The following is a 72,089-nucleotide window of genomic DNA, read 5'->3' as shown; positions in this document are numbered from 1 at the left end:
AAAGACTCCATTGGAGATATTTGACCCATATGAATAAATCTAAGTAAAGGATGTTTGAACTATGTATAAGCATTTACTAAGTTAAACATCAAAGAGTCTAAATGAGATTCTTAAACCTATATTATATGTCAAAGAATTTAGCTGGATTCAGTATCTGCTGAAATTGAATGAGCTAAAGTTACATGAATAGAATTCAATTGGGAATTATTCTGCAAAAGAATTTATCATGTATGATATAATATGAGGATCGCCAAAAACGTATCGTATGACTTTAGGCATGACGAACATATACCAATCTCTATTGATCTAAGTGAATATCAACTAGATTGAGATCAAGAATACTTATGGTACTTGAAAAGGTACATAGGAATAGTTCTTGATTCAAGGAAATAAAGATATGCTAAATATTGATGCTACACGCATAAACACTGGCAAAGGATCAAGCAAGACCCTTTGGAGTTAACCATTGATAAGGACGAGCTATAGAGCATCGTGTTTTGAAATGGCAACATGGATTGGAGACCATGAGTTGTTGCGTGGGATATTAAAATATTAATTTCTATGTTCTAAGATACAGCTGGAAAGTATTCCACATATCTGTGAACTGCTTGGATAAGTAATTCCAAACAAAGAATCACTAGCAACCTATAAAGTTGAAGTAGAAGTACTTATTGCCTAAGAAGCAATAAAACTGAGTTGTTTACATTAAAAGTTCTTCACTGAACTTGGCTGGATCATATGTCTGCTGACTTGATGGTTCTTCATTGCAAAATGCGTAGAACCACCATTTAAGTAAGAAAGACTAGATCACATAATAAACAAACTCAAAAGATCTTATCATCCTATCTCGAAAAACATTCGATGAAAGGGATATTAAGATTGGCAAAGCATGATAACTAAACCTATGCAACAAGTGAGAAACAACACTCACGTTGTAGCACTGGAAATCAAGCATAGCTTTGAATTCCATAAACTGTTTTAGAAGATGGGTTTGAGGCCCATGGTTGTAAAACAATGGGGTTGGACATTTATCATATATGAAATGTATTTTCATATTCCATTTAATCTTGGTTTAGTATTAAATGATGAGTCCCTTCAATTTGACGATATATTCAAGATAGACTGTCAGGACCAGTCCTGTGACTAAGAAATGTCTATCAAGTGAACTTGAATGTCAAAGGTTGAAAATGGTCCCTAGTCGGAGTTTTCTATAAAATTGGACGCATAGAAAACGTTAGACGACTAGAATGCAAGATGACTAGTAGTTCTGTTTCTTGAACTATGTGGACATGGCAATGTCATAATCATTTGCATAGATACTTACTTTGGGAAGACTAGTATCGGACAAGACCTATGAAACTTTACTGTAAGAGATGAAAATCTGTCATAAGTAAATTTCATTAAAATTATTAGACACTAAATCCTCAATACCTGAGTGATTTGAGATTACTTGTTTGAGAACTGGTTGCTTTGACGTTGACCAACCGTCGCACCGTAAAAGGAGGCTACAAAGGCAACGCTCAGGTAATCACCTATCAAACGAAGTCTAATCTCAAGATCGCAAGATTGGGATTGTCCTCCAATAAATCGGGATGAGATGCTTAAAAGTTGTACAAGGCCACTCGGAGAGCTAGAAACTGTGAAATGCATGGCCGTGCTCGGATGGATCATAGGCTATGATTATCTGTTTATTTGATCAGTTGAACTCTGAAACCGAGAAACACCTCTGGACATAATAAGGATGACAACTCTTACCTTATGTTCAAGAGCAAGCATCGAGCGACAAAGGAATTAGGAAATGCACACTTGTCCCTAAGGACAAGTGGGAGACTGAAGGAAATAATGCCCTTGGTCCAAGTATGCATTCAATGTTAAGTCTAATAAATGCGGTTCAGTATTAATTAACAAGTTAATAATTCAGTGAGATCAAGTGAGCTGAATGCCTAGCCAGAGGCCGCTTCAGTTCAAGTGGAATTAATGATATTAATCCACAGCTTACTCTTGACTGAACCCGTAGGGTCACACAAATAGTACGTAAACGGATCAAGTATTTAATGGCATTAAATACTCCATGTATGGATATTCGGAATCGACGGATCTTGGTTTCAGTGGGAGCTGAGATCGTCACAAGCAAGAAATGAATACTCCGGAAACGATGATATTGCCGGAAACGGAAATATGGATCGTAACGGAAATATGGATATTATCCAAGTCGTAGATGTTACCGGAAACGGAAACATGGTACGTATCGGAAAATATTATCGGAAATGGAAATATTGCCAGAATCGGAAATATTGCCGGAAACGGAAATATTGTCAAAATCGGAAATATTATCGGAATCGGAAAATAACTTCCGGAAACGGAAATATTAAATATTTGTTCGAAACGGAAATTGATTCCGGAATCGAAAATATTAAATATTGTTCGTATCGGAAATGAATTCCGGAATCGGGAATTTAATCGGAAGCGTATCGTACGAATTAGCATCGGACGAGGCCCTCTAGACGAAGGCCCAGCACGAAGCCAGGCCGTCGCCCAGCGAGCCAACGCGCACCATCGCACGCCAAGCCTCAACCAGGCCCAGCGCAAGGCCAGGCCCAGCCAAGGCCTTGGGCTCGCGCACAAGAGCACAGCAGTGGGCCGAGCGCTGTGCGCCTAGCATGGGCCGCAAGGCTTGCGCGGGTGTACGGTGCTCGTGCAATGCTTGTGCGGGAATCCTGGAGCAATCGGGATTCGAAGTGTGATTAAATCCTAAAACTATTAGATAATGATTATTTAATTAGAGTCCTAGTAGGGTTATAATTAAATAAATTAGTATCCTAATAGAATTCCAAAACCCTTTCCATAACTCTATAAATAGGTGCCTAGGGTCACATATTTTCATAGATTATTCAAGTATTCAAAGTGAGTTTTTGAGAGAAAATTCAGACACATTCCTTGACTAAAAGTGCCGAAAATCTTTAGTACCTTAAGGGCGATTCTAGTTGGTCAATCTTAAGGCGGATCCGGACGTGCTGTGGACTATCTACGGAGGGACGACACTTGGAGTCCTAAAGACTTGTTCTTGTTCGGTTCGGGCGCAGCTAGGGAAGGCACGCAACAAAGAGTATGCATCTAAATTATGCTATATGATTATGTGTAAATAATATGTATTCCTGGCTAAATGGTTTTTCCGGATGATTTATGAATTGTCATATGTATCATAACCTAACATGCCCTTGGTCCAAGTATGCATTCTATGTTAAGTCTAATAAGTGCGGTTCAGTATTAATTAACAAGTTAATAATTCAGTGAGATCAAGTGAGCTGAATGCCTAGCTAGAGGCCGCTTCAGTTCAAGTGGAATTAATGATATTAATCCACAGCTTACTCTTGACTGAACCCGTAGGGTCACACAAATAGTACGTAAACGGATCAAGTATTTAATGGCATTAAATACTCCATCTATGGATATTCGGAATCGACGGATCTTGGTTTCAGTGGGAGCTGAGATCGTCACAGGCAAGAAATGAATACTCCGGAAACGATGATATTGCCGGAAACGGAAATATGGATCGTATCGGAAATATAAATATTATCCAAGTCGTAGATGTTGCCGGAAACGGAAACATGGTACGTATCGGAAAATATTATCGGAAATGAAAATATTGCCGGAATCGAAAATATTGCCGGAAACGGAAATATTGTCAGAATCGGAAATATTATCGGAATCGGAAAATAATTCCGGAAACGGAAATATTAAATATTTGTTCGAAACGGAAATTAATTCCGGAATCGAAAATATTAAATATTGTTCGTATCGGAAATAAATTCCGGAATCGGGGATTTAATCGGAAGCGTATCGTACGAATTAGCATCGGAAGAGGCCTGCCAGACGAAGGCCCAGCACGAAGCCGGGCCATCGCCAAGCAAGCCAAGCGCGCCACACGAACAGCCAAGGCCACGCCAGACCCAGCGCAAGGCCAGGCCCAGCTGGCCGTGGCAGCGCGCGCAGCTGCGAGCAGTGGGCTGCAAGCATTGCTGCAGCTCGCATGGGCTTGTAGCTCGCGTGGGCCGAGCGGCCGTGTGGGCTGTGCGCGGGCATGGCCTGCACGCTTGCGGGTCATGCTCGTGTAGAGTTTGTGTTCACATACGAAACCTAAAGAGTATAGGATTTGTTTAATGATTAAAATTCCTAATCCTAAAAGATAAAAATTCATAATCCTAAAAGATAAATTAATTAAATAAGAATTCTACTAGGATTCTAATTTAATTAATTCGTATCCTAGTGGGATTCGATTACTTATTCCATGGTCTATAAATATGAGTTAAGGGCTCATAATTTATATCGAGTATTCAAGTATTTAAAAGTGACTTTTGAGAGCAAAAATTCAGTCATAGAATTGCCTACAATAGCCGAAAATTCTAAGTACCTTAAGGGCGATTCTAGTTGGTCAAGCTTAAGGCGGATCCGGACGTGCTGTGGACTATCTACGGAGGGACGACACTTGGAGTCCAAAGACTTGTTCTTGTTCGGTTCGGGCGCAGCTAGGGAGGGCACGCTACAAAGTGTATGCATCTAAACTATGCTAAATGATTATGTGTAAATATTATGCTTTCCTGGCTTTATGGTTTTTCCGCATGATTTATGTTTTGTCATATGAATCATAACCTAACAATAGTATCACGAGCCTCTTATTATTTTCATAATCTAAATTGCATAAACATGGATAAATATTACAAATTTGCAAGAATTAAAAGGGGTGATTAATTTTCGTAATTGTTAATTAATTGCAAATTGCGTTTATTTAATTATACGTACGCAGTTTTTCGGCAGTTTCTTCGTTACTCATCCAAATCGAGTGATTTTTGTGTCAATTCCGCATGTAAAAGACATTCTAAAATTTTGACAAAAATAATAATTTTCGGCCGAACCCAGAATTCTCAAATTCGAAGCCTAACTATGACTTTTCGGAGGTTTTAGTTTTTCGAATGCAAAATTTCGTAAATTTAAGATGTTAAATTAAATATTTGCGATTCTTGTTGATAAATCTTGAATTTTTGATTGACCTACTGTATATGTTTAACAAGTTTGAATGCCTAACCTTGTTAATTATACAATCTAATTTGTAATTATGATTAATTTGTTGAAAATTGGAATAATTTAGAATTAATTTGATTTTCATAATTAGTTATAATTTAATTAGATACCTATGATTAAAAACCACCATAAAAATTGTAAATTTATGTTAAATTTTAAATTTTTATGACCTAGACTTGAATCCATGTTAATCGGAAATCAATTAAATAATAAATTTTCGATTTTTCGCCCTAAAATTATGAAATTAATATTATTTATTAATTTGTCATTAATTTTGAATATAAATTTTTAATTTTTATGCGACTCGCTCGTATAACTTGCACGCACAAAGCAATGGACGCTACGTGTTACCCTTAAGGGGTGTTGTATAGTGCGGGCATGCGACGACGAGCAAGGGAGCTCGTCGCCCATGCGGTACGAATGCAGCGAGCAAGGGCATGGTGCACGAGCACAAGGCAGCAGCCCTGCCTTGTGTCGTGGGCTGTGAGCAATGGGCGTGTGGGCAGGGGCGAGAGCAAGGCACGAGCAGTCGCGAGTGGGCAGCAAGCGTGCTGCGCCACAGCGCGCACTGCCTCGCGCAAGCATGCGGAGCCTCGCGCGCAGCGAGCGCAAGCTCGCGTGCCATGAGCGCTACGCACAGCGTCGATGGTTCGCGCACAGCGAGCGCCAGCTCGCATACTGCTGCCTCGTGCGATGAGCGCAAGCTCGCGTGCGGGAAAGGCAGGCGCGCAGCGAGCGATGGCTCGCATGGATCGAGCGCTGGCAAGCGAGCGTAGCGAGCGATGGCTCGCGTGCATCGAGCGCTGGCGCGCGCAGCGAGCACCAGCTCGCGTGTTCGATTGATGCCTTGCGACGGGGAGCAGCAGCGATGCGATGCAGCGCATAGGCTGCGCGCACATGGCCAGCGATGGCTGTGTGCGTGTGGCCCATGGGCGTGCGTTGCGTGGGGTTGTTGCGTTGCGATTAGATCGTTTTGAAATTTTAATTTGAGATTTTCAGTTTACGTAATTTTAATTAATTTTAAAATTAATAATTTAAATTATTTTCTTGGATTTTAATTTTGAATATTGTAATTATAATAAATTTTATTTATTCTAATTATTTTACTAAAATTAAAATCATGAATTAATTTTAATACGACTGAAATTAAATTAAATTTATGGATTCAATTATAAATTTATATGAGCTTTAAATTTTAATTAAATTTGTATGTTTCCGGTTAGACTAGAAATACATTTTTATGTTTAAAATTAGTAAAGCATATGAATTTATTGGTTTAAGTGGGAGCATTTTTAGTCATAAACTCTTGATTAGGTCTACAAATCCTTAAGGTTAAAACAACTTGATTAGAATTAATAAGGACTGAATAATTTGTAGATTATTGGTGCCCTTGATTAATTGCTGCAAATGTTTATGTGATGCATAATGTGTTTTACTAACCAGCTATGTGGGTCATTCATGATAATGAATGGGTGAATGGTATATATTGTATATGTACTGTTTTGCAGGTTATGAAGTGACTAGTATGGCCCAAATAGGATAGAAAATATGGTCTGCGTACCATTAATTTGAATGGAATTGGTCTAAAGTACCAAAGTTGTTTTTCAATTCAAATATGGTCTGCGTACCATCAAATAGTTGTAATTAGTTTTAATTATAGCTTATTCTATTTGAAGAAAATGGTGCCTCCCACGGAGATTTTCAAGACGGACGTTGAAGTTGAAGCTTCAAGATGAAGTCGGGCCATACTAGATCACATTTATCTTATGCATGTTTTAAGTTATTTATTGCTTTAAATATGTCTTAAAATGCATGAGATTACGGCTTGATTATGTTGCATGATTAAGGATTTTAGTTCACTTAAAATCTAACCAACATAGTAAGAGCCTTAAGTTCCAAACTTAAAAATTGAGTTAAAAGGTGCCATGCCAAAATATACACTTGCTTGGATATCCTTTACATCAATCTAGTAATAGTTTTCGCTCAGCGAGGTGTTACTTATTGGTCCTAAAGGGGCAAGGTACACAAATAATTGTGAGTACATGTTAGTTTTGGTGAAACTCAACGATATAAGTAAGGAGTCCTTTTATGTCGTGGCAAAATCGATAGGTTTACCTAATAAGTGTAGGAACATATAGATGCATAAAGCGGAATTTCAGGAAACAATTTCCTAACATCTATCACTGGATCACATGCATAACAATAATATAGATCAGATTAAGTCGAAAGAATAATCACCTTTGTAGCGTGTTCTCCCGTTCGTATGCAAGCTTCAAAGATCTTAGAGCCCCACTTGTTGCTCCTCTACTTAGTCCACAAGCACCAATTGAATCCCACGTATGCTAGTACGGAAGAGAACGATCACGATCAATCTCTTGCTTTGTTTGGGAAGAACGACGTTTCAGAGAAATAGAATTAGGGTTTTGTGTTTTTCTTTTTGTCAGATATTGAATGAACGTGATTTCTAAATCCCTGACATTATAACTATTATAATGTGAGAGTTTTAGGTTAACACAAAACCAAAGCCCAACATTCTTTCCCTTAATAGACCGGTTGCCATCGGGCCTTTTGGGCCCATTCCAATTAGTGCTTATATGTGTGACCTTATAGGATTAAATTATTTTAGTTGTAGGTCCAATCAATATTGTCCTACTAATCACATTTATTATCTAGCAAGCAAATATGATTACTAAAATAATTAACTTATTATCTTCATAATTAATTCCTATTTGTATTTAGTAATTGCCGGAAATGTCTAAGGACATAATTCCTTCAATCTCCCACTTGTCCGAAGACAAGAAAGCAATGCTAAATTCCTTAAGTCTCTTAATGCCAAAATTTGATAACACACTGTTATTCTCAAATTCTAGTTTCTTGATCGCCGAGTTCGAACTGTTCAAATAAAGATTAACATTTTAATCCCATTCCGCATGGCCATGCAATTTTTCAGTTCTCGCTCATCAAGAGGCCCAGACACCATTCCTATCAAATAGGAGGACTTATTCACTCTTGTATGACCATAACTCCCACTCAATTCTTAGCCCACCTGGTCACTGCTTTTATAACCTCCTTTTACGGCGCGGCGTTTAACAGAGTCAATGTTAAACTAATTGTCTCATGGTTATTAAGACATACTCATGTCTAAGGAATCCACTAAATATAGAATTTTGATTCTACTTTTAGAATCTAGTTAGGTCAAGTCTCAATGCATCAAGTACACATCCATATAATCAATTAGACATCCCTATGTCTCCATAGCCCATGGAACTGCACTATCAATTAATTACATGCTAGTCTTCTCATAAATCACTTATGTCCAATTTAGTGATTCAGACTAGGGACTTAATAAGTTGTGATTTCAGTTCACTTTATAGGGTTCCATTATCAAAACGTTTTCGATAATCCTATTTGAAAACACAAGTTATTTGGGCATTTTATTTAATACTAAACCAAACAATTAAATAAGAATGAACTTTTATTGATAAACATTCAAAACATAATAAATGTCTTTACAATTGTAAACATAAAGTAAACAAACTAAAGCCATTCTCCCATATGCCTAAGCCCCATAGACCTAGTATGACTCTCATGCTTAGGTTGAGCAAGCGGTTTAGTCAGAGGATCAGCCACGTTATCCTCAGTATGAACCTTGCTTACTTTCACATCCCCTCTTTCAACGATCTCTCGAATAAGATGGAATCTCCTGAGCACATGTTTGGATTTTTGGTGCGATCTGGGTTCCTTGGACTGGGAAATGGCACCATTGTTGTCACAATACAACTCAATGCCATTTTCAATGCTAGGAACTACACCAAGTTCACTAATGAACTTTTTGATCCAAACAGCTTCTTTTGCTGCATCACTTGCTGCAATATACTCAGCCTCTGTTGTAGAATCTGCGATGGTACTCTGCTTAGAACTCTTCCAGCTCACAGCCCCTCCATTGAGACAAAATATGAAACCAGATTGTGATCGAAAATCATCTTTGTCACTTTGGAAACTTGCATCGGTGTATCCAGTGGCAACCAACTCATTATCTCCACCATAGACCAAGAAATCATCCTTAGTCCTTCTTAAGTACTTAAGGATATTCTTTGCTGCCATCCAGTGCGCCTCTCCTGGGTTTGACTGGTATCTGCTGCACATACTCAAAGCATATGCAACATCCGGTCGAGTGCATACCATGGCATACATAATGGACCCTACTGCAGAGGCATAAGGAACATTACTCATGCGCTTGACCTCATCAGGTGTCGAAGGACACTGAGTCTTGCCAAGTGAAATGCCATGTTGCATGGGAATGAAACCTCTTTTGGAGTTTTCCAGCTTGAACCTTGCAAGAACCTTATCAATATAAGTCTCTTGGCTAAGTCCAATCAGCCTTTTGGATCTATCTCTATGGATCCTTATTCCCAAGATGTATTCAGCTTCTCCTAGGTCTTTCATGCAAAAACAACTTTTAAGCCATTCCTTGACTGACTCAAGCATGGTCTTGTCGTTTCCTATGAGAAGTATGTCATCCACATACAAGACTAGGAAAGCAATACTACTCCCACTCAACTTCTTGTACATACAAGATTCCTCTTCATTTCTGAGGAAGCCAAAAGATTTGACTGCCTCATCAAATCTGAGGTTCCAACTCCGGGATGCTTGCTTAAGCCCATAAATGGACTTCTTAAGCTTGCAAACTTTTCTTGGACTGTTTGGATCTTCAAAACCTTGTGGTTGTGTCATGTACACATCCTCTTTCAAGAACCCATTCAAGAAAGCGGTTTTGACGTCCATCTGCCAGATCTCATAGTCATGAAAGGCAGCAATCGCAAGAATTATCCTAATGGATTTCAGCATGGCTACTGTTGAGAAGGTTTCATCATAGTCAATACCATGAATTTGTCTAAAACCTTTTGCCACTAGTCTTGCCTTAAAGACATCAATGTTTCCATCTTTGTCCTTTTTCAGTTTGAAAATTCATTTGCAACCTATGGGTTTAACCCCATCAGGCAAAGCAACCAAGTCCCATACTTGATTTTCAAACATCGAATCCATTTCGGATCTCATGGCTTCAAGCCATTTCTCGGAGTCTTGACTCGTCAAAGAATTTGTGTAGCTAGTAGGTTCCTCATGTTTTAAAATCTCTATTTCAGAACTTTCAGTCAAAAGGAAATCAATATATCTCTTTGACGGAATGAAAGTCCTACTAGACCTACATTGGGGAACAACAGGAGAAGTTTCCACCTCATTAGGTTGAGGGACTTCGCATGGATTATCTCCAAGTGGGACGGTAGAAGGCGCATGAATGGAATGCACCGCCTCCTGAGCATTTTCATGTTGGGTCGTCTCTGACGAGGTGTGAACCTCATCCATTTGTTGCTCATCTCGAATTTCTTCGAGATATACATTACTCCCACTTGTTTTTCTGGAAATAAACTCCTTTTCCAGAAAGACACCATCGCGAGCAACAAACACTTTGTTTTCGCTTTGGTTGTAGAAGTAGTATCCCTTAGTCTGTTTTGGGTAACCCACAAAAAGACACTTATCGGACTTGGGTGAAAGCTTATCAGAAAGTAAACGTTTTACATAAACTTCACAACCCCATGTCCTTAGAAAAGACAATTTTGGAACTTTTCCAGTCCACATCTCATATGGCGTCTTTTCTACTGCTTTGGACGGAGCTCTGTTGAGTGTGAATGCCGTTGTTTCAAGCGCAAATCCCCAAAATGAGGCAGGAAGGTTAGCAAGACTCATCATGGACCGAACCATATCTAATAGAGTTCGGTTCCTTCTTTCGGAAACCCCATTCAATTGTGGTGTCCCTGGTGGAGTCAATTGCGAAAGTATTCCACAATCTTTCAAATGATCACCAAACTCTTGAGATAAATATTCACCACCACGATCGGATCGCAATGCTTTAATTTTCTTTCCAAGTTGGTTTTGTACTTCATTTTGGAATTCCTTGAACTTTTCAAAGGATTCCGACTTATGTCGCATGAGGTAAACATATCCAAATCTGCTCACATCATCAGTAAAAGTAATGAAATACCCGTACCCTCCCCTAGCCAAAGTACTCATAGGTCCGCACACATCAGTATGTATGAGGGCTAAAAGATCATTGGCCCTTTCACTTGAGCCTGTGAAAGGAGATTTTGTCATTTTCCCCATTAAGCAAAACTCACATACTTCAAATGATTCAAAATCAAATGATTTGAGAATTCCATCCTTATGAAGTTTCTCTATGCGCTTTGAGCTTATGTGGCCTAATCGACAATGCCATAGGTAAGTAGGGTTCAAATCATTTGGTTTGTGTTTCTTGTTTTCTATGTGATAGATATGGTTTTGTAAGTCTAGTACATACAAACCATTTGATAATTTAGCAGAGACATAGAACATACCATTCAAATATGCTGAACAACAATTATTCATAATTTGAAATGAAAAACCTTCCGAATCCAAAATCGGAATAGAAATTATGTTCTTGGTAATAACTGGAACGTAATAACAATTATAAAGTTCTAATATTAAACCAGAAGGCAAGCGTAAACTATAATCTCCTACAGCTAAAGCAGCAACTCTTGCACCATTGCCTACTCGGAGATCCACTTCGCCTTTGCTCAAGCTCCTACTTCTTTTTAGTCCCTGCACATTACCAATAATGTGAGATCCACAAGCGGTATCAAATACCCAAGAAGCAGTTGTAGCTAAATTAACTTCTATGACATAGATACCTGAAGTTAAAGCACCAGTCTTCTTATCCTCCAGATATTTGGGGCAGTTCCTCTTCCAATGACCAATCTTGTGGCAGTGGTAGCACTCATGTTGAGCAGCTACCTTAGCCTTGGGAGTGGCCTTTGGCTTGGTTGAAGAGTTCTCATTGGCAACTACCTTGCCCTTGTTCTTCTTCATGGGAGCCCCTTTCTTCTTGAACTGCTTACCTTTACTAACCATTAGAACATCCTTATGTTTAGGTTTACTTGGTAAGTTTCTCTCAGCCTGAATTAGTGAACCATGCAACTCTTGCAGGGTAGCCTCCCCTCCTTGCATGTAGAAGTTCAACTTAAAGTTATGAAAATCTTCAGGCAAGGATCTGATGACTATGTCAGTTGCCAGGTCCTTAGGATAAGGGAAACCCAATTTCTCCATGGTCTGAAAATGTCCAATCAAATCGAACACATGCGGACCAACGGGCTTCCCCTCTTCCAACTTGGAATCCAGAAGTTTGCAGTTTGCTTCAAATCTCTCCAATCTAGCATTTTTCTGAAACAAAGTTTTCAGTTGCTGGATTATGCTGTAGGCATCCAGACCATCAAAACGTTTTTGATACTCCGGTTCCATGCAAGCAAGCATCAAGCATGTTACTTGCAAGGAGTTATCCTCTAGAGTTTGTCTAGCTCGCTTTTGAGCTGCAGTAGCATTTACTGGCAAGGGTTCAGGGAGAGGATTGTCAAGAACACTTTCTTTTCCTTCCGCTCTGAGAACAATTCTTACAGCCATTTGCCATTGTAGGAAGTTGGTAGCATTCAGTTTGTCTTTTTCAATTAGAGGGCGCAAGTTAAAAGTAGAGTTGTTTGCACCAGACATGATAACTACAATAAAAAGTAAAGCAAGATTCAATATAATGTTTATCAAAAGTAGAAATTAAACAAATTCAATTCACTACTACCCTTTATTCAAAATTAGAAGTCCCCATTGAATAAAGAATTAACCAAGATCCCCTCCCACTACAATTCAACGGACTTTGGCCCTGCTACTTTAATTTATAGTATTCGAGGTAAGTAAACATTTTACTAATTATAACTGATTATAACTCTTGGTAGACAGGTTAACAACTCTTTGTATTTTCCTATCTCTTAGCTTCAAAACCCAAAACTTTGTCTTTTGATAGTTTTGTTGAGTTAAACCAAACATTAACATGTAAGTTTCAAAAAACCTACCCTACTATCCCCGGAATTATAAGCAACACCCTGCTTTGGCAGAACCTATTACTCATGATCTAAGGCTTTATAGGTGTTGTATGGAAAAGCACTTAAACTCAATATTATTTTGGGACCTAAGTTTACTATGTTGGTTAATTAAAAGTGAACACATTGCTTTAAATAACCACATACATAAACTCAAAAAGCATTTTAAGGCAATATAAAATGCATAAAAATAAATGTGATCCTAGTATGGCCCCTAAAAAATAAGCTCAAATCTTCTTGGGTTCCTGTTCATCTTTCTTGGATCTCCATCCTTGAATTTTTTATTGAACCTTCTTACTTCATCGAACTCATAATACGAACTTTATAATCTAATTTAAACTTTTAAATTAAATTACAACAATACAGAACGATGCGCAGATCGTGTTTCAAAATTTACAAGAATACAAAACGATACGCATATCGTATTTTCTATCCTATTTTGGGCCATACTAGTCACTTGCCTGTAACAAAATATCATAATATTCCATACACGCATATAATATTAAAATATATTAGACAAAAATTATTTACTTATTAACTATTAATAAGCAAATAACATTTCCAAAATAATACTAAAAACTTAAACAATTTAAGTTTAACATTATTTTAATTCAATTACTATTTAAATATGGCTAGAATAATCTCATTAATCTAGAATTTGCATTCATTGAAAATTACGAATTATGCTCAAAACGAAGATCTGATTTTCCAATTTTAAAAAAAAAAAAATCAAATTACTCAAACTTTTTGGAAATTAATTGTATTTCCAACTTCCAAAACTGATTTAAAAGAGCTGATACATTCAATTGGACTTTTAATTCAAGTACTCAAACTGATTTTGAAAAATCCCCTTTCTTCTTTTCTCTTTTTTTTTTATTGTTTTAAAGCAAGAGAACAGCAGGCAGGCATGAGACCCACCCCTGCCTCGCCGTGAAGCACAGAAAAATCCCTTCACGCCGGTCATCTTCCTGACCCAGTCACGCCGACCGACCCGACCACCAGAATAATCCGGCAGCCCGGCCGAGCAGCGAGCCAGGCCAAAACGACGAGTCCATCGCAACTGCCATTCAGTTGCAACAGCACGATCCTACGCTGCCTTACTGCCGCCCATCCGCCGCCCCTTTTCCCGCCGGAACGCCGCCCTAATTATCCCTCCACCGTGGCTTCACCGTCGCGGGTGGTGGCCACCCAGCCATGGAGGTTGTTATTTTAATTTGGGTAACAATTACCTAAATTAAATTAATCTTTATTCAACTTTTGTTAAAGATTAACAATTTAATTAGGGTTTAATTATCCGAAAATAATGGCAAAAAATTTGAATAAATTAACAATCCTTAAACTGAATTTTAGGGTTGTTAGAAGTTAGATTTCAATTTAAACTCTTTATTAAAATTAAATCTAACAAGAATTCAAAATTTAAGGCATAATTATCTCATTTTATTCAAATAATTCAAGAAAATAACAATTATAGTCCGAAAAATTCGAATTAAATTACCAGGCAGATCTATTGAATTTTCTTAACAAATAAAATCAAAAATTTTAATTGTTATCCTTAAATTTTATGATTAATCGAATTAAACATAAAAATTAACCAAATTCAATAATTAATATACAAAAATTCCGAAAATTAGTTAAAAAATTACCAAAAAATTTCGGCTATTGTATAAAAATTAGGGGATAATCAGTAGATTTATTTAACAAATTAAAAATCAAATCTTTAATTGTTAACAAATTATTTCCATGATTAATCTTATTAACCACTAAATAATTTAAAATCTGACGAATTTAATTTTAAAAAATCCGAAAATTTTTATGTGATATTAACTGTTAATTTCGACCCTGTGACAAAAATTTCGGAATTTTATAAATTTATTTTGAGCAAAAATTAATTAAATCACGATTTAATGATTCCAATCAATTAATATCATATATTAATTGTGCAAATTCAAGCCATAAATAAATCTTCCCTTAATTGAATCAAACTAATAATGTTGCATACAATCATGATCATAAAATATTATGCAAGAGGCTAAAACTGATACCACTGTAGGAACATATAGATGCATAAAGCGGAATTTCAGGAAACAATTTCCTAACATCTATCACAGGATCACATGCATAACAATAATATAGATCAGATTAAGTCGAAAGAATAATCACCTTTGTAGCGTGTTCTCCCGTTCGTATGCAAGCTTCAAAGATCTTAGAGGCCCACTTGTTGCTCCTCTACTTAGTCCACAAGCACCAATTGAATCCCACGTATGCTAGTACGGAAGAGAACGATCACGATCAATCTCTTGCTTTGTTTGGGAAGAACGACGTTTCAGAGAAATAGAATTAGGGTTTTTGTGTTTTTCTTTTTGTCAGATATTGAATGAACGTGATTTCTAAATCCCTGACATTATAACTATTATAATGTGAGAGTTTTAGGTTAACACAAAACCAAAGCCCAACATTCTTTCCCTTAATAGACCGGTTGCCATCGGGCCTTTTGGGCCCATTCCAATTAGTGCTTATATGTGTGACCTTATAGGATTAAATTATTTTAGTTGTAGGTCCAATCAATATTGTCCTACTAATCACATTTATTCTCTAGCAAGCAAATATGATTACTAAAATAATTAACTTATTATCTTCATAATTAATTCCTATTTGTATTTAGTAATTGCCGGAAATGTCTAAGGACATAATTCCTTCAATAAGTTCTTAGACGTACCTATCAACCAAGAATAGTTTCTAGACTATTAGCAAAAGGCTTTTGCTTACCTAAGATGTTTTAGGATTAAGTCGACAAACTGTGCTTAGTTCTTCAATGATTTTAGGATCTTGGAATCATTTTATTCACACCTGCCGGAACACATAACTTGAATAAAATGCTTAATGAACATTGAATTATGCATGTATGCTAGAATTTAAGTTTATTAAGAGAAACTGTGAATGGTTATTTATTTGTTTATTCTTTTCAATTGTAGTTTTAACTATGGCAAACAACAATTCATTCAACATTCGATCAATTCTCGAAAAGGAGAAGTTGAGCGGAAAAAAACTTCCTTGACTGGAAAAGGAACTTGCAAATAGTTCTTATGCAGGAAGAAAAGGAGTATGTCCTAGAAGAGGCGATGCCCGAAGCCGCAGGCGACGGGGTCACTCAGGCAGCCCTCAATCGTTGGATTGATGCCAACAAGGATGTGAAATGTCTAATGCTCGCCACCATGAGTGCAGATCTGCAGAAAACGTTCAACAACTCAGATGCTTTCACAATCATCAGTGAGTTGAAGAACATGTTCCAAGATCTGGCTCGAGTCGAAAGATTCGAGACTCATAGGCAAATTCTTGAGACCAAGCTAAAGAAAGGCGAGCCCGTAAGTCCACATGTTCTCAAAATGATTGGACTCATTGAGAATATGAGTCGGCTGGATCAGCAATTTTCTCAGGAAATGGCTATAGACACCATCCTCCATTCTCTTCATAACGGGTATGATCAGTTCAAACTGAACTACAGTATGAATAGTCTGGACAAAACGCTCACTGAGCTTCACGGTATGCTGAAGACCGCTGAAAAGACGCTCAAAAGTGATAAGCAGGATGTGCTTATGGTGCGTGGGGGCAAGTTCAAGAAATCTGGAAAGAAGAGGAATGCTAAGAAAGGTGGCAACAAGGCCAGCCCAACTAAGCAAACTGGCGCCAAATCTGTAAAGAGGTAGGTCAGTCAACCCACTTCTGAATCCGAATGCTTCTACTGCAAGAAGAAAGGGCATTGGAAGAGAGATTGCTTGAAGCTAAAGGAAGATCAGAAGAACGGAACAGTCGTTCCATCTTCAGGTATTTTCGTTATAGACTGTATACTTGCTAATTCAACTTCTTGGGTATTAGATACAGGTTGTGGCTCACACTTATGTTCCAATCCACAGGGACTAAGAAGAAGTAGAAAGTTAAGCAAGGGAGAAGTCGACCTACGAGTGGGAAATGGAGCACGGATTGCTGCATTAGCTGTAGGAACTTATTATTTGTCGTTGCCTTCCGGGCTAGTTTTGGAACTGGAAGAGTGTTTCCATGTTCCAAGTCTTACTAAAAAACATCATTTCAGTTTCTTGCTTAGATGCTAAGGGATTTTCCTTTTTAATAAAAGACAATAGTTGTTCGTTTTATTTTAAAGAGATGTTTTATGGATCTGCTAGATTAGTCAATGGACTTTATTTATTAGATCACGACAAACAAGTATATAACATAAATACCAAAAAGGCCAAAAAGGATGATTCAGATCTCACCTATCTGTGGCATTGTCGATTAGGCCATATAAACTTGAAACGCTTAGAAAGACTTCAAAAGGAAGGAATTCTAGAACCATTTGACTTAGAGGATTATGGTAAATGCGAATCATGTTTACTTGGCAAAATGACAAAGCAACCTTTCTCTAAAGTTGGAGAAAGAGAAAATGTACTATTGGGTTTAATCCATACAGATGTATGTGGACCAATGAGTACAAATGCTAGAGGTGGTTTCAGCTACTTTATCACTTTCACTGATGACTTCAGTAGATATGGTTATGTCTACCTAATGAAGCATAAGTCTGAATCCTTTAACAAAATCAAGGAATTTCAGAGTGAAGTAGAGAATCAATTAGGCAAGAAGATTAAGGCACTGCGGTCTGACAGAGGCGGTGAATATCTGAGCTATGAATTTGATGACCATCTGAAAGAATGTGGAATTCTATCAGAATTGACTCCTCCTAGAACACCACAATGGAACGGTGTGTCGGAACGGAGGAACAGAACCTTGCTAGACATGGTCAGGTCAATGATGGGTCAGGCCGAACTTCCATTAGAATTTTGGGGACATGCACTAAATACAGCTGCACTCACTATAAATAGAGCTCCGCCTAAAGCTGTTGAAAAGACTCCATATGAGTTATGGTTTGGAAAGCCTCCAATAGTGTCTTTTCTTAAGATTTGGGGATGTGAAGTATACGTCAAACGATTAATTTCAGACAAACTTCATCCAAAATCTGACAAATGTATCCTTGTGGGCTATCCAAAGGAAACAAAGGGGTATTACTTCTACAATACATCTGAGAACAAGGTGTTTGTTGCTCGAGATGGTGTCTTTTTGGAGAAAGATCACATTTCCAAAATGACAAGTGGGAGAAAAGTAGACCTCGAAGAAATTCGAGTCGAACAACAAACTCTAGAGAATGCTCAAGATGACATTCAGGATGAAACTCAGAGATCTTTAGAAGAATCTGGTGAGAATCATGGTCAATCTAGAAATGTTACCCCGCGTAGATCGCAAAGATATAGATCTCAACCGGAAAGGTACTTAGGTATTTTGACGAACGAGAGCTATAACGTTCTATTACTTGAAAGTGATGAACCTGCGACTTACAAACAAGCTATGACGAGCCCTAGCTCCAAGCAATGGCAAGAAGCCATGCAATCTGAATTAGACTCCATGTCTGAAAACCAAGTATGGGATTTGGTCGATTTGCCAGATGGCTACCAAGCCATTGGAAGCAAATGGGTTTTCAAACTGAAAAAGGACAAGGATGGGAAACTTGAAGTTTTCAAAGCTAGATTGGTTGCAAAAGGTTACAGGCAAGTCCACGGCGTGGATTACGATGAAACCTTTTCACCAGTTGCAATGCTAAAGTCTATTCGGATAATGTTAGCAATCGCTGCATATTACGATTACGAAATATGGCAGATGGATGTCAAAACTGCTTTCTTAAACGGCGTTTTAACAGAAACTGTGTTTATGACACAGCCTGAAGGTTTTGAGGATCCAAAGAATGCTAAAAAGGTATGCAAGCTAAAGAAATCAATCTACGGATTGAAGCAGGCATCCAGGAGCTGGAATATACGTTTTGATGAAGCAGTCAGTGACTTTGGTTTCATCAAGAACGCAGACAAATCTTGTGTATACAAGAAGGTCAGTGGGAGCAAAATTGCTTTCCTAGTATTATATGTCGTCGACATATTACTTATCGAAAATGACATTCCTATGTTGAACTCTGTCAAGATTTGGCTTGGGAAATGTTTTTCGATGAAAGATCTAGGAGAAGCACAGTACATATTGGGCATCAAGATTTACAGAGATAGATCTAAAAAGATGATTGGACTTAGTCAAAGCACTTATATCAATAAGGTGCTTGATAGGTTCAAGATGGCAGACTCCAAGCGGGGCTACCTACCCATGTCTCATGGAATAACTCTAAGCAAGACTCAGTGCCCAAAAACACTTGATGCGCGTAGACGAATGAATGGGATTCCATATGCATCATTGATTGGTTCAATAATGTATGCTATGATATGTACACGCCCGGATGTTGCGTACGCACTCAGTGCTACGAGCAGATACCAGTCAGACCCAGGAGAGGCGCATTGGACTGCTGCCAAGAATATTCTGAAGTACCTGAAAAGGCATAAAGATGACTTCCTGGTCTATGGTGGAGATGATGAATTAATTGTTAAAGGCTATACGGACGCAAGTTTCCAAACCGACAAAGATGATTTCAGATCACAGTCTGGGTTTGTCTTCTGCCTCAACGGAGGTGCAGTAAGCTGGAAAAGTGCTAAGCAAAGCACCATTGCGGATTCTACAACTGAAGCGGAGTACATTGCTGCACATGAAGCAGCAAAGGAAGCTATATGGCTAAGGAAGTTCATAGGTGAACTTGGTGTAGTCCCCTCCATTAAAGGACCAATAGCCCTGTATTGTGATAATAACGGAGCTATTGCACAGGCAAAGGAGCCTAGACACCACCAGAGAGTCAAGCATGTACTTCGTAGATTTCACCTTCTACGAGAGTTCGTTGAAAGAAAGGAAGTCGAAATAAGCAAAATTGGAACTGATGACAACATATCAGATCCATTGACTAAACCTCTGCCGCAGGCGAAGCACAACTCGCACACTGCAGCTATGGGAATCAAGCATATTGGAGAATGGCTTTGATATCCTTGTTTAATGTTTTAAAGTTTTAGAGTTTAAATCTTTGTAAAACATTATTGGTTAATCATTCACAATAAATGAAGAGAATTCATTTTTCCATTTAATTTGTGGTTTATTAAATGATGAGTCCCTTCAATTTGGCGATATATTCAAGATAGACTGTCAGGACCAGTCCTGTGACTAAGAAATGTCTATCAAGTGAACTTGAATGTCAAAGGTTGAAAATGGTCCCTAGTCGGAGTTTTCTATAAAATTGGACGCATAGAAAACGTTAGACAATTAGAATGCAAGATGACTAGTAGTTCTGTTTCTTGAACTATGTGGACATGGCAATGTCATAATCATTTGCATAGATACTTACTTTGGGAAGACTAGTATCGGACAAGACCTATGAAACTTTACTGTAAGAGATGAAAATCTGTCATAAGTAAATTTCATTAAAATTATTAGACACTAAATCCTCAATACCTGAGTGATTTGAGATTACTTGTTTGAGAACTGGTTGCTTTGACGTTGACCAACCGTCGCACCGTGAAAGGAGGCTATAAAGGCAACGCTCAGGTAATCACCTATCAAACGAAGTCTAATCTCAAGATCGCAAGAATGGGATTGTCCTCCCATAAATCGGGATGAGATGCTTAAAAGTTGTACAAGGCCACTCGGAGAGCTAGAAACTGTGAAATGCATGGCCGTGCTCGGATGAATCATAGGCTATGATTATCTGTTTATTTGATCAGTTGAACTCTGAAACCGAGGAACACCTCTGGACATAATAAGGATGACAACTCTTACCTTATGTTCAAGATCAAGCATCGAGCGACAAAGGAATTAGGAAATGCACACTTGTCCCTAAGGACAAGTGGGAGACTGAAGGAAATAATGCTCTTGGTCCAAGTATGCATTCTATGTTAAGTCTAATAAATGCGGTTCAATATTAATTAACAAGTTAATAATTCAGTGAGATCAAGTGAACTGAATGCCTAGCTAGAGGTCGCTTCAGTTCAAGTGGAATTAATGATATTAATCCACAGCTTACTCTTGACTGAACCCGTAGGGTCACACAAATAGTACGTAAACGGATCAAGTATTTAATGGCATTAAATACTCCATCTATGGATATTCGGAATCGACGGATCTTGGTTTCAGTGGGAGCTGAGATCGTCACAGGCAAGAAATGAATACTCCGGAAACGATGATATTGCCGGAAACGGAAATATGGATCGTATCGGAAATATAAATATTATCCAAGTCGTAGATGTTGCCGGAAACGGAAACATGGTACGTATCGGAAAATATTATCGGAAACGGAAATATTGCCGGAATCGAAAATATTGCCGGAAACGGAAATATTGTCAGAATCGGAAATATTATCGGAATCGGAAAATAATTCCGGAAACGGAAATATTAAATATTTGTTCGAAACGGAAATTAATTCCGGAATCGAAAATATTAAATATTGTTCGTATCGGAAATAAATTCCGGAATCGGGAATTTAATCGGAAGCGTATCGTACGAATTAGCATCGGACGAGGCCTGCCAGACGAAGGCCCAGCACGAAGCCGGGCCATCGCCCAGCAAGCCAAGCGCGCCACACGAACAGCCAAGGCCACGCCAGACCCAGCGCAAGGCCAGGCCCAGCTGGCCGTGGCAGCGCGCGCAGCTGCGAGCAGTGGGCTGCAAGCATTGCTGCAGCTCGCGTGGGCCGAGCGGCCGTGTGGGCTGTGCGCGGGCATGGCCTGCACGCTTGCGGGTCATGCTCGTGTAGAGTTTGTGTTCACATACGAAACCTAAAGAGTATAGGATTTGTTTAATGATTAAAATTCCTAATCCTAAAAGATAAATTAATTAAATAAGAATTCTACTAGGATTCTAATTTAATTAATTCGTATCCTAGTAGGATTCGATTATTTATTCCATGGTCTATAAATATGAGTTAAGGGCTCATAATTTATTTCGAGTATTCAAGTATTTAAAAGTGATTTTTGAGAGCAAAAATTCAGTCATATAATTGCCTACAATAGCCGAAAATTCTAAGTACCTTAAGGGCGATTCTAGTTGGTCAAGCTTAAGGCGGATCCGGACGTGCTGTGGACTATCTACGGAGGGACGGCACTTGGAGTTCTAAAGACTTGTTCTTGTTCGGTTCGGGCGCAGCTAGGGAGGACACGCTACAAAGTGTATGCATCTAAACTATGCTAAATGATTATGTGTAAATAATATGCTTTCCTGGCTTTTGATTTATGTTTTGTCATATGAATCATAACCTAACAATAGTATGCTGTAATTTGTATTTCTAGCCTTTTAATTGGGTTTTATTTTCATGATCGATTCTTCTATAAGTTTACTTAGGTTGATGGGTTGAGTTTGAAGTTTGGAGTAGTCGACATATTGACCAAAATTAAGAAATTGATATCTTACTTTTGTTTTAAATGTATCTTTACTTTGGGTGTAAAACACCATCATCTACGTGCCTCCAAGCTTTGTTTCTTATATTGCACAACTTTTGAATTTACATAGCTATTTGGCTAGTTGGCTGTATGAGATGATTCGCCCATTTACATAGCATTACAACTTTCAAGTACGTGACCCGCTATTGACCCTATTAGCTTTTGGTTATGACCCTGACCCGACCCTGACCCTTATGACCCTGACCCTGACCCTGACCCGCTTGTATTTTACTATGACCCGCAAATGACCCGCCCCGCAAATGACCCGCCCCGACCCGCCCAATAACCAGGCCTACCCATGAGCATAAAAATACCCTTGAATGCACGGCTAATAATTTTCATAAATTTATAGGACCTAATCGAATGTATTAAATATATAGGACTAGCTTTTTCAAAATTTATATTAAACCTGAAACTTAAAAAGTAATTTATTTAAAAGGGAAAAGAACGCGGCCAAGAAGAGAATCAACTTAGTACCGTAACATGAATATTTTAGTTTCGGTTTAGAAGGAAAAAGAAATACTAAAGGGGAGGCCCCAAAAAGCACGTTGTGGACCAAAGAATGTAAATAAAAATGTAGAGCCATGTTGAGAGCAGTAATTGAATGAGTTGGATAGGACTTTGGAGTTTGGATGGGTGGGGTCCTATCCAACAGTGGAGGGTGGAGGGTGGTGGTGGATTGGTGGTGATGGCGGCGGTGAATACAGAATACTGGATAGTGTCGTCGGTCGTAGGAAAGAGAAAGACTAGTGAATGATAGGTTGTTATGGTGAATTGTGATGCCCACTTTGGGTCTCTTTCGTTAAAATTATACCCAATTTCAATGTCAATTGTCCACTTTCATGTGAGCCACATTACGTTACTGGATAACCCCCTATTTCACCCTTTCGCCTACACTTTTTCCCCCTTTTCTTTGAAAAATACATTAACTTTTATGTTCAAATTGTAAGATTAATAGCAACCATAGCAAAGTACCAAGAGCCAATTATGTCGCACACAGACACTACTTGTAAGTTAACTAGCCAAGCCTGAGCTATCAATGACTCAACTCGAAAGCTCGTGAACAAGTTTGAGTTTTTTTAATATATGTATTTTTATAAAATAATATTTTGCATAAATTAATTTTAATATATATTTATTTTTAACTTATAAAACATGAAAAAATCGATAAACATGTTTCTTAATTAAACATTTAATTATCATCCTCGAGCGAGCCTATCAACTCTCAACAAGCCTATCGAGCTTCGAGCCGAACCGAGTTTGGTTTTAATGTTTCGAGCTCGAGGTCGAGCCCACTTTCCTAGGCTCAACGAGCTTCGAGCTCGAGTCGAGCATGTGCTAACGAGTTTCGAGCTCGAGCCGAGCCTATAAAGGTACACTCTTTTTTCTTAATAAGAAGATTTTCAAGGTTTACCTGGGTCATAGGCGATAAAGCCATTCCCGCCAATTCCCTCGTAAGCAGTAAAAAAGAGAGCTTAATAGATAGAGTGTCTACGTCTGGAGTAAGGGTAAGACCCTCTAGCCTCTAGGGCTATTGTTGCTATAAGGTTCCAGTGGATTTGTTAAAGGTTCCTTTCTCGATTGAAGCTAAGAAGAATCTCGTTTTCCTGTAAACAATAGTCCTTTTGATGAATTTGGACAAAACAGGTTTGAATTCTTATCCTGATTGACATGACAAGTAAACTGATCAAGGTGGCCAAATACAGTAATGGATGATTCCGAATCTCATAATGTTATTGCTTCAATGCAAACAAAGAGTAACAGAACAATCACTGTATAAAGAGCTTAAGGTGGCGGGGCTCAGACGACAGACGACAGACGACAGACGCTCAGTGCTAGTTTAAGTCGTTTCCTGATCAAGTAACAACATTTACACTGCTATACTAAAAAAAGAAGAAAGAATATGCTCTACCTAGAATCTCTTCTGAGTTTTGATGCAGAATCAGACATGGACAAGGTTAGGATAATTTTGTTCAAACAGTCCATCTACTACTGAAACCAAATCTGAACCTAACTAACCTCACCTAGCTCCACCAACACAACCTGATTAGAGCTTCCAGTATCAAGCTTCAGAATTCTTACCCAACCTGATTGGGTGCCCAAAATCATGCTAATAATTTTCCCATCTTTACTCACTTAACAACCACTACCTCCACCCATCTTCCTTCTCTTATTAACCCCCTTAATTCTTTACGCCCGATCCAAGCATGTACTAAGTCCTAAGGAAGGAAAAATAACCCAACATAAACTAACCTAGCATCTATCTCGTTTTGAAAATCAAAAGAAAATCTTTCAAAATGTTAAAAACTAATTCAATACCTTTGAAATCCTGTTTCGAAGAACGAAACTAACTGCAATGCTTCAGACTGCAGTGAAATTTCCCCTACTTCCATAGTCTATCCAACACTTATGTTTCACTTAGCTTTTTAACAATCCCTTGCTAAACCATTATGTGTATTGATCCTTTTGTTTCCTTCAAAAAGTTGTATGCCACATACCTAGTCAACACCCATTAACAGTTCAGCTGTTAAACAAAACACAGGTTAAAACCTAGCAAAATACTTGAACTCGTCGGTGGCTACTCTTAAAACATCCAGCTTGGTGACAACTTCATTCAGTCACATCCAACTGAAAACAACGAAATCCAGAACAAGTAAATCAACTACTTGTATTAAAAATAAAAGCATCATCACTCCAAATGGCGAATGTTGATAAAGGCAGACTCTGCATCAGGCTTTCTAGATGACATATCTATGAATGAACCGTGTGATTTCAGTCTGTCGCCTACGACCTTTAACTCCCTATCTTAGATATGTGATAAGTTTTAGATTTACACAGCATGTTAAGGCCATCCATCCTATTTAAGCCAAAATGACACAAAACCCATGACTCCCCAACATAACATGTTATCAACCATTGCCAGGAAAGATCAAGAACTGACTCGTATTATGATGCATCAAACTTATACAAAAACATATCAACCTCACTAGGTCACACGTATGTCCAAACTTTCAGGCTTAAAATTATTGAACGTAACAGGGCTCTGAGAAGCAAGAATATAAAGCAAACAATAAAAGATTCTCCATTCCTTGTTTTACCCAAGCGTTATAAGTAAACAATCAAGCAGAAGACAGATGAAACAGCAATTAAGGAAGTCATGCACAAGGATAGAAATTATTATACAAGTGCATTGGACTATGAGACATACCTTGTCGAACATAGATAGCCACTATGTTGTGGTATCTTTTAGCTCAATTTCTACAATTGAAGGTAACATCTGTTCAAAGAGTAAGAGTGACATGGAAATTGTAGGAATCTGACCAATTGCACCAAGAAATCATGATACGTATACACTTGTATATTACATTGATTAGATGAGAATCAAGCAGGAAACTCAATTACTTAATAAGGAAAAGGTGGGAGTCACCTATGCTGCCATTGGGGAAAAGTACAATGCATGAATGCTAGAATCGAAAAATCAACAATTAAGCAAATCCAAAAAGGACCAAATAGTGATTATAAACATCCAAGAAAGGGGAGAAAAGAACAAGGAAAATAGACTATATAAAATGGTTTACCAAGGACAGATGCTCTGCTCCTCCCCAGTTTATCTTCTCTGAACTAGAGTACTGCTCGAAAATGACACAGATACAAGTGAATCTGAGTAAATATCAATTCACTGAACATAATTGACATAGGCTACTTGCTGATGACAAAAAACAAATACCACCATCCCCAAAATTGCATGGAGAAATAAAAGGCATAGATATCTTCAAGGTCACCAACATGGCCACCCATGAAGGGATGGTATGATAAACCAAGATGTCAGTGTGAGAGAGAGAATATACTCATGTAGCACAGTATACAAAAGCTAATGAACACCTCTCGCCAATAAAAAGAAAGAAAGAAGTTGCTATGGAAAAAGGAAAACATTATGTAGCAAGCTAGTACCATTTAGAACTCAAATAATCGATAAAGGCATTGCATTTATCCTCTAGTCAGGTTTAGCTCTTGTCCATAATAAAATGTCTGCAGTCCAAGATGCCTGACAAGAAGAGATGTGCTACACAATATTTCTAGTCAATAGAACATTTTCCAACAGCAATAATATCAATGATTAGAGGTGAAGCTCATTTCCATGCGCTTCAATTCCAGTGCTAAACGTTCATTATCAAGCTTCATCCTATCATTTTCTATCTTGAGCTTTTCCAACTCCCGGTCTTTTCTCTTACAGAACCGCTGCCACTTGAACCGCTGTTTCTCCAACTCCAGTGCTTCTGAGTTTATTTGTAGCTTCTGCTCTTCTAATTGAAATGATTGTGCTTTCAACCGCTGCTTCTGCAATAAAGCTGCTTTCTGATTTTCAGGAAATTCTGGATGCATATCAGCAAATGGATTTTGTAATTGCAACTGGAAACTCTTGCTGAAATCCTGAGTAGATTGAGGCCTGAAATCAGAATTTTCCAGACCTTGCCCTTGTTTCATCCTTTTTGATGGATCCCCAGAGAGAGGATATGCCCCTTTGCTACAATTTTCACCATAATCTTCATGATCCTCACTATCTTCACCATCATCATCCTCAATAGCTTCACCATGCAGATGCTTTCTAAAATCAGTATCAGTGTCATCTCTACTTCTCAATGCCAACTGCAAAGATTGCTGAAGTGCTGGATCATGGGGTAAATGTAGTCTATTATTGTTATGATATGAACACAACTCTTCATAGAACAAATGCTTCGAACTCAGAATTTTCCTAACCTCGTCTTTTGTTTTGTCAGATAAATGATCCATCATATCTAGAAGTGCTGGTTTCTCAACAACCTGACAAGAAGTGCCCTTCCCAAGAATTTCATTGAGTTTCTTATATCTCTTATTAAGGTCATTGAACTTATCTTCACACTGCTGGGGTGAAACAAAAAAACCCCTCTCAGCCATCACTTTCGATATCGATTTCCACTTACCCTTTTTATGCAAATTCAAATATTTTCTTCTTCCTTGAGAACAACCCTCAAAGACTGCATCTTCACTAAGGTAAGAAACAGCTGTAATTAAAAGCTTAACCATCGAACTGTTCCATTTTACACGATGCCATTGAGGTACTTTCTTTCCCTTACTAGGATCACTTTGTCCATCCATTCCCTCTCCATTGGAACTATGCTCATCTTCGTCCGTTGGCGAAGTTTTCCCCCTTTCCCCCTTGTTATAATCAGCCATAGAATTTGGTTGATCACGTTTATGACCCTGTCCCATTTTCAACGGAAAAACCTCGTGCATTGACGATGGCTGGGTCATCAAGCCTTGCCCAAGCTGAAGGCTTCTGGGGTTCTGATGGTGGTTAACCCTAATTGATCCTTGCATATCAGAACCCACATAAGCAGAACCACCACCAGGCATCATATTTGCTAATGACAAATTATTATCCATCAATTCTACCAAACATAAAACCTAAACACAATACTTTCAACTTCGTTTCTCAAAACCTATAACCCATTTGTAAAAACTAATATTGCTAACATAACAACAACCCAGAAACTCAAGATCATATCTTCAAAACCTTATTTAGCTACATACCCAAATACAAAATCACTCGATAAACTTAAATTTCACAGATATCTCAAATATTCAAACAAAAAAATCCCAATTCCAACAAATCATCATTAATCACAAAGCAAAAACTAAATTCTCAAATACCCAGCAAAAATAATTACAGAAACAGCAAAAATAAAGGACATAAAATCAATAAAAATAAATACTGATAAAGATTAAAAAAAACTTATTTGGGCTCCTCCTTCTGACAGTGTTCTCTGGTGGAATAAACAACAAGAATTTGGTAGAAAAAGGCGGAGATCTAAATGTTGCAAAAATGTGGGATGATATTCGTATAAAATAATTAATATAGAGAAATAGGAATAAATTTCTCAGAACCTTGGCACTTTGGCAGTATATGCAGTTACAATGTATGGGAGTGTGTGGGGGGAAGCCGCAAAAGGCAATTTGGCCTTTTCAAAAAAATCAATCAAATATATCCTAAAAAGGAGAATAAATATTTTTGACTATGCTTTCTGCTGCTACATCACTTTGCTCCAAATTTGCGAATATATTTTTGGACAAATTGTGGAATGTGATTATATGATCACCATTGTCTAGACAAATTTGACGTGTGAGTTTTGCTAATTGCTTAAGGGTTGTTGTATAAATAATGTGATGATGTAAAACCAATCAACCCATTAATCATGGAGGTAGTTGCATTTTTTATGTCATGGAGGAGTTATTATATTTGTGTGCGAGAGTAGTATTGGCGTATTGTTGATTGCGCCAAGCTAGAAGTAATGGAGCACGAGTTGTGTTCCATGAGTCAGACTAATACTTTTTTTCTTTCAATTGTACCATTTGGAGTTTCACTTTTGCCAAGATAATACTTTGTCCGGATCCTCTAGATTTCCAAGGAAACTCTACCATGTAGAGTTGAGGAAATCTGGACCCTTGAATGAAATCTATGGAAGATAACCAACTTCAGCATTAAAACAAAAATTTTAAAAATTAAAAGATCTCCTCACCAAAAACCTACGTAATTACTATCAATTGTTAACAAACTTCCCGCTAAAATAAATTACTAGCATCTTAATTCCCACCAAAATCTTCAACCCTAGATCAGAAGGTCGACATTTACCTCGTAATACATTCCACCTGTTTATTTTTCTTCCGTGTATTACACGTTTTCATTATTGTCAAAATAAACAATTCAAGCTTTGAAGGTAAAATCCATGTTCATTATCGTAAATTATCGGATATTGATACATTGAAGGTATGTTCAACAAATATTTTAAATTTACTATGCTTATATTTTAATCATTGTATGTATGATGAAACTGATTGATATACGAAGTATTATGTGGTCACATTCTTTGTTTGATCAAACTTATTGCAGTTTCATTATTCTTTATTTAACATTCTATCGATTAATTATGCTTAAATATGAGAATTGTTTTTCACATGTTTATATTCTTTATAACCGTTATTTCTCATGGAGTCATGGTGTATATTTATCAATTCGTAATCAATCAATCAAGCAAGCACATTTATATATTTAATTATTTATATTTATACCAATGTTTATTTTTTTTCATAGAATGATGGATAGTTCGTTAGCAAATGAGTCAAGTGATAATATAGTGATATCAGACAATTGGGTTCCTCGTGTTGGTATGGAATTCGACTCGATGGATCATGCTTGGAATTTTTGGTTAGAATATGGAGGTAAGATGGGTTTTAATGTTCGCAAACATTATGAGAACAAGAATAAGAATGGACAAGTGACTTCTCGAAGATTTTTGTGTTCGAAAGAGAGTTTTCGCCTATCTGACAAACGAGATCATTTGACGACTAATCCTCGGGCTGAAACAAGAACTGGTTGTATGGTTCGTATTGGAATTATTATAATTAAGCCTACAGGAAAATATCGAGTTCATGAATTTGTATCCGAACACAATCATGTACTTCACTGTCCAGGAACTAGCTACTTGTTGTCATCACAAAGGAAGATAACGGAAGTACAAGCTGTTGAAATTAAACTTGCTGATGATTATGGAATTAGGCCTAGAGCAGCTCATGAGTTTATTGGTGCACATGTCGGTGGATCAAACAATCTTGGTTACACCCATAGAGACCATAAAAATTATCTACGTACTAAGCGCCAAAGAGATTATGTGTATGGGGAAGCCGGAATTTTGTTAAAATATTTTCACTTACAAACAATCGAGAATCCTTCATTACAATATTCAATTCAATTAGATTGTGAAGAACAAATAACAAACATTTTTTGAGCTGATGCAAAGATGCTTATTGATTATGCTTCATTCGGAGATGTAGTTTCCTTTGACACTACATTTGGTACAAATAAAGAACATCGACCACTTGGTGTATTTGTTGGTTTTAACCATTTCAGGGAGACGACGGTTTTTGGTGCAATTCTTTTGTATGATGAAACAACTGAATCTTTTAAGTGGTTGTTTGAAACATTTCTAGCAACACATGGAAATAAGCATCCAAAGACAATCTTCACTGACCAAGATATCGCTATGGGAAAGGCTATTGCAGAGGTGATGCCAAAGGTGTGGCATGGATTGTGTACTTGGCACATCACATAAAATGCAACCAAGCATTTGCTACGCTATGGATCAGCTGTTCTTCAAGAGTTCAAAGCTTGTATGTATGAGATTAAAGAAGAGGTGGAGTTTGAAAAGGCATTTGAAGTATTGCGTGGGAAAGTCACAAAACAAAGCTGGTTAGATAGTATATATGTTGTCAAAGAAAAGTGGACAGAATGTTACATGACAAATGTATTTTCTATGGGGATGCGTAGCATCAATTAAGTGAAAGCTTCAACAAGGATTTAAAAGGTTATCTAAAATGCGCTTTGGATATAATGCGTTTTTTTAAACAATTTGAGAGGGTTGTTGGGATAAAGCGGCAAAATGAGACAAACAATGAGTTTGATTCGCGGGAAAAACTGCCAAGAATTAAGATGCGGAGATCACCTTTACTTAGGCAAGTTGGCCAAATTTATACTCCTAATATATTTGAAGCTTTTCAAGATGAGTATGATTGGTCAATGGCAGCTTATATTAAGCAGCCTGTTGAAGGTCAACTAAGAAATGAATATAGAGTTGCAATTTCAGACCTTGAAACTGATAACTCTATTGATAAAGAATACCAAGTGTTGAGTGATCCCTTGACTGAAACAATTTCGTGTAGTTGCAAAATATTTGAAAGATTGGGAATATTGTGTGCTCATGCATTGAAAGTCCTTGATACTATGAATATTAAGTTGGTTCCTGCGAAATATATTTTAAAACGCTGGACTAGAGAAGCAAGGGCTGAAACTGTGCAGGATATTTCTGGGAGGATTATTTGAAGACCCTCAGTTGGATGCTACTCGTAGATACATAGCTTTATGTCAAAAGTTTGTAAAAATGGCTTCAAGAGCATCTAACTTTGTAGAATCATCATCATTGGTAAAGAGTGGGTTGAATAATTTGATTGTTGAGGTTGAAAAGTTACTTTTGAACCTTAAAATAGAAAAGAGTGGAGCTGTTTTATTTTCTAAGAAGAATGCAAGTGAACAGCAAGGTGAAACACAAACCTTCATTCCTGATAATATTACTTTGAAGCCGAAAGAGGGGAAAAAGGGGGGTAAACGAAGGAAAAGTTGGACTGAAAAGTTTCATGATGTAAATACCCAAGAATCTCAATCTGACCAGAGAAAAAATAGCAAGAAGAAAGTGTCAAGTGACCCAAACAGAGAAAATATACCGCCACAGGTATGTATGAATAAAAGCTGTAATTAATTCTTAATTATTTTTTAACTGCTAAAATTTTTTTTCATTTGGAATCAATAAATTAGGAAGGAGAAAATCAGGTGGTTTTACCACAACAATTTATGTCATTTGGGAACAACTATCAAAATTTTGAAGTACCTTGCAGTAGTTATACACAACCCTTGGTAATTATTAGTAAACTAATTCATGTATCAGAACTTCCATCTCAACTTCAATAATGTTTTTTGTTAACGTACTATAGTGGCGTTGTGTTTTGTAACCTAGGGTGCTTATGGAAGCCAAGCTCAACCGCGTCTGAATCCTCTGAATTTCCAAAGAAACTCTACATTGTAGAGTTTCGGGAAATCTGGACCCTTGAAGATAATCAACGACAAATAACAACTTCAGCATTTAAAAAAAAATTATTAAAAAATTTAAAGATCTCCCCCACCAAATTAAACTTCCATCTCTCTCCTTTTACTAAAAATCAAACACGCTCTCAAAAAATGGGTGAGAGCTTCCAAGAGTTCTAACCCTCCGTACTCCCATCACCACCACCGCCAACAATCGGTCGACCAACAATCGCCGGCGAGGTGTGTCGATTCTCGGGGCAACACCAATCAACCGTCATCTTCAAAAAACATTGTTTGATTCACTTTGCTAGGTATATTTCATGGTATTTTGATTTTCTTTTAGGGATTTAACTTTCGTGTAATTGATGTGATTTTCTCCTTAATTGTTCGAGGATTACTGTTTTTGTTGATTTGGTGTGTGGTCTATTGATGATTATTTGGGTATTGATTGTGATTATGGGTTGATTGGTGTTGCCCAGATTTTGATTGAGTTCATTTCCGTTTGGTGTTTGATTGATTAAAAGGGGATTCAATTAAAGAACATGAACCATTATTTCATTAATTATGTGTATTAAAGCTTGGATTTTTCAGAATTTATATATATTACTTGTTTGATGAAATACAAATGTGGTTAATTTCTTTGATTTTTATTGCATTCATGTTCAATACTTAAAAAGCATCTGAAATAATGGACTTAGTTACTTGGTTAGAAGCTCTTGTAATTGAGCAAGGTAGTACTCATTAATTGAATTCTATTTGCCATATCTTAAGGAGAAAGATACAACCTCTGCATCAACTCGTGAACCACATCCCATGACCTTCTTTCCAAGGACTCTTGGCAACATAATGGTCAATTAATGTATTTAGAAGGCTATAAACATAACCCATCATGGTGCTTAATTAGTTGTAAGTACATCCAATACATGATATCATTGCCTCAGCTGCAAACCACTGGTGATCAGACAAGTTGGTTATGATGAAAACACACTTCTTGTTGCTTGATGTCCATTTCTTTATACTTTGCAGTGGATTTTGTTATGGGTTATGGTGTGTGTCTGTTATTTTGGCTCAATATATTACAACAACTGCGTACTTTATAGCCTATTAGCTCAATATGGTAGAGCGTTTTGTGACAATACGCACACAAAGATGTAGGTTCAAGTCCTTTATAGGCTACATGATTGTTAAAACAAACAATTACAAAGAAATACTTGAATATTAAGTTGGTACAAAAGAAGGTGGCCAAACTAATTGAATAATTGTTTTCAATAGCATTTAGCTAGACTAATTAAAGAAGAAGAAGAAGCATAATTGTACTACAAGGTAGCTAAAATTCAAAATCATCTATACAATGAAATCAAATCAGACCCGAGCAGAACAACAATACTTTAAACAACAAACACAGACTGCACAGACAACCAGAAGCAGAGGCACAAAGCAGACTGCAAACTAGATTTCAATAGCAAGCAGAAAACCAACAGAAGCAACAATCCACAAAGCACCTAGACAAACCAGTCTCAAGGCACAGGATCAATCAGCTTCTTCATATGTAGACATCTGGTAGCAACAACAAGTTGTATGCTCTTAATAATCTCTGTAGAATTGCGAGTTGCATGATTAAAAATCCTACAGTTGCGCTCCAACCATAAGAAATAGACAGACACCGAAAGTGCCATCTTATAAAGCTGATGAAAACCAAAATTCCCATTATAATCTTTCACCAATTTTTCTATCTCATAACTCAGATTTCCTGCAGGTTTGCGGCATCCAATCCAGTTTAGAATGGAGTTTGACTAAAATTGGTCTGGGATGGAGTTGGAGTAAAATTATGGACGTTCATAACCTACAAGAAGTCACTGAAATATGAAGCATTATTCCCAAAATATAAATTGTTGCAGCTATGGTATGTGTATACCTGATATGGAAATGAGGTCCCTGCCCACAAATCAAAATAAGGTTGAGCTTGGCTCCCATAAGCACCCTAGGTTACAAAACACAAAGCCACTATAGTACGTTAACAAACAAAACATTATTGAAGTTGAGATGGAAGTTCTGATATATGAATTAGTTTACTAATAATTACCAAGAGTTGTGTATAACTACTGCAAGGTACTTCAAAATTTGGATAATTGTTCCCAAATGACATAAATTGTTGTGGTAAAACCACCTGATTTTCTCCTTCCTAATTTATTGATTCCAAATGAAAAAAATTATTAGTAGTTAAAAAACAATTAGGAATTAATTACAGCGTCTATTCATACATACCTGTGGCGGTATATTTTCTCTGTTTGGGTCACTTGACACTTTCTTCTTGCTTTTTTTTCTCTGATCAGATTGAGATTCTTAGGTATTTACATCATGAAACTTTTCAGTCCAACTTTTCCTTTGTTTACCCCCCTTTTTCCCCTCTTTCGGCTTCAAAGTAATATTATCGGGAATGAAGGCTTGTGGAAAACCTTGTTGTTCACTTGCATTCTTCTTAGAAAATAAAGAAGCTCCATTTTTATTTTAAGGTTCAAGAGTAACTTTTCAACCTCAACAATCAAATTATTCAACCCACTCTCTACCAATGATGATGATTCTACAAATTTAGATGCTCTTGAAGCCATTTTTACAAACTTTTGACATAAAGCTTTGTATCTACGAGTAGCATCCAACTGAGGGTCTTCAAGAATAATCCTCCCAAAAATATCCTGCACAGTTTCAGCCCTTGCTTCTCTAGTCCAGCGTTTTAAAATATATTTCGCAGGAACCAACTTAATATTCATAGTATCAAGGACTTTCAATGCATGAGCACACAATATTCCCAATCTTTCAAACATTTTACAACTACACGAAATTGTTTCAGTCAAAGGATCACTCAAGACTTGGTATTCTTTATCAATAGAGTTATCAGTTTCAAGGTCTAAAATTGCAACTCTATATTCATTTCTTAGTTGACCTTCAACAGGCTGCTTAATATAAGCTGCCATTGACCAATCATACTCATCTTGAAAAGCTTCAAATATATTAGGAGTATAAATTTGGCCAACTTGCCTAAGTAAAGGTGATCTCTGCATCTTAATACTTGGCAGTTTTTCCCGCGTATCAAACTCATTGTTTGTCTCATTTTGCCGCTTTAGCCCAACAACCCTCTCAAATTGTTTGAAAAAACGCATTATATCCAAAGTGCATTTTAGATAACCTTTTAAATCCTTGTTGAAGCTTTCACTTAATTGAGTGCTACGCATCCCCAGAGAAAATACATTTTTCATGTAACATTCTGCCCACTTTTCTTTTACAACATATATATACTTTCTAACCAGCTTTGTTGTGTGACTTTCCCACGCAATACTTCAAATGCCTTTTCAAACTCCACCTCTTCTTTAATCTCATACATACAAGCTTTGAACTCTTGAAGAACAGCTGATCCATAGCGTAGCAAGTGCTTGGTTGCATTTTCTGTGATGTGCCAAGTACACAATCCATGCCACACCTTTGGCATCACCTCTGCAATAGCCTTTCCCATAGCGATATCTTGGTCAGTGAAGATTGTCTTCGGATGCTTATTGCCATGTGTTGCTAGAAATGTTTCAAACAACCACTTAAAAGACTCAGTTGTTTCATCATACAAAAGAGCTGCACCAAAAACCGTCGTCTCCCCGAAATGGTTAAAACCAACAAATACACCAAGTTGTCGATGCTCTTTATTTGTACCAAATGTAGTGCCAAAGGCAACTACGTCTCCGAATGAAGCATAATCAATAAGCATCTTTGCATCAGCCCAAAAAATGTTTGTTATTTGTTCTTCACAATCTAATTGAAGTGAATATTGGAATGAAGGATTCTCGATTGTTTGTAAGTGAAAATATTTTAACAAAATTCCTGCTTCCCCATACACATAATCTCTTTGTCGCTTAGTACGTAGATAATTTTTATGGTCTCTATGGGTGTAACCAAGATTGTTTGATCCACCGACATGTGCACCAATAAACTCATGAGCTGCTCTAGGCCTAATTCCAGAATCATCAGCTAGTTCAATTTCAACATCTTGTACTTCCGTTATCTTCCTTTGTGATGACAACAAGTAGCTAGTTCATTGACAGTGAAGTACATGATTGTGTTCGGATACAAATTCATGAACTCGATATTTTCCTGTAGGCTTAATTAAAATAATTCCAATACGAACCATGCAACCAGTTCTTGTTTCAGCCCCAGGATTAGTCGTCAAATGATCTCGTTTGTCAGATGGGCGAAAACCCTCTTTCGAACACAGAAATCTTCGCGAAGTCACTTGTCCATTCTTATTCTTGTTCTCATAACGTTTGGGAACATTAAAACCATCGTACCTATGTATTCTAACCAAAAATTCCAAGCATGATCCACCAAGTCGAATTCCATACCAACACGAGGAACCCAATTGTCTGATATCACTATATTATCACTTGACTCATTTGCTAACAAACTATCCATCATTCTATGAAAAAAATATTGGTATTAATATAAATAACTAAACATATAAATGCATGTGCTTGCTTGATTGACTGACTACGAATTGATAAATATAGACCATAGGAAATAACGGTTATAAAGAATTTAACCATGGATGGCATAGTGTAAAACAATTCTCATATATAAGGATAATTAATCGATAGAATGTTAAATAAAGAATAGTGCACCTGCAATAAGTTTGATCAATAACGAATGCGACCACATACATAAACCGATACTCCGTATATCAGTTTCATCATACATACAATTATTAAAAAGAAACATAGTAAATTTTAAAAAGTTGTTGAACATACCTTCAATCTTTCAGTATCCGATAATAGACGATAAAGAAATTTGATAGTACCTTGAAAGCTTGAATTTTTTACAGAAGATTTTACGATCAAAAGTCAAAGAGGCAAATGTCGACCTTCTGATCTAGGGTTGAAGATTTTGGTGGGAATTTGTATTAGCGGGAAATTTGTTAGTAATTACGTGGGATTGTGTTGGGAGATCTTTTAATATTTTTTATTTTTTTTAAATGCTGAAGTTGTTATCTGTCGTTGATTATCTTCAAGGGTCCAGATTTCCTGAACTCTACAATGTAGAGTTTTCTTGGAAATCTATAAGATCCGGACGCGACCAAGGGGGGGCTAGCTAATTTATTTTCTACAAAAGGTTTTGCACGCACAAGATGTACACTAAATTTATTATACAACGATATAACTTTTATCCCCTTTATTGTAACTTTTACTCAATTATTTGTAACGCTGAGTATGAAGTATGTTTTTATTAACTTTTATATTATCCCGTTAAAAAAAATTAACTTTTATATTATGAAAAAAGAGTTGATAGATGGACGTTTAAAGGGTTAAATAGTTACCTTTATACATTATTATTGAACTTTGAGGAATAATGAAAGAAATTGAAAGAAATTGTTACTAAAAATGAAAGAAATTGTTACTTTTATACATTATTAGAATGAAAGAAATTGTTACTAAAAATTAACTTTTACATATACCGAGATAACTTTTAAGCATTTTGAGTTAACTTTTAATTCGATGTATTACATTTATTGTACACCACGTACTTGTAAATAACTAATTGTGTACTTTCCATATATTATAGGAATTCCAACTTTTCATGAATTTCAAACTTCCTCCTTTTTTACTGTTTTTATGTCAAATAAACAACTACCCAATCCATAATGTCCATTGCATTATCCTTGATTCCAACCCATTCGTAATTTTGGGGAACTCAAGAAAGTGATGACTGAATTCTGCAGCATATAAGAGAAAATGGTAAGTATTCAAAAGTCTTATGTTATTTTCTCCAACAACATGCATCACAAGTTCAGGAGAATCCTTCGTGGGATTATGGGAGTTTATGAACAACCAAAATTTGGGATATATCTGGGATTCCCTATTGAGGTTGATGGGATCGAAATGCGCCTTTACCCCACTTGTATAAAAGGCCACTCAAAAGCAAGCCTCGTGGAAACTTGCACAGTTAAACCAATCCGGAAAAATGATTCTAACAAATAGCATAGTGGTTGTTATGGCCTCTCACCTGGCTGTCTTCTTAGTTCCCAAGACCATGCTCAAAAAATCAGTCCCCTCATGTTAAAGTTTTGGTGGTCCACTTACATGGACAAGCGCCCTGTCTACTAGAGAAAGCAATCCCTCTTGGAAAGCCACAAATCAGAGGGGGGTATGGATGCAAAATCTCAACTCTTGAAATTCAACCCTTCTATCCAGGAAAGCTTGGAGGAATCATTTAGAGCCCGACTTACTTGTAAGCAGGGTGTTTCGAGCGAAATACGGGGATGAGTGGTTCTCTAGTGCAGCTCAACAGATCACCCCAAGAACACCGTCGTGGGTGGCCAGGGGAATTATGAAGACCGTTGCAACCATGAAAACGGGCTTTTGTCGTGTTATTGGCAACGGGAGACTTACAAAAATAGAGAAACATATTTGGGTTGGAAAGCATGCTATTTCATTCAAGCCTAGCACCAACTTTTCGCAACCTAGGCCCATTTAGGTGGAGGAGATTTTAACACCGACTAAGGCTTGGAATCACAATATGATTTAGGAGATTTTTTACAGGGATACGGCAAAAGATATTCAAGTAACTCATATTCAACAAGAAGAGATGGAAGGTGATCGGGGGTGGGCTCCAACAAGTTCGGGGGATTTACACCACTAGCTCGGGCTACTGGCTACTACAAGGGAAAAACCAGAACAGTCCTTCTTCTTCCAAATTTTAGAGTAAGTGGTGGAAGAGGAAAATCTGGCCTAAGTGAAAAATCTTTGGGTGGAAAATCATGCATGATGCACTACCAGTAAGAGCATGTCTCCGTCAAAGGGGTATTAACGTGCCTATAGCCTGCCCTCTTTACAATAAGGAGGCAAAAACTACAGACCATGTGCTGCTCAAGTGTGAACTGCCTGTGAGAGTGTGGAAATCAAGCAATTTGGGCTTGAATATTGCCAGTGACCCAACTATTGGGATCATAACTTGGCTTAAAAACATCATGCTATATATGATGAAGGAAGATGGGAGAGATGACCTTAGGTTGGCTGAGGTTATTGCCATCATGTGGAGTATTTGGATACACAGGAACGAGTGTGTTTTTCGTGGGAGTCGCTGCGACCCTGGCTTGATTCTCATAATGGCGAATGGTGGACTCAAAGGTGGGATATCTCAGTTGGGATTGGGGTGGGAGACCTAGAAGAGGATGCAAAAGGTGACCCTAGGAAACCTGATAAGCAATAATGGATGACTGGCTCGGTGACTAATGCATACCCCATGGTGTTTATTGTTGACGGAGCATGGAAGAAAAGGAAGGGAAGGGAGCACATGTTACGGGACGCTGCAGTGGGATGGGTGATTAACCACAGAGGGGTGGTGGTAGATCATGGTGCCACACGCATCTTCGCTTCCACGTTCCACCAAGCGAAAGCAATGATGGCCCTTACTGCTGTTCAACAACTTAGCTCGCATGACCTGGATGTGGTCATTTGGATGGACTCCACGCAGCTCATCCATGGGCTGGCCAATGAGAACAAGGCTTCCAAAGAATCCAGACCCGTCATTCGTGATAATAACAAGAAAATAGCAACCACTTTCAATTCTTGTACTGTAGAAAAAATTTCTTATTTATTTGTCATAACGGCCATAACTTGACAACTAGTGTTAGACTAGGTCTTTAGTTTGTCCCCTTTATTTGCATTGTCCTAAAAAAACATTAAAAAAAATCCATAATGCCATGAATTTCCACTTCTTGTTTATATGTCAACCAAAAAAATCCCAAATAGAGTTATTGGTGTCAAAAATTTCAAAGAATAAAAACCCCAGAAATTTGACTCTCCTCAGTCTCCTTCCTGTTCCCAGTTCTCACGCCCCCATACTCCACCTCTTTCTCTCTCCTCTTTGTCAAGTGTTGAGTAGCAACGAAAATGTCGACCACAGAAGAAGAGAGCGCAGTCAAGGAGCCTCTCGATCTCATACGTCTCAGCCTCGACGAGCGTATCTATGTCAAGCTTCGTTCCGACCGCGAGCTCCGTGGCAAACTTCATGTATGTACCTCCTTTTCCCTTCACCAATTCCTTTCAATTTCTCCTTCTCAATAATTCATAAACTTCTTACTTAATTAACATATTACTCTACTGTTATTACAGATTTTCATATTTATTATTTTTGTCGTCTAGTTCTGAAATTAGGGTTCTTGTTTATGTAATTTCCTTTCTGAGTGTCTATATTGTTCATTTTGGGGTTCATTTCGAAATTTGTGTCCAATTGTCGTTTTTGCATAACAAGTATGAGTTAAATTTTGCCTTTTTTTTGCGTGTTCGGTTCCGAAAGAATTACGTTTTCTGGGTATAATTGGGTAATAATGTCATTTTTGTTTACGCTTTTCAAATTTGAAGCAAATTTTGCTCTTTGCGTGGTGCGTTTAACTCAAAAAATTGGATTCTCTGCTTTTTATGGTGTGAATTGGGCTTTCAGATAGCTGGGATTTCCATCTTGAGTTACCATTCTACTATGTCGGAGACGTTCTATGCATTCGATCGATTTTTGAGGAAGAATAGGAGGAAATCATTTGAGAATTTAGCAGTTTGGTAAATTTAAATTTTGAATTGATGTGAAAAGACAAATTCTTTGAGAACTCTTCAAATATCAGTTGTATGGCAGGCAATTGACTGACGCATGATGATTTGGAGTTATTCTATTCCTCCTCTTTGGGACAACAAAAATAATGCATAGTATTAGTGACTCTAATAATCGACTTAGCCAAACTTTTTAATTTACAGTGCCTATTAGTTTATGCAGCCTAGGGGATGAGAAGAGTCTCTCGCTTCCTTGCCATTTCATAAGTGAGGTGATTTCTGAGAAGTGCGTCGGGGTGCCTTGATGGTGTATACATAAAAGACTTCCTGAGGGGGTGAATGGCTTGGGTAGGGATGGTGTTGTGTACTTACAGGTAGACCTGGTTATTGGACAGGGTAGTCCAATGGATATAGGGTTAGGGTTAAGTTAATAGGGCTTTTATTGGGCAGGGCTCTTATTGGACAGGGCCTTTATTGGACAGGGTCATTATAGGGTCAAATTTATACTACAATTATTTTGAAAATTAAAATAGTAATGATACAAAAAATTACGTGTATAGCTTCGTATTTACTTGTACTTGCACATGGCTCTTTTGTTTTTCATTTTTTATTGCTCGTTTATTGACCCGCCCACTAATGACCCGCTATTGACCCGCAACCCGCTTTTGACCCGCCCATTATCGACCCGCTAAAAATGACCCTTTCAATACCCGACCCTCTTTTGACCCGCACCGACCCTGACCCGCCCCGCCCGATAACCAGGTCTACTTACAGGTGTTGTGGGCAGTTGTTGGTTTCTTTGGAGTTGTGTGATTTTCTGTTTCTGTAGCTTTTCATTCTACTTATTTCGTTCTATCTTCCACCATGTCATAGTACATGTATACCTATGTAGAGTGTTTTGAGGCTATGCGATATTGAAAAGACCGTATGATGTAGTTTCACCATGTCACTTGATTTTAAATGAGCTTCAGCATCTTCTGTCATGCACTTTTATTATTTTCTTTCTCATTGTTGCTTCATTTAAGGTGTTGGCTTTGTGAAATAAGGGATTACCTTTACCTTAGTGCTTTAGGAGTTTACGGTCATAGTTGATTTACTTGTCCTGTTTCTTTGATGTCAACCTACTTCCGTTATTATATTTTGTTTGATTTTGTTCAGGAAAATTCTATGTGCTTTGATTTTAAATCACGTGTTTTCTTCTTGTGACCTTCTTCATAAGGCTCTAATTTCAATTTTTGTTTTTTTAGAACTGTAGCTTGTTTATTATAATTTTTTTTTGCGAGATTTGAACAAGATAAACTCCAATAATTTTTTTTAGAAAAAATAATCTGGATCTTTTTCATTTTCCCCAATGCTGTTTATCTGGCTTACGAGCAGTGTAGTTTTGTTCAACTTTACTTATGCTGATTTGCAGGCTTATGATCAGCATTTGAATATGATTCTTGGAGATGTTGAGGAAATTGTGACAACTGTGGAAATTGATGATGAAACTTATGAGGAAATTGTTCGGGTATGTCAATTTTACACTCCCTCAATTCCTGTATGAGTGTCTAATACTCCAAGTGGCAATTTGGTAGACGGTAATATTTGGTCTAATACTACCTCCGTTTCAGAATGATCTTCACTTTTCGTTTCACTTTTCGTTTTAGTCTGTTTCATGATGTTCTTTACACTTTGCTTTAATCTATTTTTTGACATGAAAATTTACTATCTTACCTCTCTTACCCCAACATTTACAACTTTTCACTCACTTTTTCTTACTTTATTCATTTTTTTCTTACCCATCTACCATACTTTATCCATATTTTATTATATCCACCCACCTTTTTACACAATTTTTTTACTTTGTCGTAAAGATAATTTTGAAACGAAGGTAGTATAACTTTATCTTTAAATTTTTAAGGGAAATCTCATACCAAAGTCCACTATAAGTTTGTCCACCTTTGAACATGTCTTTTTCGCCATCAAATTTCATTAATCCCATTACCACTATCACTATGGATAGGGGTGTAAATTAGATGTACTGGATTGAAGTCACTCTTACCATCTAATTTTTTTCGACACGTAAAATAAAATATACGAGTACGGAGTATTAAATATTGGTTATGAATTTTTTTAATACAAGTCACTCTTCCATAAAGGAAAAAGAAATAGCAAACAATCAATTAAGCAAAAGATATAATTGCAAATAACAATATGTCTTACACATCTATACTTAGACCAAACAAGGTTTCAATTCTTAAAGATTTGAACTTTAAAATATGTTAAAGATCAATAATCAATCACCACAACCGTAAAGAGAAGGCGAAAGAGATAGAGGCTGAGAAGAAAAAATTGGATTCGCGTTTTATATAGTGTGTAACATTATCTTTTTATGACCTATAGCAAATAAAGGCCCAAAATTCACATATTTCATAATATTTTTAAAATTATGCAGGCATATATAATTAAAAGTTTATGACTTTGGACTTGATAATTGGAGTTCCAAGTCCAGTCCAAAATCCGAACTTGTTGGACTGTATTGGATTGGACTATGGACTTTTCTCAGTCCACTTACACCCCTACCAATACTATGGATCAGAGTGAATATGTAATGAATAAAGTAAAATATGTTGGTCTATAGTACGAAAGGGAGGAGGAATTTATTTTAAAGACGTGTAAATCTGTCAGAATAACCTAGAAGTCTAGAACAGGTCAGTTTTTCATATATTCATAGTAAAATATTAGGGAAGAACAGTAAATTAATTGCTAGATACCTAAGGCTGTTCTGGTATTCTGTGTGATTGAAATATCAAATAACATTTGTGTACTTCAAATTGTGATTTCGAAATCCATAAAAATTGACATCCCAGCTGGCTGTACTTACACTTCTATGGATTCATTTTAGTTGTTATTTTGTGCTGTGTTTTGAACTGGCTGGCATCCCACTCTCAATTCCCCATTCCTTCACACCAAAATCCCCTAAATATATCAAAGGCTCAAACTGATGTTCCACAATACCATAGGACTGTTCTAAAATTAGAGCCTTCCACACATTCTCATTTTCTTTGCTACGTCGTGTTGGATCTCAAGGGAGCCTTTGATAATCAAATCCTATAAATTGCTACTCATGTATCAAGGAACTAGATGAACGGACACAAGCGGAACCTGCAGTGTTTTCTATCCACTGGTGTTTTGGTGTACAAACTGCCAATCTCCATTACGTCCCGAGAAACCTGCGGTGTTCATACTTTGTATTACAGAGCTCATTTCTAGAGTTGCAAGTGTATAATTGAGAGATAGCTCGTTGGGGGGGTGGGGGGTGGGTTTGTGTATTTTAACTTGCACTTATTTTTTTATCAACACCTAATTTAGTCTTGTTGTTTAGGCATCTAATAAAATTATATGCATCATATAATTTGGATCAGTCCCATAAATTTTAAACACTTATTTAAACCTTAAAAACATACAAACTCACTGTGGATTCTTTACATCTTACATGATTTGCTTCTTTTTTTCCCAGACCACAAGGCGCACTGTTCCATATCTATTTGTTAGAGGAGATGGTGTCATACTGGTGTCACCGCCTCTTAGGACAGCTTGATGTAGGGCATCACAATATTGACTAGAGCGTCATATAGTTGGATCTGTTGTGTCCTTGGCAGATATGAAGAAACAGTTTTTCAAATGTAACCTAGTTTGGACAGAAATCAGGATGTCACAACTTTGTGGATTAATGTAAGCCATTTTTTATGCGCTTCCCATATTTTTGCATTTTGACATTTTATGATCACGGTTTATTTGTGGATCAAAATCAGCTGCACTTTTAAGTGGGGATTGAGATTTTGTTTCGCAGAGAAATATTGATAGTTCGTACCTGAATTGTATACTACGATGATATGTTAAAAACTAGCCAGTTATCTTAAGTGAACATTTTGTGCAGATTCAGCTCGTGGAATTGAATCCATTGCTTTTGAGTTTTGAATTAGCTCGTAGTAACTTAAAGGGAGTAGTACATGCATGACGCAGCATATGGCAATTAGCAACACGCAGATTAGCACATAACGAATCATGAAATACTTGGTATAAACTTGGCATGACTTAGTACGGATCTAGAATTTTGCTTCAAAAGGAAGGTTCAACTTTGCTTCCATACTAGAAGAATCTTCATCTGAGTAGAATACTACAGGTGTTCCCTAAACCTGTTGGCCATACAAATGTTTTGTACCTAAAGGGTTAACTCGGGTCTTCGAATCAGTAATGTTTGGAGCATCAAAGTGCATGTTTTTTCATCAATTATTTCAGGGTCAACCCAAAAATGATGAAGACAATAAATACAAAATTCCAATGGATCATTATCAAAATCATCATTGATTACACAAGGACATTACATTCAAATCACAGCAGATCTATAGGATCAGAATAAATGCCCACAAGCTACGGCATAAAAAGGTTTAAAAGAATGATAAAATGGGGATTTTATTATTAGCACATTTATATTGTAATTGTAACATTGCTTTCTTTCTACTACATTTGCTTAGATACAACAATTACACAAAACAATGACAGCAAAACTGTGCAAAAATTGGAGAAACAGAATAGACAGAAACTCATCTACGCCGATGTTTGGAGAAGCTAGGAGGGGTACTAGCTACTTGCACTCCTCCGTAATTCTGGCTTGGAGAATCCAGTGGTGACCCCCTGAAAGAAGCATATGCAGATTTTGCCGACTCTGGTACAGAATCCAGTGGAAGAGATTCTGCAAAGCATGCCGTGTTTATACGCGTTCTCTCGAGCTCTGCCTCAAGAAGCTCTGAGCTACACTGCTGTGCAAGCGCCTGTGGGTGGAATATGATTAGTATTAGTATTTCAAGGACGAAAACAAAAACAAAAATTCCAACTCATACGTTCTATCACGATAACTATGCTGTGTAAGTGCAAGTGCAAGTGCAAGTGCAAGTGCAAGTGCAAGTGTGCATGTATCACATTAAAAAACTGCAAAGAAATTCACTCACTATGAGGTCATCTGGTGATACACTAAGTGCCTGCTGTCTCTCATCTACAAGACCATCATCCCCCCCTCGTGTTGGTCTGCGGTGATGTCCAGGATTCTCAACAACCTCAGTCACGCTTTCAGTAGCCTTTTCCAGCAGCATCCCTTGCAGTGATTTTAAAGATTCCCTCGCATCATTTGTGAAGTAGGGATTTAGTACAGTCTCAAAATACTCAAGCTGCATAGAACCAAAAGCACATTGTATGTTATTATATGAGATTATGAGCATGTATTCAAGCTATGAAGAATTCAAGAAAGTAAGAAAATGGAATTAAAAAAATCTACTACACTCAGAAGTTTTCTTCTCATGCAGCTTTCAGTTATATTCATCTCTCCAATAGCTTTAGTTACTACTTTGTATATAACAGTTAATCACATAAATAACAACCTCAAATTTAGAGAATCATTCAGGGATATTTTTCAAACTTAGGGGGCGTTTGGTTTGGGGGTTTCAACAAAGGGAAAGACAATCAACTACCTTGATTCCCTTTTATGTTATTCGATAGACCAACTCAATCCTTCCCTTTACCCCTATGTTTCCCCTCCTTCCCTCTACCATGATTCGCCACCCCATCCCAAGGAATCATGCTAACCCTCAAACTCTTCTTCATCCAACCAACTTAACTACCACTTTGACCAACACCTCCATCAAAACACCACATGACCCACCTACTCAACCACTTCAAGACCACCAGACCATCACCGAAACCACCCTACTCCCCATTGGAATCAGCCAACCACCACACACAAAAAAAAACCCTACCCCCAAAATTCACCCCAACTACCCCCAAAAACAAGCCAGAAACCATCCAACTCACTCCAAAAAACAACTTTAATCATAAAGAAAATCCACAAAGTAACTAGATCTAACAAACAAAATAAACAGATCAGATGAAAGTAAAGGACAAGAGGGAGAGAGGAAGGAGGGCCAGCGGTGGCGGAAGGGCTAGGACCTGGGAGAGTAGAGGCGTCGGAGGGGAGCGCCGAAAGGGCCTAGGAGGGCAGCGGCGCCGCGTGGAAGGCCATCGCTGGGGTAGAAGAGGCGACAGAGGGGAGGTGGAGGTAGTGGTTGTAGATTGAAGAAAAGGGGGTGGTGGTTGTTGGGAGTCACACGGTTTCCTTTCGATTTTCACAAAACAAACAACTCCTGACAGTCTAGGGTTTTGCTTTCCTCTTTCCCCTTCTTTATGTCATTCCCTTTCCCCTTTGCGAAAAATAAGAGATCTGAAATGTTTCCCCCCTGTGAAATATGAAAAACCAACCCCACTCAAATTCCAATACACCCTATCTGGTGAGATAACATTACTTGCAAAATGCATCTAGGTATACTGATCTACACATAATACCATGTTCTCTTCACCTTAACAGTGCAATAATCCCTAAAAGCGTTTAATCAATTAATATAAGTTTCAATCATTAAGAACCCGTTTCAATAGATTAGATAAAATTGGTTAAATTAGTAAAAATAATTAACTCAGGAAAAATACAATAGTGAATCAGTAAATATAAGTTTTATGAGAAAATAAGTTTCAATCTTAATAATAAAGAAATAATCAGTAAACATCAGTTTTAATCAGTTTTAAGTTCTGTAAAAATCAGGTGAAGAGAAGATGGTCTAATTCTAATTACAAAGAGGCAACGTTATCTCCAGTGAAAACAGTTTAAGCAATACTTCTTTGTTGCTATGCCGGTAAGATTAACAGAACCCTTCTTCAAATCATTGGATTAATGAAGTATGGTCTGAGACAGTTAAATTACAATTGAGACTAAATCAGGGAAAATACAAGTATATGATGTGATGTGTAATAGAATACCACGAAGAATAAAGAAGACAAGCAAGACTGGCATACTTGTAAGTTGTAACCCTTGATAAGCATTTCCAAGCCAACAAGATAAATATTGTTCTCATCAAAGAATTTTAAATAGACAAAATGCATGTTTCTGAGTGTTTTAAAAATTTGCAAAGTTGTGCGGAAGAACCCTCTTTCTATTATTTGATGCTTCCCTGTTGAGAGATATTCACAACCCAAAAATATTCTGTTTTTTTTTCTTTTCAATTTTATGAATACGAGATTATGCTATTCAATTGCAGGAGGACACAAAAGGTACAATGCTAGAAACAGTAGGAGCACTAACACATACCTCAAGCATAAGCTGACAGAAACCATTTGCATCCAGTGACTTGAATTCTTTGCTTTCATTTTCGTGGAAGATACTCAAAAGAGTATCAATCAAACCTTCAACAAGAACACCAAGTGTCTTGTCAAGAAGGGGCTTAGCACCAGCAAAGACCTGCGACACAGAAATAAATTCAAGATACACAAAGTTTACATAAGAAGACGAACAAGGAAATATTCTGGAAAATACTAGAGGTAATGAAGCTTATAAGGTAAAGCTTTAGAGTAACTGAAGATTACAGATCAGGTATTTCCCAAGAAAGTAACAACATACACTGATTTGTTAGAACTGAAAAGTTGTCTATTCATTAACCAAAAATATAGCATTTACATGGGATGGTTAATACAAGTATGGAAATATCATTGCCCCTCGTGATGAGATATCTAAACAATGAGATTGCAAACTTCACAAAATGGTATAAGATGGAACTACTGAAGCTAATAACTACCTCTGCATGCACAGCTACCAGGGTATGTAACAACTCTACAGCAGCATCACGTACACCCTGCATATGTATGTAATTAGGTAAGTTGATCACTAATTTGAGGAGAGTATGAATTAGTTAATGAGTTATTCAGCATCTTACTTTGACTGAAGGAGCTGCACCCCATTGAACTCCAGGATCTAATAAGTAGCTCATTGCAGCGGCCCTAATCAAGTTTGCCTGGTAGAATCACCATATGTACAAAGAAAGGACAGCACATGAATTAGGGGGATTGATTGTAAGATTTTGACCTGCAGGGGGAGGGGAGTTTTCCCTTATTCTTTAAGCTTAATAGTCTAGTGAAGGAAATTCTTCCACCATCACAAAATCCACGAACAATGTGCCTAATGCTAAGTAATCTATAAAAACACACTGCCAATACAAGTAGTTCGTTGAAATTAAGCACAACCCATAATCCATATGATTGACGAAGTAGATTGGCAACCATAACTAACAAACTTTCTCTCACTATCTTTATATCTGAAATTTCTGGAATTTCACCTTCATGAATCCTACTACAACATTTTCCAATAAGTTTCATCCTGCGGATTAAGTATTAAAAGAGTTGACGTGCTTTTAAGGTAATGGATATTAGTGACTACAGAATAAAAATCAATCGCCGACCCAAGTGAACTTCTTAACATTAGTGTCTCAGAGAAATATCGACCCAAGTGAAATTCTTCACATTATTATTTCAGTTAAAATTAACATCATATTGTAAATTTGATCTCCAGAATTCGCAAGACCAACAATATACAAAAGACATAATAAGATGAGTTACATTTGTGAATTCTAATTGAAAGGTTTGATATTCGTAATAAACAACAATAAGTGGCCCTGCTATGTTTCTAGTAGTTCCGTATTTGAAAGGCATAGCCTGCATCATAAGAAAATCTGTGTTCAATTTCTTTATACATCCCAATATTTAGGGAGTGCAGAGATATAGAAAATGCTTCACAAAACAGGCAGGTTAATTCAGTGAGGATGCTCAAATGGGTAAGGACAGGTTACACTGAATTAGGACTCCGGGGTTGAAAGGAATGTAAAAGCATCTTGCAGCATTTTTCTTCAAATAACTCCTTTTTCTAGACTCTTGGTATGAAATAAAATATTTGGATAAAGTTACAGAAAAACCAAGCAAAATGACTACCATAAAACTATTATGCAAGCATCTCATTTTTTTTACAAGGATTGAAGTGTACAGAACTTTCAGATGAGTTAGAAGGCTAAGCATTGATCTACCTTGGCAAAAGTGTACTGTTCAAGAACTTTATCTTCAAGAGCAGAGAACGCCATCACCAAATCAACTTTATCAGAGTCATCTTCATCTCTCTCCCTGAAATAGTGAAGTAAAGGATACATGATCCAGCCGTTTGCAGAAAGCGACCCAATAAAAAGAACTACACTAAAAAGATGGTGCCACAATGTAACCTCACCAGAAAGTATTAGGGGATCTTTCTTATTACAAGGATAAAGTTGGAAGTTGTGGCATAAATATTGTTTTTTTCGCTGAAGTCAATATAACATTTATTCTGATTTCTGACCAAAGAAAAGGACCCATAAAGAACACGTATTGCAGTCAGGAGTTCTCATTTATATTTGTATTCTAGCGGCCATGTGGATGATAACTGCCTTTCTAATTCCAAGCTTCACTTATCCAGAAAGTAGAGTAGACCCAGTATTAAGCTGGTTTTCATCAACTCCTACCTCATGGTAGAAGTTGGATATACATGTTCTCTAATTAATTTAGTATTTAAATATTTCATCTACTTAATACGTGGATTGTTCAAGCTATCTACATGTATTTTGTATTTCTTCTAGTGAATGTAAAAGAAAACAAATAGGCCTGACAAGTATGGCCCTTGTAACTCATCTATATGTGGCGCATGGTGGCCAGTGCCCAGCCATTGGATGAGTGAATGACACTGAGAAGTGTCCCCAATTTCATTAGAAATCAATAAGGGAAAAAACCTAGCAAATACTAAAACCATTTATCAAAAAGTATAATTACAATAATGAATGGATTGAATGGACAAGATTAAGAACTAGGTAGCATATGTGATATAATACTTATGAAGCACTGTTGTTTACTTTAACAAAACAAAAAGGACTATGATAAGATTGCTCCCTCCACTCATAAGTGGCGTTTAAGGTTTGCGAACATATTAAGTAGTTGTTATTTTAGTTATTCGGTGAGTATTAATGATTGAAAAATAATATTTCATTGGATTTACAAACGAACAAGTAATAGTACATTTATATAATTAGCAATAGAAAGTAGGAATAGTATAAATTAGTTAAGTAGACAGATACGGAGTAATATGGAAAGAGTGAATAACTACTTTGAAAAACTCAAGGTATGAAGTAAAAACCACTAACCGAGAGTGGGACCAAATATGTTTATATTTATTGTACAGTTCATAACAAAGTTCATCTTTGCAATATCCAACATTGCTCAAGACCATCAGCAACTGTTGATGCGGATCAACAACGCTTCCAGGCAGAAGATCCAAAGACCTTTCTGAGAATTCATAAGAATGGCCATTTGGTATATATGGACTCTCCCTCTTTGATCTGCTCTGCGTCTGCGTCAACTCAGTTCCAATACGTTCAAGATGCCCTACAAGATCCAATAACACGCAGATATCATACTCCAAGCTGAAGCACATTTGAAATACTATTTACGAACATAAATCAGACATCAACAACGTAACTAGTCATCCTACTATCCTTTTTTTATATACATAAATTATATAATTATTATAATCTTTTGGGGGAGGGGTAAGGAAAGGAATCTATTTGTTCCACATTACCAGCAAAATCCAGGAAGCAATTCAAAGCAGACAATCTGACAGATTCTTGAATTTCTTGAAAAGGAATAAAGACATCCTCTGTCTTTGCTGCCTCGCTCTTTAATGTCTGAAGCATCCTGGAAATATCAGCATAAGAGCCACATTATGAGAGAAAAGAGTACCTAGATAACTATGTTAGTAAAATAAATATTTCTCAACATGCAAACTGGTCAAAACTGGATGGCCAATATTCTGAAAAAGGGTAAAGCTATTATGAAAAATCCCAGATGAAAATTCTAAAGCCTCACAACCCACCAGGTGTCACTAACGACTAGTACAATCAAAATCGACGGTTATTTATATTTATATTTGTACTTATATTGTGTTTTACACGACATTGGCATTATCATGATATAACATCAATAGAAATACTCCCTCCGTATTCATTTAAGGGATACACTTGGCCGGGCACGGGTATTAAGAACAAGAATTGAATGAAATAAAGTAATAAAACAAGTGGGGTTGGGGTAGATATTTTAATAAGTAAAACAAGTGGGGACCATGTCATTTTAGAGGGGTGGGGTGGGGTGGAGTTCTGAAATTATTTGTTTAATAGGGTGGTGGGACATGGGATATATTAGATAGATTATTTAATTAGATGGTGGGGTTGATAAGTTACTAAAAATGGCAAGTGTATCTCATAAATAAATACGGCCAGAAAAGGCAAGTGTATCCCTTAAATAAATACGGAGGGAGTAATTCCTTGTTTTATCTTTTTCATGCTTGTAGTTACAGTTGCTTGTATTTAAGGTTCATAGTGCATAAGAATAGAGAGCTATACACTTATACTTACTGGCTGACTTGATCTAATGCTGATATTATAATTGACCGGAATGCTAGAGGCAAGTAAGAGATCCTGTACGGGGATTTATTTCTTTCAATTATTGATACCGCAACCCAAGTTTCATCTCTTGATAATTCTTCAATAGTAGTTCTCATCCACGAACAAAGCCTCATTATATAAGTCTTTGAAACTTCAGTATGAACTGCTCTCAGCGCCATAACTGTGAACATAGATAGCAAAGTATGATAATTGTTTGATTAAAAAGATGCAGCAGGTGAGTAACAAAAAGAAAGTGCATAAGATACCGATGATAGTAGGGGCTGATTCTTTTACTTCTAAAGCCTGACAAGCTTTAGATACTTCTTTAATGGAGTCACACATATATGGATGAAGAATATTTGATTCTTCAAATTCACCAAATGTGTTGAGCACCTGCATGATGGGGAAACAATAAAGACTTGAACAAAAGAGTCACCATTGCGCAAACAGTCGGCTTTTAAGTGTAATAAAAGATCAGCGATGACAGTATCACACTAAGATAATTCATTTGAAAGTCTAACAAACACTTGTTTTATAATTGTAGGCGTTAGGTTCTCTAGATCTGCCCTCTTCCTCCCATCACATAAGCCACTATCCTGATAATATGGCAAGGTAGTATCATGCATAAGGATTAAGGGCAAAGCAATGCCCAAATATCCAAAACTAAAGAAAAGGGCAATGCAAAATGGAAAAGCCAACAAGTCACTAATTAATGCAAAATTTACAACTAACACTTTCGCCTTTACCCATACTATTACCCCCATCCTGGATTAAGCCTCATAGTTCCAAACTCCCAACCCCTCACAATTAAGGAGTGTAAAAAGTTGAGTGCACAAGATTCCACCAATATATCCTTTTTATTTTTTAATAGTAATGTCCTTCGTGCTCTATCATGGAATATAAGTCATAATCTATTACTAGTTTCAGAAATGTGATAACTTCTGTAATTTTCAACTTGACAGAATAGATATCATCAGATGGCTTCCACATCCTGGACAATCTCAATGTTCAACATCAGCTTTATTGAAATAACTCCATAAGAATACCTACAAGGCTATCAAACAATCAAAACGAACAAATAACGTGTAATCTCCAGTAGGGTGAATAGAAATCTGAAGGCATGAACCATGAAAATTCACTTATCTCTCCGGTATTAACTGTACTTCCTGGTATCTTAGTGAATTAAAGTTAAGTTTATAGACCGAAACAGAAAGGAGGCTGGTAAGTTGGCGTCTAGATCTCTAGGTGAAAACACTATTTTGATTATTCCTTAGAACTCAATAATGTTTTCAATTATCCGGAAATTTACTGGTCTATGGTCATAGATGGCACAACAGCTGTAGGTTGGGCTTAGACAAGAGGATCCTAACCAACAAAAAACCCCACCTATTTAAACTGTTAACTAGGTAATTTACCCAGATATACAATCACAATACCCAACTACGAAGTTGGGAGTGATGAGAATCAAAACCCAACCTCATGGTTAGGAGGTGGGAGCTATACCATTGAGCTCCTTCACCTCAAAGTTTTGACCGGTTAGCATCTTTATGTCCCAAGTTCCCAACAGACCAACACTCTTTAGCCTTCTCCAAAGAGGTGAGAATAGCTAGCGTTAACAAAGGCTAATCCACAAGAAACAAATGAATAGAAGGGAGGATATTGAAGACAGGTAAAGAGGAAGAACTATAAGAAAGAAAATAGAACAACATCATCGCCAGGGGTGAAATAAATAGCTCTTTTCTCCATGAAGAATAATGGAAGAACACAAGAAAGACAAAAAAGAAGGAGAGGATAGACTTCTATGGTGCAAAATTCTTGGATTAGAACGGGAATCTTTGTTGGGGGATACACGGGTGGGCTGGTTTAGGTTGGGGAGGAGAAATCATCTAAGGTACTGAGCTGTGTGCCTACGGTTTCTGCTTTGGTTGCAGCGACGTTTTTATCTATCGTAACAAGGTTAGTCGGACTGAGATGTTATGGGACCATGTGATACTTTTCAGTTTTCTGTGGTCTAGCAAATGATAATTTTTTAACTTTGCTATCTGATGTCCAGCGTAATAGGCATGCCTTTTGTAACTTTTAAGAAGGATGTATTTTGCTATGTACTCTCTGCTGTGTTCAATCTTTTTAATTCATTATTCTAACTCTTATCTACAATATTCTAGCAAACAGTCTGAGTCTTCCATTTACTCCAGCAAACTTTACAGTCTTAAGATATTCATTATTTTAGCTAACTACAAGATATTCTATAGTTTCAAGATATAAAGTAAGACATAACTTTAACTTTGGAGGTCGTCATTATAGCCACTACAAGCCAACACATGTAACAACTACAACTACCACCCAATATGCTTCCAGCTGGTGGCTAGAGCAGTTTGAAACTCCAATATATGCAAGCCTTAACCTACCCAAACCATAATAGCCGGTCAGGAGAACTGCTGTAAAGTTATCCATGAGATGAATTGTAAATTATTCTATTGTAAAGTTATCCATGAGATGAACTGCTGTAAAGTTATCCATGAGATGAACTGCTGTAAAGTTATCCATGAGATGAACTACTGTAAAGTTATGTTATCCATGAGATGAATTCTAAATTATCCATCAGTAGACATGGACACGTGGTTGCTTTCCATGATTTTTTCTTTCACAGCCTCAGAGATTTTGGAGAACGTAAAGATTCTTTGACATGATAACCCCCAATTTTCCAAGAAAGAAAAGCAAGAAGTTGAAATAATCAGATTATTACTGCTACAATCACTCGACAGAGGCTTCTAGACAAGTACAACACTACAACAATGCAAAGGTTAGAAGGGAGAGAGAAGGCCTACCTTATCTTCATAGAGAGAAATTGTACTACGCATCATTCCTGAAACTTCATCAAGTGAATGACTGGAGTACTTTGCATCACCAATTTTTTCGTCAATTTTATTTGACGTAGATGTATAGGAATCAGCAGCAACGTGGGAAGACTGAAATCAGATCATAAGCATCTATTCAGTTCGAAGTATGAATTGACCATTTTTAGAGGGAGAGAGACGCGGGGGGAGAATATCCAACTTGAAACAGATTTTAACCATTACTCAAATGTTCTAAAGAAAATGCAATCTGCAATACCCTGTAATAGATGTCAGTTTTAATTCGAAAAGAAATACAACATGACTGCTCATCATGTGAACAGACTTAAATTCCGTTGCATGAAGGCCTATGATTTCGTAACTAGTCCTTTTGTATACAGTTACAGCTAGAAATCTTCTTAATGTCCTTCTAACAACTAATGTGCTTTTCCCAAAAAGACCTGCATTTGGTTGATCCGATTCTATATAGAACACCATAATTAAACAAACGAAAAGAAACATATCATGCTCGATTAAGATCCCATCTAAAAGAAACCAAAGAATTAGGAACAAACACACTGTTTTTAAATCAAAATACTATCCTGGTCTTGGAATCCTACAGACCGACACCGCATGAGAGGCATATAAAGATCCAACTCCATAGCTTTATAGCTCCAATCAGAAATCAGAAATAGCTCATTAAGTTGAAAAGGAAGCAGAAAACATGAATATAATCTAGACATAGTTAGCCTGAAAAAGAGAAACTTATTTAGTAATGCGCATACGTAACCAATCAGTGAGAAAAGGAAATGTGATGTACCTTGGCAAATTTTCCACTAAAAACTGAGAGTGCTATTTTCCAGAAGGCCGGTAAGTAATGAATGAGAACAGATGTTAGCTTCTGGATGTACTTTTTTTTCAAAGCATCAACTTCTTCCCCAGTCAACTCCAGTGACTGAGTTTCTCCGGCAAGGTCAACGTTACAATTTGTGTCTGGCTGATATGGAAAAAGAGGAATGGTTATACAGTATACACATCAGTTTTCTGACCTTTGCATAGCCGCAGTTTCACAAAATCAAGGTTCAACTCACAGATTGACTAGATCCCTGCAGTATTTGTTTCCACTTGGCATCAGAGACAGCTCGTTCACGTATATCATTTTGCAATGCTTCAAGCCTTGCCTCATAATCATAAGTGCACTTTTCAAGCAAGCCTCTGATTCTTTGGTTCTGTGGTGGTAGCCTTAATAGTATCAGTTGACAGGATTTCAACCCAAAAGGTAAATAAGCAAAATAAATAACAACAGCCACTGAGTGTATGCAGCCTAGCCTTGGGGATCTGGGGAGATCAACATACTCTCAGAGACTTACACATCTAACCCATTATAACTAGTTGAGAGGCCGTTTCAAAAGACTCTTAGTGAAAGTATTATGGAAAAGTTGAAATAAAAAAGAAGGAAGTAATGCTTTATGAATATTACTCAGAATCTCCAGATAACTTGGTAAACTCACAAGCACACTACAAAGCAAGATTTGATGAGAAAGAAAAAGGTAACATAATAAATTCAACCAGTGCCTAATATGTTACGAAGTATATATTTGTTTGAACAAAGCATAAAATGAATCGAACATGGAAGAGAACATTAGATATAACGAGGTTGTAGTGTATCTAACCTGCAAGTTCAGATAATGCCACACAGGATCTGACTCAGGCTCTAGCTCCAGTAGCAGCCTCACAGTGTTTTCAAGCTATAAGAAGCAATAAAGATTAGCGACCTACTGATATCAGAATAAATTACAGCAGAGTACAGTATTAGGAGAAATTAGTGAAACATACAGACCATATTGCCAATTAAACCTCATCAAATGATGCAAAGAAGCTTTTAATTGCTAACTTCTACATAGTTGATTAAAGAAAAATCAATAGTAACACAGACCAAAAGTCAAAACACAATAAAAGTTTAAAATGTATACTTAAGAAGAATGAGGACAAAATTACAAGATTACTTCCAAATTATTGTCTAGGAATGGCGCAAAGCAGGCCTGCTAAATATTGATCTCAATAGAAAACTTAACCCAGAGTGAAACCAAATTTACCAGATCTAAAACCAACCTAACTGACCAATTTGACAAGTCTCGTGCAAAATGCACGCAGCCTCTTGTAATGCATCAGGTATAACCCGTATGGGGGAAGGGCACATTAGAAAGTGCCATAATAATCCAGTTATAGGTAGCTTTAGCAACAAGAAGAGGGTAGTTAGTTAGTCTATAAATAAAGGAATTTAGGGAAGGAGAAGGCAGATATTGATGGGAGTTATATTTTTGTTAGCTTTGTTCAGGAAGTATCAGCTACTTTGAAGCTGGGATTGTATGCTCTATTTAGTGATTTAATCGCACTGAATGCAATCTACTTTTGTTCTTCCTTAATTTTTCTTCTTGATCTTATTTTCTGATTTTCCATTCTGTACACCTTTCCCTCACTACTCTGTACAGGACTAGAGACTGTCTCTACACCTGGAAAGTGGAAATCACGTTCCAGTCAAATGGACCAACGCTTGTCCACAGAAGCTCATGAACTATGGAGATTCTCAAAAGAGTGACTAGCAGTAATAAGTAAAGGGTAATGAATCATAATGTTGCATTAAATTGTAAACTTACATCAGTTAAATCTATCTGTGGATCTTCCATAGTTTTGTAAAGTGTTCCCTTGAACTCATGCATAACTTTTTCGACCTCTTCGAGTACACGTTTCAATATTCCAATCTGAAAGTAAAACATAATTATAATGTGTGATAAAATCTCCACGGCATTTATCATAGGATGTTACTTTATCGTATTAGCCACCAAGATCTGTTGTAAAAATCATTTAGCATATTATTACAAATAGTCTTCATGCAACATTAGAAGATACTCATAACTTGGTCAACATAAAATTCTAGACCTTTTACTTGTTTACAAAATAACAAAATATCAAAATAAGGTTCTAAAAGGTACTCCCTCTAATCACTTTTAGTTGCAGCAGTTTGACTTACACGCTTTTCGATGCATAACTTTAGCCATTAACATCTTCGGTTATCAACAAGTAAAAATTAAAGAGTTGGTGCTTTGAAAACAAACATTGAGACAAATCTACTAGCACCCCACGACTATACTTTGTCTTACAAATTACCAACAATTGTGAAAAGAGAAGTTTGTGAATCGTGCAAAAGTCAAACTGCTGCAACTAACAGTGAACGGACGAGTATATCATAAAAAACAATTTCTAAAATTCTTAATTGTAATAATAAAGAGGATCTTTCTCAAATTATCAATTCACGTGACGGCAACAAAGCGCATTCTAACACCTACAAGACAGTGCTACAAAAACCGTTATTGAGATTTTATTCTATACACAACCAACAAAACCAAAACCTTAGCCCCCAACCATATGAATCAACTCCATGAAACAAGAGTCTATCTCTCATCCACGGTGATTCTCTTCCTCCATTTGTTTTTATCTAGTGCTACACACCCTTGCAAACCCACTTTCTTTATGTCATTCTTAACTTCCTCTATCCAAGTCATCTTTGGCCTCCATCTACTCTTTCCGAAATCTCTATCATCCCAACCCTCCACCTTCTACGTCTCACATATAAAAAACAACGTAGTTGATTCTCCACTATTTTATCCTCGATGTCCACAACTCCATTTTTTCTTCAATTAACTACACTCCCGATTTCATACCTGTGTTCCCACACATCCATCTCATCATAAACATCTATGCTAGACTCATCTTCTTAACATGCTCCTTCCTAAATGACCTGATCCAATGGTAATACCAGTCTAATTCGATATTCCTACAAAGTGGCTAAGTTTTACAATTGGATCTCAATTAAAGAACAAAGGTTTCTTTAACCCATTTCAAAATCCACCGGCTAAAACATTAAAAAAGACGGACCTTAGTCAATTATAATTACTTTAAGTAAAGCTCTTCGAGAATACATCGTCATTTAGCTCTATTACTCTGCAAAATCTCATCTCTTCTCATATCATCACTGCCCTATCCAAGATTTCATGTTCCTTCTTTATTCCACTTACTCAATGGAGAAACTATAGTTACTTAGGAGTATCCACTACTGTGACGTTCCACTTTAGCAGATCTTCTGTGCAGATGGGAAGACTAACACCAGAAATTCCAATCACGTTGACTTGCTTTTTGCATAGATTAATAGCTAGATAGACCGACAAAGAGATGGATGGATGGATGGATGGATGGATGGATGGATGGATGGATAGGATAGGAACACCATACTTCACATTTCACAGAGTATTTCTTTTCCTTTTAACCAAGTTCTGGATAAAAGATGCCCACTAAAGAGAAACCATACATAGAGGAATTCCAAAAGAATCTTTGACATTTTAAGTCACCCCTGCTCCCACCAGTCAGCATGAAAAAAACCTCGTTATAATATAAGCTTATTATTTTTAGCAGCAGGGTCAACAGGTCCCTTTCTAAACAACAAAGCAGAAAAATACAACTGGCTGACATACATGAGATGGTAGCGCAATTGACTTTGCCTTCTTATATTCCCTAACCGCCAAATCATGTTCACCATTGCTGATACTAGCACGAATTGTGCTAGGCAAGTTGAAAAGTGTACGAAACCTCTGAAGCATTCCTTGAACAGACCTGATCTTCTCTGCTTGAGCCTGACATACATAAATGCAAATTAAGACAATACCGCACATGGTGTGAATAAAAACAATTCAAACTAACAATAATCCTCTTACCCACCTGTCTCTCAAACAGGGGCTCAAAAGCACGGGTAGCATGTGAACTCACTCCCTGAATGATATTATAAAGGTGCATAGTCCCAGCACCCTCTGGATCTTCTTCAATTCGTTTCAACTTTGATTCAATATCTACCCAAGAATTTCCGCTGACAATTAGGCATTTGCTAAGCTAATACTACTTGCACATAAGTGGAGAGTGCTTAACGATAGCAAACAATCAGAATGTTGAACTAACATACCATCAATGGTTGTCTTGCATGAGACAAAACAATCAAAATTTTCCTTCACCAAATTTTTCCTCTGCTGAGTGCGACCTTTAAGGTCTGTTTTTATAGCATGAGCACCAGCATCCAGATCTGCCGCACTTGTATCTTGATGAATCCGAGAAAGGAACAACTTTGGATCGAACTTCTCAGAAAAATACGCCAATTTCTCTGCAAAATTCAAATTAATTTGACAACACCTAAAATGTAAATTCACAAGAAAAACAATCTGAACACAATTTATTAAAGTAATATAACCAACTCCAGTATAACACAAGTCATCTTCGCATTAAAAAAATGAAAAATGAAAGAATTAAGAGAAAATGAATTTTGGGGATTCCATTCTCGTTAACAAAAAATGATCTTCTAGGACAAAATTTTTAGCCGATTAAACTTACCTTCTTCAAATTTTGATTTCGTTATAAAATGCTATAATATTCATAACAACCTTTTCTTATAAAAAATATTACAAGTGTAGCTCGGGCCAAATACTAATATGAGGGAAAGACGAATCCAAAAAGGAGGGCTAGCAATCCTTTTGCATGAAGCATGACATAATTAAAACAAAGGTAGAATCTTAAAGTTCACTAAAAAACGCCTTAAATGCTCTCACTGTCATTACTATTCCTGCCTTAAAGTCTTCCAGCTCACAGTTTTAGGACATCTTCAAGGAATTGGCCAGGTACTGGTAGCAGAGAATCAGAGATATATTTCTTTTCTAATTAAATCAACAAGCTTCAAACCATACTCATGGTAATCTAACCAGCTCAGTCAATCTCAGGTTTTTTAAAATAATGAATTGCTTTTCATGATTTTTCTTTCCGTGCAGTTGGTGAAAATGAATCTGAAAGTAGGTATCCCAAGCTAATTAAAGATTTAAAGCCTTGAACACAAAACCAATCACTATCATGATTGGAACATGAGTAGCCCTAACGAAACTTTGTCATTCTGTGCACAGGCAGGACAAAATAGCAGGAAATGGGAGAACTCCTAACTCATTTTTCCTCACACTTGGACCTTGAGATTGCTCCCTAAGATCAACACCCACATCTGCTTCAAGAAAACAAAGAGTCTACTATTAGCAACTACAAGGTAGGTATCTGGAAGTAAATGAATCTTTCTCAAATCCTTCAACGTTGCTTATTCCCTAATACCTCCAAGCAGTCCTGAAAACCACCATCATTCCCAACAGCTAAAGTTTGGGCTCGACAAAAGACAAAGAATTTTAGAAACTTACTTTAAAAATGAAGAATATAACACAGATTCACACATCTCTAGGGAGCGTTGCTAATTCAATAAAGAATAAATGCCTCAAAAAAAAAGTCTCCAAGTAAGAAATATACCACGGAGATCATTCTCAATATTATCTCTTTCTTTGGAGGGAGAGCTGTCGGAGGTATCTGTGATAAGCTTCAATGTTCTGTTGTCTATTATCCTGCAAAATGAAGACCCTCAGGTTAGGCATAGAGTTAGGATAAGCCATGGAAGGAAGGGCGATGGAGAGGTAGATCGCCATAAAACAGGGAGGGGAAGAGATAAAACAAAAACTGTCGTGCAATGAAAATGCAACATGTATCTCATTGAATTTAGCTCTTGATGGTTTATGTTACGTAGTCGCATAACCTTAATTATTTGGCTTAAACGGTGGTTAAGTACATTTTTTTTAATAGAAGGTTATTGTATGAACAAGGGTGCAAAAAAAACCAGTGAAAATGAAATTGGGTGTCTCGCAAATTACAATTACCAGCCCTGGCCAACAATCATCCTTAGTCATTATCAGCTTCAAATTTTTTAATCGTTAAAATTCTGTTTTTTTGGGGGGGGGGGGGGGGAGGGGGTGTAAAATTTTCAAAAATCATCAAAAGGAGTATATGTGTTAACTAGTTAGAAAACAAGGAATGAAAAAAATTATATATGATGCCAGGAAAGATTACCCCAATCCTAGTGGATCAATACACTCCATGCCTCGTGGAAACGACTGTAAATTAGCCAGCCCCTTTTTACCCAATGCTGAAGGTTTGCGCTCAATTTTCGGAACCACTGGTACTGGGACTGCTCTAGCCTCGCGCATCTCTCGAACTCTACGAGCAAGCTGACAAACAAAGATCATGTTTAAGCTGATGGCAGTCCAAAGATATTTACAGAACAGAAGACGCTATCAAAAGAACAGATCCGAGACACAACGAACCCAGATGAACCAAGACGAGTGAACGAGCAAAACAAGATGGCGAGGCAAAGTACCATCTTTTAAGAAGAAAAAAATGGTTTGGCCTCGGGTTTAGAGATGAAAAATGTAGCTTCTTTACCCCCACCACCCTGGGCAAGGAGATAATACCTCATCTATATTATATTACCTCTGTTTCAATTTTGAAAGAACTTTCAGAAAACTATTACCATCAAAACCTATTTTTCCTTGTCAAAATTTGTAATTTTTTAATTTAATAGGAAATTTATTTTTATGTAATTTTTTTTGTGTGGATAGTTGTCATCAAAGAAAAAGCCATGTAGGGATTTAGATTAAGTTCAGATGCAGTTAAGACATTTAATAAGAGAGAAGTTTAACATGATCCCTTGCAGAAAAGAAATAATTCTCATTCTCTATGGAAGGAAGAAAAAGATATTGTTGTTACTGAGTAAGAACTTATTTTGTAAGATAAAACACATTCCAGGCAGCCACATGAGGCGTTATAACCCGAAGACAATAAATTGTTCAGAAAGTTTGGCGCAGGAATAAGAAAGGAATGAGAGAGATATTGAGCTGAGAAGACATAATGGGAACAAAATCATTTAACCAAAATAGAATCCACAATCACGTCACAAAAAGATGCTTGTTAAAGTTACGAACATGAGTGGAAGCCGAAGCACAAAAAAGGGATGAATACAATAATAGTTTGAAAAAATAATATAGAAGGGACAAGCAAAATTACGTAGGAAAACCTGCCAAAGAGAAGTAAGTGATCCACAAACGACGACGAGCCTGATAATTCATTAATTTAAAAGGTGATACAAGTGTTCAAAATAATCTGGAAAGAAAACCTCAAAAGGTTCCATTACTCCATTGACTCTCAATACTAATGGCCAATATCATCTCACATAGCAGCCAATAGTGTGGGTAAAAGTTGCAATTGGAATTAACACATGACGACCAAGCATTACCTTCTTCAATGTCTCAATGGTGTACCTTGACGTTTAGTGAACTTGCAGTGAAGTACATTAGTATATCAATGCTATCTCATTGGCATGTGTACAGGCCTTATATGGGAAGTGGCAAATGGCTCCAACGACTACGGAAATTATGCAATTTGATGTGTTTATTGGTGTGTTTGACTTAGGATCACAAGCTTCACTTGTTTGAGAGAATACTAAGGGTTCTAAATCAGAATTGTAGTTCCACTCACCTTAACTCACGATTTAGGACAGTTTTTAGGAGAAACAAATGTAATATCTTTTAGAACAGGCTTCACACGCCTAATCTAAGGGTTGTTTATGTGTAAATTCGTTCGTCCAACACGAAGGAAATCTGAAAATATTTTTTCAATATCATAAGCATAAAGCCAATTTTAATCAAAAGTTCAAAACTCAAAAATGATTATTGATGATCACCAATAGGCTCCTAGAACAAATAGAACTCTAAGATTCCTAAAACGTGTAGCATAACAATTCTAAACCAAATTGGACATGAACAAAGATTAAATCTACTTACCATTGGAAAACAATCCCTAACACAACTAGAGATTGAAAACATGAAATTCCAATTACTAATCACCACAGTGTCACACTACGGTCACTACCAACCAATTCAAGGACTTTAAACAGAAGTTAACTTGGCATTACTACAATATTACACAATGAGGCACATCGCATTCATTCTCAATACAAATCCACAAAACAAGCAAAACCCGAAAATTCCTAATTTACCAATCAACAACAAATACACAATCGAATTCAAAATTAGCAAATGAAGCATCAGTTTAAAGCTGAAACCTACCTCAGACTCGTCCACACGCTTCCAACTGTCAGGCTCACCACCAGCCCACAGACTATCACCATCATCCTTCGAAGCTTTCGTTCTACTTCGCCCCTTAGCACCAGCACCACCCCCGCCACCACCACCATAAGTAGAAGCTCTCGAAGACTCCTCATCACCAGAAGAAATACTCAACATCTCAACCTCAGAATCATCATCTTCATCAATAGACTTGGTATGATTCCTTTGCCTAGGGTTAGGGTTTTTACTCCCCGACGCCGGAGAACCCTTGTTCGGCGGAGGTTGGACGTAATTAGCCACCGGTTTGGACGATTTCGAGGGCGGTTTTTGGTAATTGACGTCTCTCTCAGCTTGCTCCTTCAATGCCATCTGAAGGAGCTCATCTTCGTCGAGATCTTCGCTGTCGGTCGACATTTTTGCTTCTTCTGCGCTTCAATGGAGATGATGAGCAGTGGGAATTTGGTAGATCTGATGTTGCAGAAGGTATTTGATGAAGATGATGAAGTTTAATAATAGTGATAAAAATGGAGAATGAGGGAGAATGATGGAAAGTTCAAAGGGTGGAGGAGAGAGAAAGTGATAGAGGAAGAAATTTGGAATTGATGTTTCTAAATTATAAATGCCACGTTATTATTCACTTTCGCCACGCTGGCAAAGTAGAAATTCAAATACACGTTTTTTTTATACGGAGTACTTCCCAAATTTGCAATTCCACTTGCATGGACCCGGTCCACCATAAGATTACCATAGATCAGGGTAATTAGGTAATTTTAACAATGAGTAATTATAGAAACTGTAGGTTCTGTAAAGTAACTATATCTCCAGAATAATAACTATGAACATAATAATGATAAGAATAAATATTCTATCCAAAGAGTAAATATATCATATAGAAAAGTAATTTTAACTGTAAAACAATCACTACTATATATTCATTCTTGCAGACAAAAAGAGTAAATTATAGAAACTATGGTTATGTAAAGTAACTATATTTTCAGAATAGTAACTATGAAATAAATAATAATAATAATAATAATAATAATAATAATAATTATTATTATAATAATAATAAAACGTTACAAGCTTAACAAGCTACAAAGATCAAATGAACTACAAGAAGTTGGAGGGGAGCCGAGATACAATCTGGGCCCCCACTCCTCTAGCTATGGCGAACCCGATCCTGCTGAAAATGTGGGCAGCTGCCCGTGCCCCAATGTCTTGAGCCCTGGAGTACGCCTGGACCCGCTTCAGCAAAGAAACAGCCCCTTTCTCTAATTCCCCAAAAGAAGAGAAGGAAAAAGGGAAGAAACCGTAACCCAAAGCCCTACAACGTGCCCCATACTTATTCTGCTTCCGCTGCGCTGCAACCGCCACAACCCGACCCGGAACAAAGCCTGACAACCCAGATTGCGTCATAGGGGAAGACCCAGTCAAGTCAACACACACATCCAGACCACCATCCCATGAGTAAAGCAGTATATCTGCAGGACGAAGAGCTCCATCACTCTCACTAGTCAGCCCAACATCAACCTCCTTGCGAGCAGAAATCCCCGACCGATAGCAAATATCCAAAAGGGTATCACGAACAACATTATGCCGATGTTTGATACCCACAATCCCAGCACAAGACACGGCATGATCCCCATAAATGTCCCCGTCGAAAACCCGAGAGCAAGCAGAACACGGCGTCGAATAAGAGAACAACGGAATACCCAACCGATAGCAAAGAACCGAACGATAAGTCTTACCGTTCATAGTCTGGCCTAACCCCGAGATGGGGACTGCCCGCAACCAAGCCGAGGAGTGATCCCCCTGCTGTGATTTCCATAGGGCAACAAGACGCGAAGATAAGGAGAAGGCGGAATCCGCATCAGCAGTAACCTTCGTGAAATATATGTCTGCCAATTTCTTCATGAGTCTGGGGGCAGCGATCTCACTAGGGCTACGCATAAGGTCGGTCTCCACGGTCCTATTGAAAAGACCAAGAGCATCGTCAAAGGCCGGTCCCGGACCATCAACACCTGAAAGCCGAAGAAGCGAATCCTGCAAACCAGAAGACTGCAAACGGGATGCAAGAAAAGCATAATGCCGAACATCACCAGCTGAATAAACACCCAATCCTCCATAAGAATAAGGCAAGGTGGAAAGGCGCCATTGCCAGTCACCGAAACCAGGTCCCGAAGCAGTCACGATGCGCTCTAAAGAAGCCCGCAAAGCCACATCAAAGGATAATTGGGCCGCTTCGAAAAGATGAGGCGGACAAGTGCGCATAGCAAAGTAGAGTTTAGAAACTCCAGTACACGCACGAAGAAGCAACAACTCACACTGGGGATCATTAAGCTTGGCTACAGCATCCATCAACACAACAGCCTTCGACACACGCTGCGAAACCAACTCCTTACAAAAAGAGGAATCCGTACTGACTGGGCCACCAAGCAACTTAACACCAAGCGCAGGACGAGCAATATCCGTAGGAAAGACACCCTCTAGACGACTGCGGGGGTCCTCCGAAGGCCAGAAAACCTCCGTCTTCTCAACATTAACATGGAGACCTAAATGAGGACCCTCCTCCAAAATCAACTCCAAGACCTGTCCAACCACCAAAGTGTCACCAACGATAGTGCCATCGTCCAAGTACCAAGCCTGAAGAGATAGATCAAATGAGTCTCTGATTCGACACACCAATGGATGTAGAACCAGAGAAAAAAGCAAAGGGCCGAGAGGATCCCCTTGCTGTACACCCTGACAAGACCACAAGGTATGCTCCCCATAATACAGCCGCGCTGGAGAAGAGTAGCAGAATTCAACCCAACGCGAAAGAGCAGGACAATGAAGCCGTACCTCACGCAACAAAGCCGAACGATCAACTAAATTGAACGCATTCCGAAAATCCACCAATAACATAGAGAGGCCAACATCAGCCCCACGAGCCTCAACCAACCGATTGACAGCATGGAGAATGGCCTCACCACCAGCTGGAACCCCAACTCCAAACTGAAGACCTCCAAAGTAGTTTCCTAAACGCGGACCAATCAAAGCTGCCCCGACCTTAGAAACAAGGCGCCTCCAAATAGTGCCCACGGCAATAGGCCGAATACCCCCACCAGGCTTAATAAGTGGCGTAAGAGGAGCACTAGCAATGTATCCTCCAAGCTCAGCGGGACACTTTCCAGCAAGAAAGAGATTAACAACCTGAGTGATAGCATCCACCAACTCATCAGAAACAGCTACAGCAGCACCACCCAAGCAATCCAATAATAATAATAATAATAATAATAATAATAATAATAATAATAATAATATAGTAATTTCGATGAGAACAATTATTCTATCCAAAGATTAACTATATTATATAGAAAAATAACTTTAGCTGTAAAACAATTACTATATTATAAAAATAAACAATGTGATATAGATTGTTTAAAGGTCATATATTACTGAAATATAAAAGATTAACTATATCAAAAGTAACAGTAGTTATAACTCTTGAACAATAATAAAGAAAACATTAACTACTTGGTTAGTTGTTTTAGCTACGACATTCTAATTCTTTGCATCTATTAAATAAACCATGTTAAACTCAAATGTTTTTTGAACTAAAAAATACTAATCGACACGTCCACATGGACCACGTCTCTTTTTTCCACCAACACATCATGTGCTTCCTCTACCACGTTCTTGGTTTTCATTGTTGTCAGGATTTTCTTTTTCTCCTCCTGCTTTTGTTTTCCTTGCAGAATTTATTCTTTGCATGATTTCAATTTTGGGTGCATCATCTTTGTATTTCTGAATCAATAATATTTAAACTAAGTTAATAATTTAACATTTAAATATGAAAAAATAACATAGTAACTATGTAAAACGTGTAGTTTCTATTATGCATCATATAGTAACTCTTACAATTAACGATGGTAAAATACTTGCAGAATTGCATATATAGTTATTGTTATTGTTATAGTCATATATTTACTGTCAAAATAATATAGTCACTTTTATTAATAATAACATGGAGTACAAAGAAAGATCATTAAAAGAACATAATGATAAGATAATAACTATTAAAAATATATAGTTATTATTATACATGATATAGTAGCTCTTAATATTAATAATAGTCATATACGAGCAAGGTTGTAGATATAGTTATTGTTATGATCATATAGTTGTTGTGATCATAACATAGTAACTCTTATTACTAATAACATAAAAGACAACAAAGAACATAAAAAGAACATTAAAATATACACAAAAAACTATACCAAACATATAGTTACTATAATACAAGATATAATATCTATAAATATTATTGATGGTCATTTAGTCACAGAGTTGCAGACATAGTTGATGTGATAATAATATAGTAACTCTATCCATAATACAGTAACTATATCATTAAAAATATAGAATAACATAAAAACATGCACATAACATAATAAACTAAAATACACTAGTACAAAAAAGGTATGTTGCTTCACCTTAATTGCTTCGAACCTAAACATGCTCGAAGCGTTAAGTTACATTTGCTTCGGTACTATATTCGGGACCGATGCATTTGCTACAATTTGAAATGATGTCTAGTATATTGCGTCGGGTCTAATAAACATCGAAGTAATTAAACATTAAATATGCCCGCCAAAATATTTTTGAATTTCGCCAAAAAAAAAAATGCTTCGGACCTATTCGTAAACGATGCAATATAATTCTTGGCTTAATTGACAGCCAACTACACAAGCCCTAATTGGGTCGGATGTAGAGAAGGCCCGAAGCATTTGAGCACAAATTGTTACTAATTCACGTCCGACCCACGTTTCACCACTCCTTTTAAAAATTAATTATTAAAAATCAAAACAAAACAATAAACTCTCTTCTCTACTCTCCTAACTCCTAAGTCTTCACTACTCTTCTTCACTACGCAATACTTCATTTCACCCCGTTCCATATTCTTGTTGTTTCTCCCACCGGAACCCACACCAACTCCGTCATCACCGTCGACTGTGTTCGAAGCCGCTGAAGCCCTACTCTCCGTTCTTCTGATGCTCTGCGTGCTGCCATCAGTTATCTCCTCCCCCGCGTTGTTGTCGTATAATTCTCTATGTTGGGCCACCCTCATCCTCTCACTCGTTGGTTCTCCTCTCATCGCCGCCACACACGACCGAGGTCAGCCTCCCTCAAGTCCACTGTCGTCTTGAATTGAAGCTTGCTCTTAGGTTTGAATTGAATATTTGTTTTTCATGTTTGTTTTTTAAATATGGTTTTAATAATATGCTTCGATCTTACTAATTTGAGGATTTAGGTTGTGTTTTGATGATTGATTACTAATTCAAAGAAACATATAGTCATGGTAATGAAAAATTTGGGGATTTTTTACCTAATTTGTGTCTGTTTAATTAACTTTTTTCGATTCTTAATCTCATTATCAATTTGTTGAATTCCATTTTGTTACTTTAATTAATTTTGTTAAATTACTCAATCTGTTTCCCTTAGATGGATGTTTTTTTTTCCCCAGTTAAATTATCCAATTCGTGTTTTTATTGAATATTTTGGCGATCCAAAATATGCACTTAGTTTTTGATGTGTCGAACAGTTTTAGGAAGATTTTCATGTATTGTTGTTCTTTGTTAAGATTTTGGTAATGATATTATATGAACTGGGAACAAACAATCGATAAAGTGAAAGTTCACTCAGTTAAGAAGGATATGAGATTGAGAAAGTGATGCAGAACAGTAAGCATCTTACTTGTGCACTTCTGGTGAATAAAATGCCACGGCTTATTGTAGTTGAAGTTGAGTAAAATATGAGATGCATGAGTAAAGTTTCAGATAATGATATAGATAATGATATGTAATTTTATCAATTGAGGTACTTTATTGTAACTCCTCCTCTCTTAGGATGTATTGCATCACCAAGGAGTTGGTTAGATTTTAGGTCTTAGACTTCTTCCTCAGCTACGTGATGCAAATCACAAGAAACAGTAGGAACTCAATAAGTGTTGCATTATTTAGGCTTAAATGTTTGTATAGGTAAGAACATTTTCGTTTTCTTATACAGCATGTTCTGGGGTCTTTATATGAGCCCATCGGATATTTGAGTTTGAGAATATTTTTAGGACCATCCCTTGGCGCTTATTATGATTTTCATCGATAGTTGTGGAATCATGTGATTGTAGACTTGTAGTGCGTTCTATTAAAGTCTAATTTTAAAGCATAAAACCAGTTTCTAATCGTGTACTGCTACACTTTACATGTATTGTGTTTCTTGCGCTGCATTTTGATCTCTACATATACAGTGTTTCTGTACTGCTGTGCTACACTATGATCTGATCATATTCTAATTTCTTGATATGTACTGATGCTTACTAACCTCCATTGTTGCTGCATACTTCTCTGCACTGTTGCTGCTTATTGCTCTGCACTGATGCTGATTACCACTTGCTTAATGATCTACTTGATCGGTATGGAATCTATTCATGGTATGAATTTGTTCAAATATATTTAAGTTAATGATCTCTTTGATTAGATATTAGATAGGTTAACATTATTTTTTTCTATATATATATTTTTTGCAGGATTTCAAGACCTGTACTAATGGATACATTCAGTGAAGTTTTAACTTGTTAGGCTCAATATGTTTTGGATATTATAATCTCCTAAATTCTATTACGTTTTTGGGAAAAGAAATACTATTGAAACAATCGTGTCTATCATGCTCTATCGATTTTTAATATAAGTTTGGAAGAATTTATGTGCTCATTTGAATCTCTTGAATTAATTTAACCTCAATTCTCCATTTTTTGTGTTAATTATTATCAGGTTTGCTCCATTTAAGTTGTATCTGAGGTATGATTAATTGATTATCTTTCGCATCTACAATTTCTGGCGTTTTTTTATTTATGTTCTATTTTCTCGAATGGGTTTAATTTGTATTTGGGGTTCTTGTTACGGTCTTTTCTGTATTTTCAATTTGAATGGTTAGGTGGTATCGTTAGTTAATTATATATGAGAGATTTTCAAAGGGGTATTGTTTGATGTATCCAAAAATTGACGAGTGAATTGATCTGAAGTTGTAGGAATTGGGAAAATCTTGTTTCTTATGTGGATTAATTTTTTAATTTAGAACTCCAAATCTATAGTGGTTTAATTTCTTATGTGTTCTTTTGGGGGAGGGGATCTAATCAACAATTATGAGTTTACCAGAGGTTTTATAGTGGTAGGTATGTGCTTTCCGCTATAGAAAACATGCTTAACATACTTAAAGTAATAAAATTAGACTAATGGTTGCTTCTGCCTTGTAATATACGAAGTATTAGACAAACAGGAAGTTAGACTCTTGTGTAATGCGATGTCCCGTTGTCTATTGCAGTCAAATCCCTAACAACTAGAACTTGTTTTTTGTATTGTTTCACATGAATTTGAACTCCAGTGACCATGATAATGTCGCGGACTTGTATCTCCCAAGTTGCTTATCTCCTATGGCCTTCCACCAGCTTGTCATTGAAATTTATTATGTAACCTTGGCTATGGTAGACTTGAATGATTAACCACTTGGAAGTTGAAATTGTGAAGTAGATGCATGTGTAATTTTTTCATTTCATGTAAATTAATTTTACTAGGGTGACTGACAAGGTACTCTTAGTCCATATCGCTGAATTGGGTGTACTACAAATTCTACCAGTGATGTATGCAATTTATGTGATATTCAAGAAGAACGTTGTTAGTGATTAATGTTAAGTATGGCTTAGTTTAGCTATCTACTTTAAGCTAATTCACTAGGCTTGTCTGACTGCTAATAGTATTATGATGTTAATTCACCAGTGATGTTTACATCGGCTGAGCATTAGCAGTTTGCAAAGATGTTTAGTAAATTAAAATATTAGTTGTAGATGTTCATGTGCACAATAGATAACATATATGAAAAAGAGCCAAAAGACCAATGAGAAAAAAGGCTACCCTAAGAAGTTTTTAGTTTTGACTTAAAAGCCATTTACCAAACATAAATTTTTGCTTTCCGAAGAGTTGAAAAGCCAAAATCCTACCAGAATGCTAGGAGTATCCATTGGTGTATTGTTAATATTTTTGTAAAACTTATATATTTGTTTCATATATATCGCAAGTTTGTATGTTTTCGTAGTTGATCTTTCAACTTATTCTCTTTTTGGTTTCTTATAAATGTAAGATGTAACCAGGATGGTTGT

The 72,089-nt window shown here is 37.0% G+C and overlaps 6 protein-coding genes across 6 annotated transcripts; 3 read left to right on the top strand and 3 right to left on the bottom strand.

Moving 5' to 3' along the window:
* Positions 1–26,358: 26,358 nt before the first annotated feature.
* On the bottom strand, positions 26,359–28,555 carry LOC110797005 (uncharacterized). Its single transcript, XM_022002094.2, has one exon. The coding sequence runs from the start codon at positions 27,848–27,850 to the stop codon at positions 26,537–26,539; it is 1,314 nt and encodes a 437-aa protein (XP_021857786.1). The 5' UTR covers positions 27,851–28,555; the 3' UTR covers positions 26,359–26,536.
* A 1,004-nt stretch (positions 28,556–29,559) lies between these two features.
* Positions 29,560–31,340, top strand: LOC110796997 (protein FAR1-RELATED SEQUENCE 7-like). Its single transcript, XM_022002087.2, has 3 exons — positions 29,560–30,076; positions 30,296–30,537; positions 30,789–31,340. The coding sequence occupies exons 1-3, from the start codon at positions 29,560–29,562 to the stop codon at positions 31,338–31,340; spliced, it is 1,311 nt and encodes a 436-aa protein (XP_021857779.2).
* Positions 31,341–33,484: 2,144 nt separating this feature from the next.
* LOC110796998 (protein FAR1-RELATED SEQUENCE 5-like) lies at positions 33,485–36,548 on the bottom strand. The gene is made up of 8 exons (XM_056842477.1): positions 36,439–36,548; positions 35,399–36,166; positions 34,553–35,318; positions 34,362–34,421; positions 34,180–34,278; positions 34,012–34,077; positions 33,623–33,781; positions 33,485–33,502 (listed from the first exon to the last, which is right to left on the bottom strand). Exons 1-8 carry the CDS (start codon positions 36,546–36,548, stop codon positions 33,485–33,487), a joined length of 2,046 nt encoding a protein of 681 aa, XP_056698455.1.
* Positions 36,549–38,886: 2,338 nt separating this feature from the next.
* Positions 38,887–39,294, top strand: LOC110796999 (uncharacterized). Its single transcript, XM_022002089.2, has one exon. The coding sequence runs from the start codon at positions 38,887–38,889 to the stop codon at positions 39,292–39,294; it is 408 nt and encodes a 135-aa protein (XP_021857781.2).
* A 585-nt stretch (positions 39,295–39,879) lies between these two features.
* On the top strand, positions 39,880–44,415 carry LOC110797006 (sm-like protein LSM3A). The gene is made up of 3 exons (XM_022002095.2): positions 39,880–40,141; positions 42,087–42,182; positions 44,175–44,415. The coding sequence occupies exons 1-3, from the start codon at positions 40,022–40,024 to the stop codon at positions 44,253–44,255; spliced, it is 297 nt and encodes a 98-aa protein (XP_021857787.1). The 5' UTR covers positions 39,880–40,021; the 3' UTR covers positions 44,256–44,415.
* Positions 44,416–45,104: 689 nt separating this feature from the next.
* On the bottom strand, positions 45,105–64,497 carry LOC110797007 (exocyst complex component SEC5A). Its single transcript, XM_022002096.2, has 21 exons — positions 63,899–64,497; positions 61,845–62,002; positions 61,254–61,345; positions 59,887–60,081; positions 59,649–59,776; positions 59,405–59,563; positions 57,533–57,637; positions 56,549–56,623; positions 55,967–56,104; positions 55,696–55,872; positions 54,870–55,010; positions 52,308–52,434; positions 52,012–52,222; positions 51,180–51,295; positions 50,746–50,986; positions 49,609–49,702; positions 48,469–48,546; positions 48,331–48,387; positions 47,847–47,996; positions 45,667–45,882; positions 45,105–45,489 (listed from the first exon to the last, which is right to left on the bottom strand). The coding sequence occupies exons 1-21, from the start codon at positions 64,310–64,312 to the stop codon at positions 45,262–45,264; spliced, it is 3,300 nt and encodes a 1,099-aa protein (XP_021857788.2). The 5' UTR covers positions 64,313–64,497; the 3' UTR covers positions 45,105–45,261.
* Positions 64,498–72,089: the final 7,592 nt, after the last annotated feature.

The sequence above is a fragment of the Spinacia oleracea genome, chromosome 4 (assembly GCF_020520425.1).
Source record: "Spinacia oleracea cultivar Varoflay chromosome 4, BTI_SOV_V1, whole genome shotgun sequence".
Classification (NCBI taxonomy): domain Eukaryota; kingdom Viridiplantae; phylum Streptophyta; class Magnoliopsida; order Caryophyllales; family Amaranthaceae; genus Spinacia; species Spinacia oleracea.
The sequence above is the reverse complement of the archived record's forward strand: the minus strand, read 5'-3'. Positions and strand labels throughout refer to the sequence as shown.

Excerpts from the sequence above, each read along its gene's own strand:
- LOC110796999 (XM_022002089.2), top strand. The coding sequence starts at position 38,887 with ATGCATGATGCACTACCAGTAAGAGCATGTCTCCGTCAAAGGGGTATT.
- LOC110797006 (XM_022002095.2), top strand. The coding sequence starts at position 40,022 with ATGTCGACCACAGAAGAAGAGAGCGCAGTCAAGGAGCCTCTCGATCTC. Across the intron at positions 40,142-42,086 it reads AGCTCCGTGGCAAACTTCAT|GCTTATGATCAGCATTTGAA; the intron begins GTATGTACCTCC and ends GCTGATTTGCAG. Across the intron at positions 42,183-44,174 it reads CTTATGAGGAAATTGTTCGG|ACCACAAGGCGCACTGTTCC; the intron begins GTATGTCAATTT and ends TTTTTTTCCCAG.
- LOC110797005 (XM_022002094.2), bottom strand. The coding sequence starts at position 27,850 with ATGGATAATAATTTGTCATTAGCAAATATGATGCCTGGTGGTGGTTCT.
- LOC110796998 (XM_056842477.1), bottom strand. The coding sequence starts at position 36,548 with ATGGATAGTTTGTTAGCAAATGAGTCAAGTGATAATATAGTGATATCA. Across the intron at positions 36,167-36,438 it reads GATCATGCTTGGAATTTTTG|CTACTTGTTGTCATCACAAA; the intron begins GTTAGAATACAT and ends TCAATGAACTAG. Across the intron at positions 33,782-34,011 it reads GGACCTCATTTCCATATCAG|CTTTATAAGATGGCACTTTC; the intron begins GTATACACATAC and ends GGTTTTCATCAG.
- LOC110797007 (XM_022002096.2), bottom strand. The coding sequence starts at position 64,312 with ATGTCGACCGACAGCGAAGATCTCGACGAAGATGAGCTCCTTCAGATG. Across the intron at positions 56,105-56,548 it reads GGCATTATCTGAACTTGCAG|AACCAAAGAATCAGAGGCTT; the intron begins GTTAGATACACT and ends CTACCACCACAG. Across the intron at positions 55,011-55,695 it reads TTAGTGGAAAATTTGCCAAG|TCTTCCCACGTTGCTGCTGA; the intron begins GTACATCACATT and ends ATCTGATTTCAG.
- LOC110796997 (XM_022002087.2), top strand. The coding sequence starts at position 29,560 with ATGGATAGTTCGTTAGCAAATGAGTCAAGTGATAATATAGTGATATCA. Across the intron at positions 30,077-30,295 it reads CGGTGGATCAAACAATCTTG|TTTCCTTTGACACTACATTT; the intron begins GTTACACCCATA and ends TCGGAGATGTAG. Across the intron at positions 30,538-30,788 it reads TTGCAGAGGTGATGCCAAAG|CATCAATTAAGTGAAAGCTT; the intron begins GTGTGGCATGGA and ends GGGGATGCGTAG.